Source organism: Crocodylus porosus, unplaced genomic scaffold, assembly GCF_001723895.1.
Source record: "Crocodylus porosus isolate Cpor-Errol unplaced genomic scaffold, CroPor_comp1, whole genome shotgun sequence".
In the NCBI taxonomy this organism is placed as follows: Eukaryota; Metazoa; Chordata; order Crocodylia; family Crocodylidae; genus Crocodylus; species Crocodylus porosus.
The window spans coordinates 12,431,995-12,504,083 of NW_017728907.1; the positions used below are offsets into that span (position 1 = coordinate 12,431,995).

The 72,089-nt window shown below is 44.8% G+C and overlaps 1 protein-coding gene across 1 annotated transcript in view; it reads left to right on the plus strand.

Moving 5' to 3' along the window:
* Positions 1-882, plus strand: part of TADA1 (transcriptional adaptor 1) — a 37,007-nt gene extending 36,125 nt beyond the window's left edge. The window contains exon 8 of the mRNA XM_019530765.1: positions 315-882. Within this exon, the coding sequence (XP_019386310.1) occupies positions 315-467 (153 nt within the window). The 3' untranslated portion in view covers positions 468-882. The remainder of the gene's footprint in view (positions 1-314) is intronic.
* The last annotated feature ends 71,207 nt before the right edge of the window (positions 883-72,089 follow it).

The window sequence follows — 72,089 nt, forward strand, 5'->3', positions numbered from 1 at the left end:
ATTCTCACCAGGAGAGCTCCCAACTCCTGGAATTTGCTTTCACTCCTGGGTCTGATACAGCCCAGGACTATGGATCTGAAGGTCCTGTGGCAAAGCTTGTTTGTTTCTCCTGGCTGATGCCAGTGGTCTAAATGGGGCCAGGTGGTATGTGGCAACACTGGCAGATTAGATTTAATATTATGTATTTTTGTGTTTCTGCGCTGCTGGACACACAGAATCAGCCCACAGATAAACACTGTTAAGTTCTTATTTTAGAAATAGAGGAAACAACTATGAGCATCTGGTTAATGAGGCTTTCCAAATGCAACTTACAGGTGCACAGGGAAGTTGTTCCTGCACATACTGTCTATGCTCTGAACATTGAGAGAATCATCATGAAACTTTGGCACCCAAATCATGAGGAGCTTCAGCAAGACAAAATCCATCGCCAGCGCCTGGCAGCAAAGGAAGGGCTTCTGATATGCTAGAACAGTGGAGACCCTTTCCATTGTGCTCAGATCCACCTGTTGTTTCTTGGACTAGGCCGTAGGACGCTTCCATTGAATCGGATGTCAGCATTTCGAGAGAGATATGTATAAATACATGTAACCTTTTCCTATGGAAATACAAATGAAAGATAGTACATCTTGTTTGCTACCACAGAGCCACACTGTAATCAAATACTGTGCCACTGACTGCTTGGGACTGCGTGTACCTCACTGCATTTGAAAAGGAATGGAAGATCGGTTCAGAAAAAAGTACTTACATTTAAGAAGATCGATTCATGTTTTCTTTAATGAGCCCAAGGGTTGTGTTGGTAGATAGCCACTGGCACTAGACAGTCTGACAGACTTTATGGGTTATTCCTCATTTTCCTAAGTAAATAAACCACTGCATTCAGGATGTCTGTGAACAAACAAATGTGTCCAGGGCCTAGTGCTTCTACTTGTGTGTAATTAAGAATCCTTCTGCAAAGGAGAGAAGTCCCCTCCTTTTCCTGACTGACAGAACCAGTGTGCAAGAGCAGAGAGGGAGGAAGGAAATGCATTGTCATAAAGAAGAACCTAGCTCCCATCACTTTCCTTCCTGTGTCTTTTCTGTAGTGTGCACCCCCAAGAGTTTGGAGGAGCCCAGAGTGGTGTTGTACTGGTCAGGGGGCTTTATCCAAAGCCCATTACCAAGGCCACAACTGTGCTTGTGCTGCTGTAGGGGTAATTTTTCCTAGCAAAAGCTGTCCTCATGCTTGTGTGCCCCACAATGCTTGTGGGGAAGCAGTAGCTTAATCTCTCCCCTAGTTTGTAGCTTATTAAGGTATGGTCCAAACACTGCCTTCTGAGAAGTTAGGACTTGATTTGGCTCCTTTTGAAATCAATGGGAGTCTTCATGTTGTCTGTGAAAGCTGGCCACTGGGCTCATGGGGAGTTGAGACCCACAATGTGAAATCAAATACTTCTGTATTTTTACGTTCTGTGTCTGTTCGTATGATGGGGACTTTTAAGTGCTGGTTTGAATTATGAGATGAGGCAAATGTGAAAGTTCTGGTCTAGCAAATCCCCTGGGCTGCTCTGTATTACCAAACGGAGAGGAAGGTCCAGGGCAGCCACTGAAGTTTTTCAGAAGGTCCTGAGATGTGTAAGAAAATCATTTTTTGGAATTGGTGTTCCCCTCTCCAGATACTCACTCTGGTTTATCCCTGTAATGGTGACTCCCAATTAAACCATTTAGGGACTATCCACTCCTAGGAGTAGGAATATTCAGCCAATCTACAATTAGAGTGGTAATCATTACCAAGGGTTTGATGACACCTATTAAAGACAGTCCTTTCCAGTCCTGTGCAGCAAAGCAGAACCTGGCCCACCAGATACTGTTTCCCCTCACCGGTGCCATAGGTTCTGGCCCAGCCCCCCTGCCCCTCTCAAGCTGCAAAACGTGGCCTGAGCCAGGGGCAGGGCGAGGCCAGCTGGGGTAGGCTGAGGTCAGGGTTAGTTGCCTCACAACCAGAACCCAAGGAAACAGCCTGAGGTGCTGCAGCCGGTGGCTGGTGCTGCTGGCTGCCGCTGGAGGCTTCTAGAGAGGCAGCCGCCATTACCTGGGTTTTGAAGAGGCTCCGCAGGCCGGAGGGAAGTGCTTGGTGGGCCGAATCTGGCCTGTGGGCTGTATTTTGCCCACCTCTGGCTTAACTGCTCAACAGTTCAGTGGGTGGAAAGCTGGCTGCGTGGTAGGACTCAGAGAGTTCTCATGAATGGATCTGTGTCGTCCTGGTGAAGTGGCCAGTGGTGTCCCTCAGGGGTCTGTGCTTGGACCAGTGCTTTTCAACATCTTTATCAATGATTTGGATGTGGGGGTGAGAAGCTTGCTGGCCAAGTTTGCGGATGACACCAAGTTATGGGGCAATGTGGCCAGAAGATAAGTTGAAGATACAGGTGGACCTAGACAGGCTGGAGAATTAAGTGGATTGGAACCAGGTGAACTTCAACACTCAGAAGTGTAAGGTGCTTCATTGTGGGGCAAACAATCCCTAATATACCTACAGGTCCGGTGGCAACAATTTGACTTGCACCACAGCTGAAAGAGATCTAGGGGTAGCGATCAACCGTTGCATGAACATGAGCCAGCAGTACAATGCTCTAGTCAGCTGGGCAAACAACACGCTGGCATGCATCAACCATTCGCTGCATCTTGTGTAAAACTAAGGAAGAGATACTCCCACTGTACTCCACACTGGTGAGACCACAGCTGGAGTACCGCATCAAGTTCTGGGCACCGCACTTCAACAAGAACGTGGGAAAACTTGAGAGGGTCCAGAAAAGAGCCACCCATATGATCAGGGACTTGCAAGACCAGCCATACGAGGAGAGGCTGAGGGGACCTGGTAGTGGCTTACCACTACATCAAGGGAACAGGTCAGTGAACAGCTGTTCAAAAGTTTTGAAAGTTTAAAAATGTTTTGAGTTTCAAAGCTGGGCTTACTTGGCTTCAGCATTGGCCCCAGCTGGCAGCAGCAGCATGCTGTCATCCTGCACACAGATCCAAGGCCCATGGCCCCCTCCTCCCAGGAGGAGTCTGGCACAGCCCCGCAGCCCTTCTGGGGGTGTGGGCCCCTAGATCTGCGCGCCGGATGACAGCATGCTGTCGCTGCCAGCTGGGGTCAGCAGCAGCAGATGTCTTTCCGACGCTTGGCACAGGCTGCACCCAGTGCTGATCCCAGCCAGCAGCAGCAGCCTCCTGTCATCCAGTGTGCAGATCCAGGGATCCACACCCCCAGGAGGAGAGCAGCACAGCCCTCTCGGGGGTGCAGCCCCCTGGATCTGCCTGCCAGGTGAGGAGCTGATCCTTCTGCCTGGGGCCAGTGTCAGCAGCAATCTTCCCAGTGCTGGGTGCAGGCTGTGCTCTGCGCCAGTCCCAGGCGGCAGCAGCAGCCTCTGCCTCCTGTCCTCTGGAGCACAGATCCAGGGGCCCACACCCCTGAGAGGGCTACAGGGTTGTGCTGGACTCCTTTTGAGGGTGTGGGCCCCTGGATCTGCGCACTGGATAACAGAAGGCTGTCACTGCTGCCTGGGGCCAGTGGCAGCAGCAATTTTTCCTCACAAGAAAAATAGAGGACATAAAGGCATCCAGTTTTGTATCAATAGAGGATAGAGGACAACCAGACTGTCCTCTATGATGGTCACCCTACCCATGAAGAATTCCCCCCCCACAAGATCTCAGTTTATTAAAACATGAGATTTTTAATTTACTTTGTCTTTATTGTTTTTTAAATTCCTTTTTTTCACTTATTTTTATTTTATCCATCACTGGCTGACTTAGTTCATTTCACCATCCTTCCCCCACCCCCATTTCCTTTCATTATCTATACCCATCCCATTAACTCTCTACCTCCCAGCTTCATGTCCCTGTCCCCCTACAATCCATCTCTCACACATGCCCACCTAGAGCAGGGATAGCAGCCTGCCTTGGCTCACCAGCCTTTTAGTGGCAACTCACAACTGCAGCTCCTACTCAGGCCCCTGCCCACCACCTCTTTGCAGGTAGATGATCAGAAAGGGTTTTTAGCCATAAGGTGTGACTGATCCATACTTAAGCTAGCACTAACACTGATCAATATTTGAGCAGCTCAAAGTGCAGCGTGTAATGATTGCCTATAACAAGCAAGACCGTTTCTCCTTGTACCATCTTTTTTAAAGGAGCAAACTATGCTCAGTTCTTTGAGAGAAAATTTGAAGGCCCCTGCCCTTAGGGGAGGACTCCAGGCTCTGGCTGCCATGTGGGCTGAGGCACCTCTGTAGACCTGACTTGGGTGATTATATCCTGGGGGGAAGAGGGGTACAAGAACTGGAGTTCACACCTACTCTCTGCACAGCCTTTCCTAATAGCTATTAGAGGTGTTTAATTTTCCCCATGTGCTGTACAGGGAGTTTGCTTGCCTAACTCTAGGTTCTGGATTCTGTCCTGGGAACTAGTCACCTACATCTTGAGTCTGGCCCAGGGTTTTTCTAGAGTCTTTCACATATTCCTTTTAAATGGTAGACTATAAAGAGACAAAGCAAAGTTTAAACCATTACTGAAGGGGAAGTCAGAGCCCTCTGAGAGTGAAGTACTGCTTGGCAAAGGAGAGCAGTTTCTGGTAAAGAAAGTGATTCCTGTCCCTTGGAGCAGCTCTTTGGGGAGCAGGAGAACTGCCTTCCTGTAAGTTTTCATCAGCACCTTTTTTTTTGCCTTAACAAGCTGTTAACACTTTCCTTTCTAGGATATCCACACAATTCCTGGAGAGCAGGAAGGAGGTAGCTAAGACATTTTTCACCTTCCATGCACACACTTACACTTCCAGCAGTCTTTTTGCCTTGCAACACACACACGTTTGTAATGAACCAAAACAGCCAAAAGAATAAGCACATATTCAAAGGCTAAGGCAGCGACTGAATTTAAACTAGCAACAGAAATCAAGGACAATAAGAAGCCCTTCTTTAGGTATGTAGGGAACAGGAGGAAAACAAATGGAAGCATGAGGCTATTGCTTAACAACTCAGGACAGCTGGTTACCGACACTCGGGAGAAAACTGAACTCCTGAATGACTACTTTGCTTCAGTATTTCACAAGACTAAGGGGAAAATCATACTAGATAAGATTCAGAATGGGCATGGTGGGAATGATCACCTTTCTACTGTTGATGTTGAGCTGGTGCATGATCAGTTAGAAAAGTTAAACATTTAAGTCAGCAGGACTGGATGAACTTCATCTGAGAGTGCTGAAGGAGCTGCTGAACTCATTGCGGGACCTCTGGCAAAACTCTTCCAAAACTCATGGCACTCGGGAGAGGTCCCTGAAGATTGGAAGAGGGCCAATGTTGTGCCCATCTTCAAGAAGGGGAGGAGAGAGGACCCAAGCAACTGTAGGCCAGTTAACCTAACTTCTATACCAGGGAAAATCCTGGAAAAAATAATCAAGAAGTCTGTATGTGATAAGCTTGCAGAAGATAGGATTCTGAATGACAGCCAACATGACTTCATTAGGGGCAGGTCTTGTCTTACCAATCTCACCTCCTCCTATGACTAGGTAACTCGCCACCTGGATAAGAGAGAGGAGGTTGACTTTGTATACCTAGACTTCCAAAAGGCTTTTGATCTGGTATCCCATGATGTTCTCACAGCAGAATCGGAGGATTGTGGGCTTAACTACTCAACAGTCAGGTGGGTACGAAACTGGCTGCAGGACAGGACCCACAGAGTTCTAATGAACGGATCTGTGTTGCCCTGGCAGGAAGTGGCCAATGATGTCCTTCAGGGATCCATGCTTGGTCCAGTGCTTTTCAACATCTTCATCAGTGATTTGGATTGACCTGTCCGTAAAAGGAGATGAGATTGGTAAGACAAGACCTACCTGCGACAAAGCCATGCTGGCTGTGGTTCAGAATCTTACCCTCAACAAGTGTATTGCACATAGATTCTTTAATAGTTTTTCCAGGATTTTCCCTGGGATGGAGGTTGGGCTGACTGGCCTATTGTTGCCCAGATCCTCCCTCTTCCCCTTCTTGAAGATGGGCACAGTGTTGGCTGTCTTCCAGTCCTGAGCGATTTCCCCTATGTGCCATGATTTCTGAAAGAGTTTTGCTAGGGGTTCTGCAACGACCTCAGCCAGCTTCATCAGCGGTCTTGGGTGAAGTCCATCTGGTCCTGCTGACTTATAAAGGTCTAGCTTTTCTAGTTGGTATTGTACCAGCTCAGCATCCACAGTGGGAAGGCTATCATTCCCACCGTGCCCCCTGTGTTCCTCACCTCACTTGCCTTTCCCCTTGTCGCAGATGACACCAAGTTATAGGGGACTATGGTCACACTTGAAGATAGGTTGCTGATATAAGTGGACCTAGACAGGCTGGCAAGTTGGGTTGAACTTCATCTGGTTCCGATCCACATTGAGAAGTGTAAAGTTCTCCATCTGGGGACGAACAATCCCCACCATACTTACAGGCTCAGTGCCACCAGGCTGACTAGCACCACAACTGAAAGGGACCTAGGGATAGTTATAGACCATAGTATGAACATGAGCTATCAGCGTGATGCTATAGCCAGCAGGGCAGACAATACTCTGGCGTGCATCAATCGATGCATCTCAAGCAAAACCAAGGAAGTGATTCTTCTACTTTCCTCAGCTTTGGTGAGACCGCAGCTGGAGTACTGTATCCAGTTCTATGTGCCGCACTTCAACAAGGACATGGAAAAGCTTGAGAGAGGCCAGAAGAGAGCCACCCATATGATCAGAGACTTGCAAGGCAAGCCATACGAGGAAAGGCTGAGGGAGTTGGGCCTCTTCAGCCTAAAAGAGAAGTCTGAGAGAGGACTTGGTAGCAGCTTACCACCATATCAGGGGGATATATCACAGGCTTGGTGAACAACTGCTAATCAGGGCACCCTTGGGGAAAATCAGGATTAATGACCACAAACTCCTGGAAGACCAATTCAGGCTTAACACTAGGAAAAACTTCTTCACAGTCAGGTGTCCAGACTGTGGAATAAGCTCCCCCCAGAGGTGGTGTAATCTCCTACCCTAGAGATCTTCAAGAGAAGGTTGGATGGTCACCTCGCTGGTGTCACCTGACCCCAGTTTTCTTTCCTGCCTAGTGCAGGGGGGGCTGGACCTGATGATCTTGTGAGGTCCCTTTCAGCCCCTTACAATCTATGAAACATTACTTATTATATTCCATGTCCCCCTAATTACACTAGGCACAGGGGGCACACAAGGTATCTGTTTCACATCCACTATTCCTGATCTCAGGATGGGGCTGGACCCTTCCTGCTCTTCCTTTTAACTGTGTGAGAGCTCTCTGAAGCTGCATTGTTTGGATAACATTTTGTCTTTCATAGCCTGCATCTGTAACTTCCAGTTTACAATCTCCAAAAGCAAATGCACAACATTGTTCTTGATGTTTTTGTTTTGCACAAATACTGTAACAATCTTTGCAAATCAGCCTGCTCATTAGATGCTACTTCTGTTGCAAACATTTACACGATTTTTAGCACAGAGGCTAATTTTATTTTTCTTCTGGCTTTCTATTGGACAAGAGTCTTTCCTAAAATTCTTTTCTCACTCTTTCCTGGCTTATCTTTCTATATTGCATGTTTCTCCTGTGTCTTTCACTTCCTATTTGAGTCACAAAAGGTTGGGTAACCAGTGAGTTCTCTAACTCTCCAGTATAGGATTGCAGTTGCAAATGATTGGGAACCATCAAACCCCTGTCTGGAACCTACTGCTCTTGCAAAATACTGATGAAGGCTCCAGTATCACTCAGCATATGGGGGGGTTTCACACTCACCTCTTCTTCCACTAAAGCTTAAATGGTTGGGTGCCCCCAGTAGTCAAAGCAGACTTGTCTTCCTAGCCCCCTGGGCACTTGGGGAGTGGGGCATCCTTATTGTGGGTTAGGAGGTGCTGAAGGCTGAAACGACCAATGTGGGTCTGGCTCTGCTAGCTCCTGTGTCCAAATAAGCTCTATCAATTTCTTCATCACTCCATTAGTGGGAGCCACTTGTCTTTATCTTCTCCGATAAACATCCATCACCTCCCTCAAGGCAGGGAGTGAGCACCGCATGACCATCCAGACTATTGGAAGATCTTGATGCCGTCCTTCAAGAAAGTGAGGAACTGAGATTTGTATGTTAAAAACCACCTGCATTCTGCTTGCGTGAGACCTTGTTCATGGTTAACCTTCCAGCCTTGAAGATCACAAGAGAAGGCTGAGGAGGGACCTGGTGACTGTCTATAAAGTCACTAGGGGGGACCAGAAGAGTTTAGGGGAGACGCTGTTTCCCCTAGCGCCCCCTGGCATGACAAGGAACAATGGACACAAATTATTGGAGAGTAGGTTTAGATTAGACATCCGCAAGAACTACTTCACAGTTAGGGCGGCTAGAAGCTGGAACCAGCTTCCTAGGGAAGTGGTGCTGGCTCCTACCCTGGGGGTCTTTAAGAAGAGGCTTGATGACTACCTGGCTGGACTCAAATGAGTCCAGTCTTTTCTCCCGCCCAGGCTGGGGGTCGGACTTGAAGATCTACAAGGTCCCTTCTGACCCCACTTCTATGATTCTGTGATCAACAACCAGCCATAGCTAGGACTGAAAAGAAGTCTCCGTGGTCTAGCAAAGCCAAATCAAAACAGACAATGAGAACTTCTATGAATGCACTAATGCTGAGAAGGATGCCTGAACTTGGATACAGATGCATACCTTAAGAGAAGAAAGTCTTAACAAAGCCATATGGACACTGATTCTCTTTTAGATGGAAAAGCAGCTTCATGCCAGGGACTCCACAAAGGACAGCACAGATAGTGTTCATCGCCTTTTTAAGCAGGTACAGCCTTGTCTTGTTAAGGGTTTGCAGACACAGCTATATTGATCATCTGTATTAGTAAACCCTGCTAGTAGAGAGACTGCTTACACTGGCAAGAGACTGGGCTTTTGCAATATAATTTAAACCAGTTCCTTGAATAAATTAAGCTATACCAAAAAGGACTTTTTTCAGTACAGCTGTGTCCATTCTAGAGATTATCTGTCAATCAGGGTTGGGGAAAGCCATACACGTGGCTGTCATTTATGCCAGCAATGCCTTTAAGCATAGACCAGGCCTTAGACTTAAAAGTTTCTTGTCCTTCCAGATTTGTGAATAATACTGAAGACAAATAGATTTAGCCCATAAACAGTGCTTTACAAAGGATGATTAGCTCCCTTTTACACCTTGAGGAAATACAAATACACAGTGGTCAATTGACTTGCTTAGGGTCACACATTGGATCAGTAGTGATAACTGGTAAAGTACTCTCTTATGTTTAATGGTTTCAACCTCTATTGACCAGGCTCTTCACTTCCCAAAAACTTTGATAAAGTCACTGCTGAATCACAGGGCCCTAGGGACCCATGCCAGGTACTCCACAAAGGACATCAGAGATGATGTTCATCATCTTTTTAAGCAGGCACCTTAACTACACTGTAAAGGGTTTGTAGATACAGGTTTATTGGTCATCTGTACTAGTAAGCCCTGCTAGTGGAGAAGCTGTTTACACTGGCAAGAGAGTGGGTTTTTGCAGTACAATTTAAACCAGTTCCTTGAACAAATTAAGCTACAACAGCAAAAGGACATTTTTGCAGTACAGCTGCAGTACAGACACAGTACAAAGGGCCCACAGGGATAGCAGAGCCTGAATTCTCTAAAACTGAAGAGTCATGAAATGCTACCTACAAAAAATGTTAGCATTACCAAAAGGTCAACCCACAAACACCCAAGAGAATGCACGTGTGGGAAATGTTCCTTTACAAATTCACAAAACCTTGTCTACAGAGAGATACAGGAATATTAAGGTAAATCAACTATAAAATGTAAAGTTAACATGTTAAACTCCCCATGTTCCCACACTCTTTCAGGACTAAAAGAGATCCAACTTCATTGAAACTCAATCCTCCATTTTCCTCCTGAATGAGGGAATGACCTTTAGTGCATTTTAGCTTATGCTCAGTTACTTTTCATCTCTAAATTGTTTCATCTTGTCTTTCCTGAGCAGCCCCATGCAGACCAGGTCCAAGGCAATTACCCATAGCGATGACTTGAAGAACAGGAAAAGGCCACAAACTTTAGCTTGCTCTAGCAAACAGATTTGTATTCCTCACATATGCACATCAGTGCCCTGATTTGTACAGCTTAAAGATTCCCTGTATGCTAAGTACCTGCTCCTACTCCACATGTGAATTTCCTCTCTCATTTGCTTCCAATACTGATCTTGTGTTTGGCTGCAACCAAAAAAGACTAATAATATGCCCAGTTTCCTAAGGTGTTTTGTCTGCAGTGGCCATAGGCTCATCATCAAATCAATACAGGGTGAAGCACTGGTAAAGCTGGACAGGAATTTTTCAACAAAACAGGTTTTTTTGTTGTGAGAGAGTGACAATTCAGAGAAACAAAACCTTTTGCAGGAACACAGCAGTATTGATGACACTCTCATTGGGAAATGGTTTCTTGAGTAAAGAAATGAAACTCTGACCAAAGAACAAGAGTATACAAGACAGCTTGGTGGTCCAAGGTATCAAGAAGGAGGCTTAAGTTCAAGCCTCAGCTCTGCCCAGATAAGGGTCTTAAGCTTGGATCTTCCCAATAATAGGTGAATGCCTAACTACTGAACTACAACCTACTCTGAGACCTCATTTATTTTGTGGTGAAAAACCTTTAAGAATCCCAATTTCATCCTGATACAGAACAGAGAAATGTTTCAGAATCTTGAAAAATGGGAAGGGATAAGAAAATTAGTTTCCACCCAGCAATTCTCAGGGGTTTTTTTCTGCTCACATGCCCACAAAGTGTAAAATCTTCAGCATTACCAGTTTTAAGCTATCGACAAGCCCTTGGATTGTCTGTATACTTAGTCGCTTTCTGCATAGTACCTTGGAGGATCACAGGAGGATGGATTTCAATGGCAACAGACTAAAGATGATCTGGGTGTGAAGGTGCACTAGATCTGTACATTTTTCATGTTATTTTTCTGTTGTAGCACTGAAGATATGTTAAGGCCAGAAGAGACCATTATAATAATCTACTCTAACTTCCTAGATGACACATTTCAGGGAATTTCACTCAGAAATTCCTGAATTCAAGAGAATTTTTCTCTGTTAGGCCATAGGCTAGTAACTTCTGGATGAATAGCCACATATCTTTTTAAAATCTCAGCTTAAGGGTTCCATATACTAGAAAATTTAAATTGCCACAATCTCTGGTAATCAGTCCCAATGGCCAATTACCTCTTTTTAAAAAATTGCCTTGGTTTCCATTTGAATTTTTCTAAGTTTGACTTTTCACCATTGGGTTTTGTAATGACTTTCCTGTTCTATTAAAAAGTCTCTGATAATCAGATCATGTATTATGGACTGTGCCACAGTCAACGCTGAACATTTTTGAAAAAATAGTGAGAGAGACTGAACTCCTGCAGTCTCATCTTACAATAAGTTTTCCCAGTAGCATAATTAGTGGTGGGAGAGAGGGGTATCAGCCCTAGGCACTAACTTAGGAGGAGCACCAAAATCATTCCCCACCCCCATTGAGCCTGCATCCAGGCAACAAGAGCAGCTCCACAGCATCTAACTCTCTCAACTTTTTCAGACTCCTTTTTGAATGTGGACATGATATTTCAGTACCAGTCTTAGCAACGCTACCAGTACCTATAGAAATATCATCACCTACATGCTCCTCCCTGATGTTCTCCCTGTCCAGCGTCCAAGATCAGCTTAACACTCTGTATAGCATCAATCCATAGTCAAACATAATTCTTATTTAATAGACTTATTGAAGAAGAATTGAGGGACCCTCAACCACGGCACGTTGTGTTACAAACAGTAGATGCACACAGCCAAAAACCCACCCAGTGAGATATCTCCCCAGCACTCTTTTTCAAAATTACTGCCTTCCAGGGCATAGCCCCACTCCTGAAAGTATGTATGTACTTAGGCAAGGTCTGTTTGAAGCATTTAAAACTAGTAAGGCCATGGACAGATGTATTTGAAGTGTTCTGGTTACCTGAGCACTTTGAATTTAGTGTTGTGAAGACATATGCTTCTCTGCACTTTCTCCTGAGTGTTTCAAAATGGCCATGAAGGTATTCAGGGGCACTTCTTTCCAGCCAAGTGGCTGAAGAGCAGAAATCCCTGAATGCCTCTTACCCTCTGGTCTCCAAAGGTTCCTGAGGACAGCCAAGAGCATGGGGGAGTGCTCATTGGCTATCTATCCCATTCTCCCTCTCCCATTTCTGTGGTAGGGGACAGCAAAGCACTGTGGGATCCTGGAGGACTGCTAGTTTATAGAGATTTTTCAGGAATTGCTTCAGATATGCTTTTCATTTTGAGGGTCATTTTAAGTGCTTTTTTGGCCATAAATTCTTATGAAACTTCAAAGCCACTTAAATTGCTTTAAATAACATGTTTTTCTGGGGTCTGAACAATGCTAATAAAAATGTGCCAGTGAACAATCTTACTTTGAACTAGATCAGGAGGGTCCAACTCAAATGAGCTGGCAGACTGTGTGTAGTTAAATCACAGCCTTGGTGGCAGTAACTCCTTTTTCAATAGTGGCAACTCAGCAGCTCCAGCATCAGTGGCAAGAATTCCTGCAGGCCCTGGAGCGTTCTGAGCTAGATGATCTTTCTTTCTCAGGACTAGAAATATATCTTTACAAAAAGAGATGCAGGACATTAGACCAGGAATCACTGGCATAATTATATTGCCAGTGTTAAATAGAAGATGAGTTGGTCATTTCTGGCCTTGGTACCTCTGAATTACTGACTTCAACAGTTCTAGGATGTAAGATTCAGCACGTCAACATGCTGAAGATTGAGCGCATGCAACCCGCTGTAGTAGGTAGGAAAATAACCTGAAATTTTTCATTCAAATCAAACACTTCCCTCAGAAACTTCTATTTTGACCAAAAAAACACTATGATCCTTTGGCAGGAGGGGGAAAGGGAAGGGGATTACCAGCTCACCGTGTTCATGTTTTCAATTCTTTTAACTCCAGCTCTTCTCAAAAACTTATCAAGAATATTTTTAAAAATTGGTTTGTCAGTTTAACTGAAAGAAAAGCTGATGGACTACAGCTTTGGGGACACCATGATGAAACACTTTTGCTCTTCACTCCTATTCTATAACTGTCCATTGAAATTAAAAGGAAGCCAGAAGGACTGTGGAATCTGCCTTGTCATTGCTCTAAATGGCCAACAGTTGGTGCCAGAGCATATGCTGCAAATTTCAAATATGACACTAACATCATGGAAAAAAATGGCTTTCGACTTTCTGCTCCAGCCTTTGTCCAAGCTGGAGCATGGAAATGTCATTCATTGTGGTTTCCAGTCCAGCAGTGTTTAGTTATCTGTACAAATCATTTACCAAGGCACATCTATAATCATCCGGATAACAGCAATCATAGAAGTGAGAAGTTTAGCAAGAGAAAACGATCAAGACGTTACTATGTGAGCCAGCCCAGAAAATGACATGGCTGGTTGTGATCATTCAATTCCTTCTCTCTCCCAGGCTTTGTCATCACTGCTAAAATATGTATGTCTTTACTACAGAGGATCTAATGAACATTGGATATTACACTGAAAATCCTAGTGGAAACGGGATGTGGTGTACCTGTTTTACTGCCAGATAAACTAAGTGATGTCACCCATGGACTGGAGTACAGCAATCACTTCATCCATCTGCCCACAGGAAAAGAGACAGATGCCTTGTCATCACTAGGACTTTCCAGCAAGATAACTATCACATACTTTTGCTGCAAAACCACTCACTATTTTTGGCTGTGTTAGCATAGTATTTAGCTGGGAGTTCTTCTGCTGTGGGTGGGCCATCAGTTACTACAGCAACCTGCTGCAATGGGAATTCACCGTTTGCATCTGGTATTGCCTATCTGGCATCAGATCGTCTTGCCTGTACATGGCCTGGTCTGGAGTTTGCAGAACACTTCCCCATCCCCTACACTCCCCTATGGAAAGACCCAGTGGTCCTGTTAATGTGTTTATCACCTCACTTACACGAAGCGATAACACCTCAAAAAAGCAGAGGGGTTAGTTTTCTCAGCCAGCCAGCCACCAGGCTAATTCAGCCAGAGGGATGTTGCTCCCATTAAATCCAGTCCCATGCTGTAGACAAAATTGGCTGCTAGCACCTGCACCAACAGAAGACGTGGTTCAATGACTACTCACATTTAAGGAGGCTGGCAGAGCTCCGTTTGGTCAGCACCTGTCCCCTAACTGATCAACCTACTGTACGTTGGGCCTCTACCCCAAAATTGCAACCTGTTCCATTTGGTTCATGCCAGAGCCTCTTAAAAATATAGTTCCCCACATTTTATTTTCCCAGCCAACCATCTGAGCAACAGTGAGTATAGAATAATAGAAAAGTAAGACTGGATGGGACCTCCACGGGTCATCTAGTCCAACTCCCTGCCCGAGGCAGGATCATTGGTCTGTGGACTAATCCCTGCAGCAAGAAATAGAGGTGCTTTCCCTCTTCTTTATGAAAGCTCCTCAAGTATTTGAAGACTGCTATCATGTCCCCTCTTAATCACTGTTTCAACAAGAGGAACATGCCTAGCTCCTTCAACATCTGTTCATATGACTGCCTTCCAAGCTCTTTATCATTTTGTTGTCTGCCTCTTGACTGAGAGAATTTCAAATACTGATAACCAACTGAGTAACTAAACCAATTACTGCTACTCCATCTCTGAGGTGACACGTGCATTTCCCCTGATGCCAAATCCCCATTCAAGTCAGGAGGGATTCAAGTCTTATTTCAGCTGTCAAAACTATCCTTTCAAGTCCTTGCAGACAGCTTAGCTTAGCACTTTACAGCTTTGGTACTTTAGGGCTGAAGCCTCTTTAATTAACACGTTCAGTTTCTCAAAACCATTAAGTTCTGCATCCCAGGGCTGTTGGATGTTGGAAAAGCACATTGAAAAGCACAGTGATCAAGTTTGTGGATGACATCAAGCTGTGGGGAAAGGCAGGCATGTCTGAGAACAGGGCAAGTATCCAGGATGACCTTGACAGGCTGGTCCTATAGGCTGAACGCAATCAGATGAAGTTCAATAGGGATAAGCGCTGGGTCCTTCATCTGGGTAGGAAGAACCTTCACTATAACTATAGGATGGGTGGTGGTCTGCTGACTGGCACTGCATCTGAACGGGATGTGGGGGTGACATCGACCAAAGCATGAATATGAGTCATCAGCGTGATGAAGTCTCCAGCAGGGCAAACAGCACTCTGGCGTGGATCAGCCAATGTGTTGCCAATAGATCCAGGGAGGTGCTCCTCCCTCTCTATTTGGTGTCGGTGAGACCATAGCTAGAGTACTGTGTCCAGGTCTGGACACCACACTTCAAGAAGGATGTGGATAAGCTCAAAAGAGTACAGAGAAGGGGCCACCTGCATGATCAGCTGCCTGGATGATAGGCCCTATGAGGAGAGATTCAAGGAGCTGGGCCTGTTCTATCCGAGTAAGAGAAGACTGAGAGGTGACTTTATAGCCGCCTAAAACTATGTCAGGGGCAAACACCAAGATCTAGGGGGAGCAACTCTTCAGAAAGGCACATCTTGGGAGGACAAGATACAATGGGTACAAGTTAGCTGAGGGAAAATTTAGGCTAGACATAAGGGAAACCTTTACTGTAAGGGTAACTAGAACCTGGAACACACTCCCAGTGGAAGTGGTACAGTCACCATCCCTGGAGTTGTTCAAGAGGAGGCTGGACAACCACCTCGTTGAGCTTGTTTGAGCCCAATAACTTCCTACCTATGGCAGGGGACCAGAGTTGATGATTTTACAGGTCCCTTCTGGTCCTTCGATTCTATGATTACATGTTTCTGTACAGCAGGACTGTCAAGATGCTGGTTTTAATCAGCTCAGTAAGGCCCAAAGTTTCCCTGTGCAGTTTACTAATCCAAGGCATTTATGTACCCCTTTGTCTGTTAGGACAGGAAAGTTGATGAAGGCCTCAGCCATACTGTGATCTACCCATATACTTTGCTGTAGTAATGTGTCTCTCTTCATTATTTCTGTTACAAAGAACACTTACTTTTGTTTCTTTGGTTTTAGCTCAGTAGCTGTTGCTCTTCCCAGTGCTGTTCTGAGTCTCTGGTCATGATCTCCTACTGTTTTTCCCTTGATCAAAACTCCAGTCTTAGTACTCTTCTGAACCATCAAAACTCAGCTGTACATGTCTATGCAGCCCTGGGGGTACCAACTTAGGACCAAAATTCTAGTTCACCGTGTCGCATCAGCACAGTTTTTGCCATGATGTGCTAATAAGCAGTAGAATTAGTCTATGGTGCATTTAGTGTCTCGTGTAGACATACCCGCATTTACCTTGTAAGTACAAACAGTTGTTTAGATCCAACTAGGATTTGATGGAGTGAAGTGATTTTCAACCAAGGTGCCGTAGCCCCTTGGGGTGCTTTACGATTTTTTCAAGGGTTCTGAGGGGCATCACAAAATATTAGCACTGTAAGGTGTGCAAACATGATTCACAAGATAAACCCAGAGATATCAAATAGGAATCCATAGTGTTAAAAATATGCTGACCTGTTGCAGTCTTTCTGAGTTCTTTGTAACAAAAACTGTTATTTTTTTGTCCTTAATAAACAAAAGAAAACTAATTGCTAACATTTTCTGACAGGTGCCTTGAGTGCAATGAAAGGTGCCTTGAACCTAAAATGGTTGAGAACCACTGGTCTAGTGATTCCAGGGACCTGTGGCTTTTCTGCTGCTTGCAGAATGTCTAGCAACATAAAGCCATGCATTGCAAACAAAGTAGAGAACTACACTAAAACATACCAGAACATTCAAATAAAACACCCAGTAAATTTAAAATAATCCTTGCAAATATTCCAAGAAGTGGTCACTCAGCCTACACAATTGTTATGAACCTAAGTACAAGTGTAAGCATCAAAAAGTCAGTGCCTTGCTTTTCCAGTCTGAGTCCATGTCCAAATCAAATTGCTTGCAGTGCAAAGCATGTCTCTACTGCTTTTTGACAAGCTGAGTCACACTTCTAACATGTAGGGGCATGTCTGGATGCCCTCTCAACTGAGCTCAGCTCCACTGCCAAGGGAGTAGGTCTTGCCTTCTCACACCCACCCAGTGTGCAACCAAGCCTGACAATTAGGCAGTCTAGCTAAAGTAGAGGGATCCCGAGAACATCCCCACTCTGGCTCTTCCTCCTTTCCACATTGGCTGAAAAACTGGCCTTGACCAAGCTAGGGAGGATATATTCCAGGATCTTTAGAGTTGCTAATCCAGCCCCATGAAACAAGGAAGTGGTACAGATTAAAGAAAAGGCAGATGGCATAAGAGGCAGAAGGGCACAACCATTGCTGAACTCCAGAGATTAGCAAACATAAGCATGGCAAAAGCATTATGAAGTGGAAACACCAAAGATTTGCTGCTCGGTAGCCACTGTGCTGAATGGAGAGCTCTTTCCATAATGGGGATGGAGGCCAGACATGCACATACCAGCCTACATACACAGACCAGTGATTCATGTAGCATGAGGCAGCATCTTGCACTTTGCTGTTAGGTTTAAAAGGATTTCTATGGGTTTTCTTTTTCCCGTTCAAAAGACTGTTGCAGTTTACTATGACAATCATGGTTAGTTTACTTCATTTTATTTACTTTGGTGCCACCTCTCTGGACTTCTAATAAATGTGTTTGCAATCAGTCTAAAAAGCATACCCAAGCCAAGGCAAGTATACAGTGCAGTGACACAAGTTTAAAAACAAAGCAAGCATAAGATCTGCTATAGTACTCCATCAGTGTGCTCTCAGGCCACTCATACATTTTTTGATGTAGTCTTGTAATTGACCCTGTGTCTGGCTGCTCATAATCAGCAAACAGTCTTTTCTCTTCCCTGCTCTGCCTTGACCTTTGGAAATATTCTGTAAGACATCATTCAACAACAGCAAAATTAGTATCTGGCTCACAGATATTAATCCAGCCTACACATGAAGTTTCCATCAGCACTAGCCAAATTTGAATGCAGAAATCACCCGGAAGTGGCTGAGGTGATAGTTAAAGCTTTTTCCTGCCGCTGCCCAGATGCTCAGAACATAGTTGTCCATACTTCCAAGGAAGCAAATGGTAGACTGGGCTTCCTGAGAATCACAGCTGGCATTTCAGTCATCCAGACGTGTGCTGCCAATAATGTGAGCATCACAGACATGCCCTGAGCAGCCCAGGTTAGCAGTGAAATATCCCCAGTGATTCACCAATATCTGCAAAGGCATGGAAAGTACCCCTTTCTGGTTATATATGCAGAAGCAAGGGGCAAAGAAAGGCAGAATTGTAGTATTTTGTCTAAGCCCTCTGCACGGTCAGAAAGCCAACAGCATTGAATTTCTCCATTATTTCCAGGGTCACAATCCTGTGCAGCAAGACACAGTTAATAGCCTTTCACAAATGAGGATGATTCCTCCCGTCATTGATTTTCCTTCAACAAATCAGGATGTCAGGGGTTTTAAGAATCCAGAGCAGACACACTACTCATTGCTCCACTGAAAAGGCAGCTCTTGTTCTGGTATCTCAGCCCTGGAGGGCTGAGAGGAGCATCTGGAAGGACTGAAGCCTCTGCTCAGTTCAGATTTCCACCATGAGCTGAGCCCACCACCTGGTGCTCATTTCATGGACCCTGACACCTACTGGTAAAGCACATCCAGCTTGGCAGTGGATGTCTGCAGCATCTGGTGGTTTTGATGCTGTCTGCATTACCCTTTCCACAGTGCACTGCTAATGTCCCACAGGGCTGTCAGCCAGAAAGTGGTTAAAGAAACACTGGGTTCGGTTGACCTCCCACAGTGCAGCAGGTGTTTGGAAGAGCCTAGTATATGTGCACTCTCGAAACAAAGCAGCATTGGCATCTGTCGGCACTGACACAAATGGCACTGGTAAAAATCTTTCTAGTGTAGCCATAGCCTGGGATTAGCAAAAACCTGAGCCAAAGAAAGCAAGATTATGCTTAGTCTTTTCTAATTAAGGGAAATATGTTCCTAAGGGGAAAATGTACATAGCTCCTTGTCTGGGTCCTCTTCATTGTCACCCTGTGAGAAGGCATCATATCACAAACACCCTGCTGCCTGCCTCCAGCCACTTTCTCCTGCCCCGCCACCACCACCTGTCCCACTCACTATTGCATGCTGCACTCCAGGGCGCTCTGTGCTGGGTCCCTCCTGACCCAGCAGGGAGCCAAGGAACAGGGCAGGATCCAGTGCAGAGCCAGGGAGCAGCAGGGGAATCAGTGCAGAGCCAGGGAGCAGAAAGGGAAATCAGCACTGGGTCCTGTGCTGCACTCTGGCTCTGGGTTGATTCCCCCTTCTACCTTGGCTCAGCAGGGAGCCGGGGAGCAGTGAGGGAATCAGCTCCAGGCAGAGCGGCACAGAACCCAGAGCTGCTTGCAGGTACTCAGTTCAAAGACAAGGTTTCATTTTCCCCATGCTGAATGGGGAGAAAAAAACCTTGGACTCAAGTAAACACGGTATTTTCACAGGAACAGCAAACCACCCTCAGACCCCTGATGCCAAGGATGATCCCCACCATCCCCTCTCTACCCTCTTCCCTCTCCCCCATTTCAGGTCCTTCCTCCACAGCATGGCAGAGCCAGATCTTCTTAACAAATTAGTTGCGTGCCTTTTTTAAAATCTGCCTCATTTCAGGTTAAACATAAAATAAAGAGGAGGAAAATGGTATGAGGCAGATGCCCAACATAACTCAATTTAGCCCAGAGGCAAAGCTATAATACAACTGAAAGCTGAATCTTGTAATAGAAGTGATCAGGCATGCTTAACTATAGGCATTGCTGCTTGAGTCACGCAGAAGAAAATGCAGAGAATCAACGCTAAATCCTTCCATCATGTAAAGAACAGGACCCAGGGTGCAGCAGCACTTCCTAGATGAAAGTACTTGTAGGTGAGAATAAAACACACTTCTATTGAACTTTTATTTCCCAGCCTGGATGGTGACGATTTTCTTGACCTTTTCATTTTTTTAATAATTGGGACACCTACAGTCGGAAAGTAACAAAACAAAACACAAAACAAAACAAAACAAAACAAAACCTAACCAAAATAAAGCTCTGAACAAAACCAGGGCTCCACAGTTGTGTTTCCACCACTTTGCATATTGCTACCAGCTGCCTGCTCTGAAATGACTAAAGGTCTCTGAGCTAGCTGTGGAAATTTTACACTTGTAGTAAGCTGAGTCAGAGCTGTGAGGGAAAAGGTAAAGCAGGGCTCGTCATCATTGGTTTGGGGGCAATATTGCAGGAGCCACCAGAGCCTGGAACTGTTGAGCCTTGGACTCCTGGGGGGGAAGAACCCCAGAATTGCAGGATGTGGAGTTGAGTGAAAAGGAGGAAGAGAGAATAATGGGAGGAGGAGCTGCCCCTTAGGTTGAGTATGCCGAAGAACAGAAAGGAAAACTTCTTTCACGGACTGGAGATAAACTGTGACGCAAACCTCAGATCCCCCAGCTTTAATGTGTATCTGAAGTGGAGTCAGTGTTTGGGTCAGCTCCTTTGTTTGTAGTCAGCACCAACATACCAGAACCCTGCACCCCACCTCTTCTTGGTTTCTGAATTTTAGAGCAGTGCTTTGAGAATCCAAACCTAGACTGAGCTTGTGCAATGATACAGGCTCCCTCATGCAGTGCAGGGGAGAGCTCTTTGGGATATGAACCTATGGCCCCATCCAGTCAAAGACTAACACCAGAGCCCTGTAATCTCAGTCCTTGAATTTCTGGTAGTTTCAAATGAAAACTGGGCTTTAGAAGTTTCCCTATACATGCTTAGAAAAATCTGCATTGCAAAGTAAGCCTGAATATGGCAGAAATTCAGTGACACAATCTTTTCCAATGCAGATCTCTGTTGCTGATAGATCACTGCCAATTTTTTTGGAGGTTTTTGTTTGTTTGTTTTTGGGGGGAGGGTTTGCCAGGAGATAATTTTACATTAATTTATAACAAATAGATATAACAAACCAAACCATGCTAATTGATTTGTTATACTGAAGTTGTTTGAATTCCATTGCAAAAACAGTAAAATAATCAGAACTGGGCACATCTACCTGTGCCTCCAACTGCGCAGTTGTTACTGTGCTGTCATTTAGTACTTGCTTTACTTGTTATTGCGCAGTCCTAGTGGCATATGGCTTTTTTCTGACCCTACTGCATAGGCTGCTGTGCAGTAGCTCATTTCTATTGCTCAGTAGCATTGGCATCATAGTTTGTGCCCACCAATGTTATGTCACCATAGCAATGAGCTACAACACTGTAACTCATTGTTACTCTGATGCAACATCTTGTGTAGACATGCCTGCTGTGTACAAAACAATCATTATTCAAGTCATACATAATTTGTATGTAAGAAGCTAAGTCGAGGTCTCCAAGAACTATGCAACTGCATAGTAATGATATTCTTGTCTCAAAGGATATGATATACAGTCTAAGAGTTTAATGATTGGATTTAGGTTTTTGCTGAGCCAGTGACTTTGACTCAGTTTTTATCTACGTACAGATAAATCCAAATCCACAAAAGCTAAACTTTTATCTACAACTATGTAGGATTTGGTTTATATCTGTAATCTAGAAATGTAAAATATGTTTTTAGTTATTAGCAAAACTGAGTTAACAATAGCAGAGCCTTAGCTGGTACAAATCAGCATGGCTCCACTGCATACAAATGCAGCTAGACCAAGACTCATCTGGCCCTCTGACAACTACCACATGCTGCTCATCCATGTGGGCATTGACAATGCTCCCAGGGGTGACCCTGAGCAGACCAAAAGTGACTACAGGGCTCTGGGTGCAAGGTTGAAGGGGACAGGGGATGACACTGTGGAGGAGAGCAACAAGGACGACATTGTGGTATGTGTGTGCTATAGACCACCAGCCCAAGAGGATAAGGTGGATGAGGCTTTCTTCAAACAGCTACTGCAAGTTTGCAGATCACAGGCCCTGGTTCTCGTGGGGGACTTCAATCACCCTGACATCTGCTGGGAGGGCAATACAGCAGTGCACAGACAATCTAGGAAGTTTTTGGAGAGTGTTGGGGACAGTTTCCTGGTGCAAGTGCTGGAGGAGCCAATTAGGAGCTATGCTCTTCTTGACCTGCTGCTCTCAAACAGGGAAGAATTGGTGGGGGATGTAGAAATGGATGGCGACTTATGCAGCAGTGACCATGAGATGATCGAGTTCAGGTTCCTGACAAAAGGAAGAAAGGAGAGCAGCAGAGTAATGACCCTGGACTTCAGAAAAACAGACTTTGACTCACTCAGAGAAGTCATAGGCAGGACCCCTTGTTTGGCCAGTCTGAGGGGGAAAAGAGCCCAAGAGAGCTGGTTGTATTTTAAAGAAACCTTACTGAGGATGCAGGAACAAACCATCCTGATGTGGAGGAAGACTTATAAGCATGGCATAATACCAGCTTGACTTAGCAGAGAACTCTTTCATGCCCAGGGCAGGGAGTCAGACTCGATGATCTATTGTCTTCTGACCCTAACAACTATGAAACTATGAAACTTTTCAGTGAGCTAAAGCACAAAAACAAAGCTTACAAGAAGTAGAAACTTAGACAAACAACTAGGAAGGAGTATATGAGTATTACTTGGGCATGCAGGGATGGAATCAGGCAGACCAAAGCACATTTGGAGTTGTAGCTAGCAAGGGATGAGAAGAGTAACAAGAAGGGTTTCCACAGGTACATCAGCAACACAAGGAAGATCAGGGCAAGTGTGGGTCCATTATTGAATGGGGGAGGCAACCTAATGACAGATAATGTGGAAAAGGCTGAAGTACTCAATGCTTTTTTACCTCAGTCTTCACAGGCAAGTTCAGCTCCCAGACTACCACACCTGGCAGCAGTTTGGAGAGGTGAGAAGCTGACAGTGGTGAAAGAACAGGTTAGGGATTATCTTTAGAAAACTTGGATGTGTACAGCTGTTGGATGTGGGGGCTGGACATGATGTACAGGAGGGTGTTGAGGGAGTTGGCCAATGTGATTGCAGAGCCATTGGCCATCATCTTTGAAAACTCATAGCAGTTGGGAGAGGTTCTGGACAACTGGAAAAGGGCAAATGTAACGCCCACTTCAAAAAAGGAAAAAAGGAGTATTCAGGGAACTACAGATCAGTCATCCCCACCTCCATCTCCAGAAAAATCATGGAGCAGGTCTGCAAGGAATCCATTTCAAAGCACCTGGAGAAGAAGAAGGTGATTAGGAACAGTCAGCATGGATTCATTAAAGACAAGCCATGCCCTTGTTGTGAAGGAGGCTAATGACATCCTGGGCTGCATTAGTAGGAGCATTGCCAACAGATCAAGGGAAATGATTATTCCCCTCTGTTCAGCACTGGAGTGGCCACATATGGAGTACTGTGTCCAATTTTGGGTCCCCGGCTACAGAAAAGATGTGGATAAATTGGAGAGAGTTCAGTGAAGGGCAACAAAATAGTTAGGGGGCTGGGGCACATGACTTCTGAGGATAGGCTGAGGAAACTCGGCTTATTTAGTCTGCAGAAGAGAAGACTGAGGGAGGATTTAACAGCAGCCTTCACCTACCTGAAGGGGGTTTCAAAAGAGGATGGAGCTAGCTTATTCTCAGTGGTGGTTTAAACTGCACCAAGGGAAGTTTAGGTTAGATATTAGGACAATCTTTTTTACTAGGAGAATAGTAAAACACTGGAACAGGTTACCCAGACAGGTTGTGGAATCTCTATTCTTGGAGGTTTTAAGACCCAGATAGACAAAGCCTGGGCTGGGATGATATAGCTGGGGAAGGTCCTGTTTTGAGCAGGGGATTGGAGCAGATCAGCATTACACAACAGGTAAATCGCAACTCAGAAGTGGGTCACAAGAGTTTATGAAAGGGTTGTGGACAATCACGGAAAAATATGAATGTCATTTGGGAGTAATGTAGGAACACATGTTGATATTGATGTTTTTCTGTTGATATTGATTTCTGTCTTTAAAATGAAGACTGTTGAACTGCTTTAATTTGTAGTTTAAACTTGAAGCCAAAATACTTGTGTGTTTTCTACTCAAACAATTTACTGGGTTGGGGCTGGCCATCAATGTTTACCAATGGGTCCTGGTACAAAAAAAGGTTGAGAACCACTGAACTAGATGCCCTGGTGTCCCTTCCAACCCTAATTTTCTATGGTTTTGTTTTTATTGGCACCAGCCAAATATCTGACCCCTCTCAATATCTAAATTAGTTTTATCACAAACCTCTATATCTATGTTTAAAAACAGCCAACAAATGCGTAAAGGGCACAGACAAGGCTGTCAGTATAAAATCATTCTTTTAGAGTCCAGAAGTTATTGATAAAAGGTCACTCTTAAGCCAAGAGATATAAGCTTACTGGATTGGTCTAACCGTGACCTAATACAACTGTAGAAGGGTGAAATGCTCTGCTAGTGATGAATATTTGATCTGAATTACTGGTTTAGAATCAGTGGATGAAATTCTCTGCTCTGGGTTATACACAAAGTCAGACAAGATGTTGACATGGGCCCTTTCTGTATTTAATTTACAAATATGCAAACATTTCAGAACTGCAATTTGACCATTGTCCAACAGTCTTCTTGGAATTGCCATTGAACCCTATTTATTATAATAATACCTTTTGCTCTTTTTCATGCACCAGTAGCATGCCCAAAACTCTGCAACATATAAATATCCAGACCATCAAGAGTGCCAAGTCCTGCATTTGGGATGGAATAACAGCATGCACAAATACAGACGTGGGAAGGACTGGCTAGGTTGCAGTATTGCATAGAAGGACCTGGGAGTTAGCAAACCATAAGCCAATATGAGCCAACAGCGTGCTCTCATTGCAAAAAAATGCCAACAGCATACTGGGTTGTATTGACAGAAGTGTCACTTGCTGCAAATCAAAGGAAGTGATTCTTCCACTCTATTCAGACCTGGTGAGGCCTCACCAGCAGTACTGTGTCCTGTTTTGGGGCCCATGCTTCAAGAAGGATCCGGACAGTGTGGAAGTTCAGCTCAGAGCAACAAAAATTATTAGGGACCTGGGAGGCAATACACATGAGGAAAGGCTGAAAGAACTAGGGTTTTTTTCATTTGGAGAAGAGAAGACTGAGGGGGAGAGGGGATTGATATAATGGTCTTCAAATACCTGAAGGGTGATTTCAGAGAGGGTGGAAATGGATTTTTCTCTGTGGCTGTAGGAGACAGGACTAGGAGTAATGACTTCAAGCTGCAGCAGAGGAAATTTAGGTTGGAGATTAGAAGGAACTTTCTGCCTAAGAGGGTGGTCAAGCATTGCAACAGGCTACCTAGAGAAACTGTGTAATCTCCATCCTTGAAAGATTTCAAGAGGAGATTGGACAGACACTTGGCTGGGATGGTCTAGTCAGGGTTGATCCTGCTTTGATCAGGGGACTGGATTAGATGAACCTTGTGAGGTCCCTTTCAGCCTTTCTTCCCTATGATCTTTTAACTGAATCACAGTACCTGAGTAGTTCCACAATAGTCCATATTAAGGTCAATTCCAAAATAACTAAGCTTAATATCTATGTCTGTTAATATGCCGGGTGAGAATCTTGTGCCTCCCAAATATCTAGTGGGCTGGCATCTTATGTGTAGTTCCTGGGCCAAAAGGACCACTTAAATGCATACTTAAATATTGAGAAAACACCATGCACCGGAAGCCTTTCAACCTAATAAAGAAGGGCCAAACAAGAACCAGTGGCCAGAAGCTGAAGTCAGACAAATTCATATTAGTGGGAAAAAAGGCACAAAGTTAGCAAAGAAGGTGACCAACCCACTGGAACAATCGACCAAAGAAAGGTGTTGATTCTCTATCCCTTGACATTGCCAGAAAAAGATTGGGTTCCTACTGGAATTCATACTTCAGTTAAATAAAAACCACAGGGCTCAATACCAGAGTAACCTGATTCCAGGGCCAGAAGGTCAGATGACACAATCAGAGTAAGTCTCATCAGGCCTCATAACTATTAGTCTGGGAAGTCTGAACTTCTGATGAAAGGCACATTTTGTTTCGCCAAACAGCAGAACATTCCCTGAGCAAACTTGCTGTCCGAGACAAATACCATATCTATAGTAACAGGACAGGAAAAATGCAGTCTGGTTTAATGCGTTACGTATACAAGCAAACAGCCTGGGAAATTTGAAGAGATCTTCCAGGAAACTGTGGTTAAAGAAATGAGGTTTTCAGAGAAACATAATACTTCAGTTCTATTTTGGTAAGACTTGCAGAGCAGTGATGGTGAACTCAGAATTAGATTGCTCAGTCACACCTGATCAACTGATACTCCACAAAACAGAAACAGGCTCTTTGCTCAAGAAGAATAATGAAAGTGGCAGAATTAAGAAGATCAGTCATGAGATTAACGTGTACAAGACCTCAGTGAACAACCACCGACCTTCTCAAAGCATGCAAGGAAGTCAGTTAAGTATTTCAATCTTTGTTTTGCTAACAGGGAAATCAAAACAGAAGTAGTCTGCGTCTTGCCCTGGGCCCAGAGCACAGAACTGAGCACTGAATGCAAGCTTTTATGCAACTGCAGGGTCCTGAAGCAAGTTTTTTTTCAGTACTCCTTCCATTTCACCCCATACAGTCTCTGAATCTCTCCTTGCCTATAAAACTGCAAAGCCCTACTTTCAAGTCATAGTAACCGCCAGTGATCTTCCTTCATTCCCATCCTCACTGCTGAGGCCTCAATATTATATCTGCAGTCTTCCATCCAACAGTGGATAGGGGTGGGGAGGTTCCTCAGGACACTCATCAGACATTGCCTAATGTACCACTGCTAAGAAAATCTCTTCCCTGCTAGCATTGGCACAACAGCATCCTAGCCCTTTTTTAGTTGCATTTGTAGGTACAGACTTTCCACTATTTTTCTGTTTCTTCCTTATTAATTTCACAGAGACTCTGTTGTGATGGACTTGCAGTAACATATTTCACAGTGGGTGCGTCTACATGTGCACCTGACTGTGCAGTTGTTACTGCGCAGTCATTTAGTACTTAGCTTTAGCAAGTGCTAAATGACTGCGAAGTAACCGCTGGTACTGTGCAGTTCTGGCGGCACATGGGTCATTTCCAACCCTACTGTATAGTAGTTTGTGCCTGCTGATGCTATGTCGCTGTAGCGATAAGCTACATCACCTTAGCGTGTCGCTACAGCGACATAGCATCTCATGTAGATGCACCCAGTGAAATATAATTCCTGCCCCAGTCTAAATAGAAGATAGAGAAGTGGCATCACTCTCCAATGAGAAATGGGTGAATGACTTCTTCAAGGATGTACATGAACTCGATAGCAGAAGCAGATACTGACCCCAGCTTTCTCCCATGCCCCAGGCCAATGTGTTAAGTATGAGACTGGCCTTGCTAGCTGAAAGGCCAATATAATATTTTTCCCCACAACCTGATCTTTTCAGTGGTAAAGTCATCTGGAAATAGGTGTCATTCAAAGCATGACGTAGTTAACTTGAGAGATAACATAGAGAAGCCTTTCACTTCTAAGCTGTTGGTCTGAATGTGTTTCATGATAGTAGTAAAAGTTTTCATACGTTGAAAGCTTTCTGGGATTCCGTCTTCCTTGAGATTTGCACAGTGCTTAGCACAACAGGTCACTGACTGATTGCAGTTGGGGTTGCTGACTATTTCCATAATATGAACAATAATAATGATGATGACTGATGGACAGATGCATTGAGGGCAAGATTCCACATGTCCATTCAGAAATCAGCAATGCCAACATGGGAGGGCAGTGATGAGATTTTTTTTTTTGAATAGTGCATCTGGAGGGGGTTAGGGGGCAGTGGGGCAAGGGCCAGCAGGGTGCAAATTTAGTAGGGGTGTCAAATTGAGCCCCCAACCCCAGGAGCAGACAGATCACACTGTGGCAACAGCACCTGGAGGATTGGTGTTTTTGTCCATGGAGTAGGACTTCCACCCTGCACCCTGCTCTAGCACCCCCTCTCCTTCAGTGCTCACCGACATCTCTCCTCCCCTTCCTCCCCACACTCTTCTGCAGGGTTTTCCCAGACCACAAACCCTGCTTGTTAAACCTCTGGTTTTTGTGATGTGGACAACCATCGACTACCAACTCTTTTTCCCATAAGCTGTCAACCTAAGTACAAGGAGGACCTGTAGCAATGTGGTGCACTGCACCGCTGGCTTGATATCAGTCCTGCCTCCCTAGGAAGGAGGCAACTCCTGTGTCTATTTTGCAGACCAGGAAATAGAAAAACTGAGTGAGTTGAGTAGTTTGCCCAGGGTCTCACATGAAGTTTGTACTGAGCTGAGCACTACACTTGGTTTTCCTGCATTCCCATCCAATGTACTGTTTGCCCCACCACCCCTTATACCTTCCTACAGCACTGTTCCCTTCACAAGCCAGAGATAAGGACAATACTGGGGGTCACCCAGTGCCATAGTACTTAGGGTACTTGTGTGGTGGGTAAGCAAAGGCTGAAACTCCAGCAATATCTACTCCAATCTCAGCAAACACCACCAAATTCATAAGCCGCTGGAGATGAAGAAACTTCTCCCTTGCTGGTTGTCCTAGTTGGACATGTTTGTTCTTGTTCTCCAGAGAGAAATGCATGCCTGTCATCTTTGGGTCAAAACAAGAGACTGAAATTCTAGCAGCATCATGGCCTCACTTGTGACTTAAAAGCAGCTGACGTGGTGCTCTATGCAAATGAGCAATACCTCAAATGCTGCTGCCTAACCACAATGTTGTTATTGTGTGCGGTGTGGAAATAATCTGAAGTTTCCCCTTTTTGAAACTGCTTGCATGAACCCTGAGGCACTCTCAGTTTCTCCCTTGGTTCCTTTTAGGGTTGGATTCAGATTTTACTAAGACATTAATCGAACAAAACTGAGGACTGTGTGGCTGCAAAGGTCAAGGAGCTGTTTGGAAAAGCACCACACCCTAAAGATGTTTTTGCAGTATTTGGGGAACACGGAAAGACAACAAGCTCTGAAGCAAAAGACCCCAAACTAAAATGCACGGCTTTGGGGTGGGAGATGGTATTGGGGAAAAAATGTTAGGATCCCTTTGAAGCTGCAGAGGCACAGGCTTGTTCATCTGTTTCTGTGGGTGGATAATAAGATCAGTAAAGTCCAGATCTTCACAAGGTATTTAAAACCGTTTGAAATCAATACATTCACAGCACCAAAATGCCGTCATGGATTTGGGCCTGAGGGTTCAATGACTCAGCAGTCCCTAAGGGCAATTGTAGTCTCTCCCACTGCATTCAGTGGGAATTGGATTTCATCCATAAAGTGGAGATTTCCCTTGGGAAACAAGAAGCTCTAAACCTGCTTGTGCAGTTCTGGGTTTAGGAAGTTAACAAGAGCCAAAAAACAGATGCCACTTTTGAGGACATCTGGGAGTCTCTAGCTCTTTCAGCTTGACATCATGCCTTAAGCAGTAATGCAATACATTTGCCTATAATGATTGCAACAAGAAGGATGACCAATCCAGCAAGTGACACAATATACATTTTCTCAGGTTAAGCTCTCATTCAGGAGAGTAGAAACTCTCCAGTTGCAGAGATTATATTTCATGGAATGATTTAGTACAGTGTTTTTTAGCCTGTGGTCCATGGACCCCTGGGGGTCTGCAGACTACTGTACATCTAAGGGGTCTGCAAAAGATGACTATGTTCAATCAAAAGTCTGTGAATATTCATACTTACAATTCAGAGGGGTCTGCATCTCCATTTGAAATGTCCAAAGGGGTCCATGCGTTCATTCAAAACATTTTAGGGGTCTGCAAATGAAAAAGGATTTAGTGGGTAAAAAGCCATGGACTAATAATCAGGATTCCACTCTTCCACTCAGGATGCTACTCTTCTGTCACAAGCTTTGTGGTCTTGGGCATATCACTTCACCTCAGCATCTCTCTGGTATCTGAATTGTAGCATGGATATAAATTCTGGGAAAGTTTTTTGGGATCCTCAGCTGGAAGAGGCTCTAAGTAGTACAAAAATAGCATAGTAAGTGTCTGGCCTTGTAGAACATATTCATTGTTGCTTTTTTCATTTCATGGCCAAATAGCAGAGAACTGAGCTCTTCTACTCCAAGAGGCTGGTTTTGTGCACCACTGAACAATTCTGACTCCATTCATTAGAGGGCAGTCAAGGTACACATTCTTGGTACTTGCTCACTAAGAGTCATTATCAGTCTGTTGAATCAGCTATGAGCCAAGTACTAACATATCAACATTACTATTAGAAGAGAAAAGATAAGTTTAGTGTTCGATAAATAGAGTCAAAGCAAAGCATTAGATCAGAATGCCCCAAACTTTGAAGGTGTTTGAACTCTGAACCTAGCTCCATTCGTGATCTTTGAAAATGTCATCTCTCTGTAGGAGGGTGAACTAAGCCTGTAGATCCCAACCCCACTCAAGTCTGGCACGCACAAACCACGGATTCCATTCTACATTCTTCATGTTCATGTTTCACATAAACCTCACTGTTTTACCCAAGCACCTTCCAGTCATACATTTAATGACGTGGTTATTGGGACAAATCAGATGTGACAAGCTTCTTTGTCATCCTCTCCCCTGTGGGAGAACCACAGGGGCAGTGAACTGTCCTTAGCTCCTGGGGGGAGTTTATTTCTCAGCCACAGAATGATTCCAGGGAAAAATTCTGCACAAAAAACCTTTTACTTTTAAGGTGGAATGTGCCATTGTGGGTGAAAAGCAGAGTGGTCAGCCATCCCAGAGCAGCAGGCAATATTTAAGATAGCCCATGCCATTCAGCAACATGAAGACAGGAAACAGAACCTTGACCTGGATTCAGTAATCTGGGTGGGAAAACAGGGGAGGGAAGGAGAGAGAGATTTGGGGTGCTCATGATAGCCTGTATTGCCAAGTGGTGCTCTGAGCTATTCTGTTCATGTTTCTGTTTCTTAATGGTTGACAACCTCGTGCCTAGGCTACTCTGTATCCTGATCCATATTTGACAGTATAAGGCTATTCCTCTACATACTAGAAGTTGGCAATGTAAGACATTTCACAGCCTAAAATCTGTTGGCAAGCAGCAACACTGTGAATCTGTAAGCCAAAACCAATGTTTTTCATTATTATGATCTTGACTAGGAAGGACCACCCAATACTTCTCTATGGGAAGTTAGCATGGGACTGGAAGCTATTCAAATCTTTGAATTATTGCTATCTTGTTCAGCCTTACTTTAAATGATTTTCCAGTCACATATTTCCCTTTGGTATTAAACTCAGATAATTCTATTATTTATTGATTCATGTTTCAGTTGTTTTTGTCTCTTCTTTTGATTCTTCTCCATTTGTTCTCCCTCCTCCTTAGCAACTAGACAAACAAAGATTATGGACCTTAGTTACCGTGAGCAGAGGCTAGTTTATACAGGGTATTGCTCTTACCCCCTGAATGTATTTGAATCCTTACAAGGATTCTCTCTTCAAATCCCATGTGAACCTGGTTTCTAATGCAACCCATTCTTTTGTGGTAACAAGTTCCTCATGCTACAAACACTGATGCGAGGAAGGATGCACTGCAATGGAATTTGCTGTTGAACTCGGTTTCAACACTTCTTTTCCTGTCGAACAGTAAGTCAGCCTAAAATTCAAACTGGCCCACTTATAAAGTACTGTACGATAACAGCCGTAGTCAAAGCCATATTTGAATTTCAGCACACAACCAGTCTCACTAACTTCTGTCAGTTTACTCATGCTTAAGTTTCAGCAAATATTAAGCATAACCCTTCATCAGGATGGCAATTTTAAAGAGTCCTAAGGAAGATAGATGGGATTTAGACTGCCAACTCCTAAAGGATTTTTTGAAAATCCCAGGTTAGGTGCTTTGTTAGATGTGGGGCTTTGCTTGGTAGCAGTGGCAACAACTTACGCATTTACTTCCCTTACCTGCCAAACAGGTGTGGACTGAATTAAATGATCAGACCACGCCCCCCCCCATTTTAAAGAAGTTGGCAGATGACTCATCTTTATAAATCACTGAACTAAAATCCTAGAACTAAAATCCTAGGACAGAAAGCTGGAAAATCTGGATGCAGACTGCAACTATGTAGCTTTTGCATGTCTTTAACTTAAAAGACCTGAGAATGTCCCACCACAAAAGGGAGAGAGAAAGAGACGGTGTATCAAGAAGACTTCTATCACTAAGACTTGAGATCTGCTACCAGTTTGCATGTGCTTTTTGGCCAGACTCCAGGGCCAACTGGTTCCTATCAATGGCAGAGCAATTACAGACATTTTCTCAAAATGAAAGCAGGAAGAGAAAAAGCACAGAAGAGCGGGACGTTTTCTGTTAAAGAGTGGGGCTAGATAGGAAACATGTCTGGGCACATTTGCTGTATAGGGAAGATAGAGCAAAAGACAAAATATATCATTACAAAAAAGGAAATGATTTACTGGGTAAACATCAGATTTGTGGCCTGGATACCCCTTGGGCCAAGTCATTGTGCCAACAAATAGGGATTTTGAATGACTTCCACAAGGTGACTTCCAAGGTCTCATCCAGGAAACATTTGGACTTGAACTCAGCTCCTCCATGATGACTCCATTACCTCAGGCCTACATGTTTCAGAGGTAGATGAAATGAGAGAACAAAGAGATTTGGGTTCAAGTTTCTAACTCAGCTACAGTGGGACAGTGAGCAACTCGGAAAAAATACTTCAGAATAAGAGAAAGTAAGAATTCAAAGTGCAAGGATTGGTGCTGAATAACTCCATGTGTGGATGCTCTTATTTCAGAAAGTAGACACTTTTTTCAGGATTAATTTAATGTATTTCTAAACCTACGTCCGAAATAAGAGCTTCTACACAGTTTTTATGCAGGAAGAGATTATAAGATTGTCAAAAGTGCTCAGTGTTGACTTATTCACTTAAATGGGAGCAGAAATAAGCCAGAGTCTCATCCCTTCCATTATTTTCTGTACTCTTCTTCCTCATCTGTAAAATGGGGGTAATTTTTCCCTGACACCAGGTCTCTTGTGAGAATAGATTAATGTAAAGTGTTCAGATGCAACAGTGAAGGGGCTATATTAGTATATCATGGGGTATGCATCAATCAGCAAAAATCTTAAAAACACCACATCCTCTTTGCATGGAGATTAAGGCTTTTGCATAGGAGTAGGGATTTACCCATAGCTATAATTCCCCCTCCCACAGTTGCTTTGCCATGCACTCAGCCAGGAGGTGGCTGTGGCTCTACAATTTCTAGCTCTCCGGGATGATCTCAAAAACAGAAAAAAAACATCTCTCCCCATGCTAGATGGACGAACACAGTACAGCATCATTTGTTTATCTGAAGAAATCCGCCAAAGGACAAGCTTCCAATGTACTTCACAATCTTCTCCTCTTGTGCTCTGACTGAGGGGCAGGTGAGGGAAATGAACTTGTTAGTAACCAATTGTCAGAAGAATTGGATCTCAGAAGAATGGATGGAAGCCACTGAGAAATGCATCTTGAATTGGGATGGTGTACGGACAATAACTGAAAGGCTGGTGGGTTTTTGTTAGGGCAAATTGTAAAAGATTTACAGTTTTTCTAGAAGCTATGTTGGGTATCAATTTCTCCTACAAAAAGTGACTCACCAATGTGGGGCTGTTTCCAAATACTTTCCTTATAGCAGGTGACATAAGTATGGCACATTGCTTTCTCCATTTACATCATTTACATTTATTTCATGTGCATGGTTGTTGGCTCTACTTTTTCTCTCTGACAAGGCAAGTGTCGATCCTCTGGATCATGATGTACACATAACAGGTCTAGTAAGATGTCTGATTAATCAGTTTGTGACTGAAAAACCCAATTTGACACACCTTGTTACAGGTTTCACAGATCCATGCATTGTCTGAGTTGGAGTCCAAGCTTACAATATGCTCCTTTCTTCTGTCTTGCTTTGCTTTCATCCTCTGGATTGAAGCCACTTCATGTTGAGCTGCACCTAGTGCCAAATGTTCCCTACAAATCAGATTGGATTCTGCATGCTCCTTCCAGCTTTCCATGTTGATGATGTTGAATGATTTCATACATTTTTGCACACATCATTTGCTACCATAGAGGCTGACCCTGCTTCCTAGAGCCATCTTGAATCTTGCTGTACAGAATATTCTTGGGGATATGGTCTCCCCCCATTATCTTGATATGGCTGATCCATTGCAATCTCCTCTTCTTGACAGTGGCTTCTGTGTTCTCCCGTTACCTCTGTGTTTTGTATTTTGTCTTCCTACTTTATTTTCAGAATCTTACACAGACATCTCACATGAAGCTGTTCAGTCTCCTCATGTGCCTAGTGTATGTAGTCCTTCCATCTGAACCATAAAGCATGGAGAGAGCACACAACTCTTATCAATTTGCATCTTCACCTTAGCTGATGGTTTACTGTTATTCCATGCACATTTCTGTAACAGCTCAAAATTCTTAGCTGCTTTTCCAGTTCTGTTAGTCAGTTCAGTCTGAAGGTCAGATTCTTGCTGATCACAGAACCTCAATAGGGGCCAGAATATTACATTCTGAATTCAGACAATAGGGGAAGATAGATATTTTTTAAAATAAACTATCCTTGGTTAAAATACTTTTATTAGGGCTGCCACATCCACAGAAGCCTGATTTGACTTTTCTTTATGTGCATGAACCCCCAATGGGATGCCGTGGCTGGCAGAGCAAACCAAACTCTGGCATGTGTCCACTGATGCATCTTGAGCAAAACCAGGGATGTCACCCTCCCACTTTACTTGGCCTTAGTGAGGCCGCAGCTGGAGTACTGCATCTAGTTTTGGGCCCCCCACATGATCAAAGGCCAAGAAAGCAAGCCTTACAAGGAGAGGCTGAGGAACATGGGATTCTTCAGCCTGGTGAAGAGAAGGCTCAGGGGGGACTTGGCGGCTGCCTATAAGTATACAAAAGGGGTGCATCAGGATCTGGGAGAACACTTGTTCACCAGGGCTCCCCAAGGGATAACTAGGTCTAATGGCTGCAAACTTCCAGATGGCCAATTCAGACTCAATATAAGGAAAAACTTCTTTACGGTCCAAGTTTCCAAGGCCCAGAACAGCCTCCCACCACAGGTGGTGCAAGCACCTACTCTGGACTCATTCAAAAGGCATTTGGATGGTTATCTTGCTGGGATCATCTGATCCCTGCAGACTTCCTGACTCTGGCAGCGGGGCTGGACTTGATGAGCTCATGAAGTCCCATCCAGCCCCTAATGCCATTGACATCTATGACATCTATGTGTTATGGCACTGTAATTATGTGATGTCACACATTTTCGACAGCACCATGCTCTCATTCATTGCAGAGCACTAGCATGACAAAGGGGTGGGCGACCAGGGTACCAGCCCTAGGCATTCACATACAGGGGGAGCAAAAATAGTGACTGCCCTCACTGCTGGTCCAGTTGGCTCTACTGCCACCTCCACGCAAAGAACAGCCCCAGGTAGTCACATTGCTGCTACACAGGCTGGGCCTATTCTGAGGAAAGACAAAGGCTGCAGAGTGAAGAAAGGTGTTTCCTGTAGGACTGCTACATCATTTATTGAACAAGGTCAAAGGCGTGTAATAAATGAGAAAGGAAGAGGATGAGCAACTGTCTTATGAGTAAGGCAGCTGAATGCTGCCCTGGAACACCAGCTGCTATCCCCCATCTCTGCCACAGAGTCATTTTGGTTTCTTGGGCAAGCCCCTTTCACTCATGGTCACAACCAAAGCGTTTCTAATTTCAGCTAGTGGATTTGACACGTTGGGGTCTGAATTGAAGTGCTGAGCACACACTGCTGGCACTGAATGGGGACTGGGCTTTGAACATGTAAAATGCTGTGCAATTCTAAGTAAATTGAATAATCAAGTCCAAGTCATGTCAGAACAGAGATCCTAAATTAGTGGATACTTTAGCCCTTAATCTTGCTGTGTCTCAGTTTCCCAGCTGTCACATGGGTAACAATCCCTTCACCTTATGGGAGTGTTGTGAAGGTTAATTTTAAAATGACTGTTCGTGAAGCATTGTAGGTCCTAGTAGATAAGTACCATACAAAATCCCATAAGTGCCATACAGAATCCCCAGAGCTAGGTGTGAACAGGGTACAATAGAGGTGACCTTGGGCCACATACTGAATAACAACAAAGAATGCTCCCCCATGTGGACTAGCTGCTCATCACAGGGATTTCAACAGTTCTGCCACTTTGAAAGGTCTTTAATTTCATCTCTATGCTGAGAGGAGATGGTGTTTTAAGGTTTTCTCTGAACAATACACACATCTATGAATTATTGCCATTTTACAGAAGAAAAAAAGTCAGTCTGAGAGGTCTCTGAGGCTGAACCCAGCCTTCCTGCTTCCCACTCCACCTGTCCACCCTGGACATGACATTAGGACAACTTGGGGTGAGGAGGGGCACCCATGGCATCCAGAACAAGACCCAAGTTTTGGGTGAGCCTGAGAGCAGGGGCTTGGGTCACCTCCAGTTTGTCCTCCCCATCTCCATCCTAGGGTGGATGTATATATAGCAAAGCACGTCAGACTCATTATCTTAGTGGCATGACTAAGCTCTCAGCTGTTGCAAAGGGAGGCATGCACCAAGTAAGCACCATGGATCCTGTGCAGTGAGTGAGGCAATGGGAAACACCATATGTGATCACATTAGTTTGTATCTGCCTCCACACAGGATGGATGAATTATGGTTGCCTGAACAACTTGAATTCTGGCATTTTCTAACATACGAGTGCTTGTATTTGCAACCTTACTAGATATTTTCCTAGTATGGGCTTTTTGGGCATATTTTTAATTTTTGAAGTTGTTGAAACAGCACACTGGGGGAAAAAAAGAACTTCCTCCCTGTGCCACTATAGCAACAGCCACATAGGTCATCAGCAGGACTAGACATCTTCATATGAACCACATTGACATCAGCCACCCAAACCTAACCAAATATCCGAGGGCAGCAGTAGCCTGTCATCTACTATTTAGACTAGAAGTAGGGAAGGATGGGGCTCTGCTGATGGTTGCCATGGACATTTCCTGACAGTAGCCAAATGGTGAAACTCAGGGATCCAGGGATTCTGTTCCAGTTGTGAGATGTGTCTGCTGTAGTCGGCACAGGCTTTTCTGCACCTATTGTGCCTTTTGCATGGTCTCTCCTTTGCCCCCTGAAGTGAACCCTTCTCCTACACCCCACTTATCCTGTCCCACACCCCATCCAACCTCGGCTTCTGGTCCCAATCCCATTTTCCTTGCCTACCCAGGTCTTTCATCCCAGTCCCTTGATGATCTAGTCCCAGTTTCATCTTCTGGGCTCTTTCTCTGATGTCTCTATTCTGGGGGTGGACAATTATTTTGCTTGGAGGGCTGCTTACTGAGTTTTGGCAAGCTTTGAGGGCCACATGATAGGCAGTCCAGGGCAGATTAATATTAATTTTCTAATTATTTTAGTGGCCTCACGGGCCAGATATAATGGCTTGGCGGGCCCATATTCGGCCCGCAGGCTGCATTTTGCCCACCCCTGCGTATTCCCTCCCTTCATGAATGGCTCCCAGTTTAAGCCTCCCATCCCCAGGGTAATTTCTACATCTCTCTCACCCTCATTTCTGGGATCCTTGTCCCAATGCTTGTGGCAGCCACTCCAAGTCACTTCCAGTGTCCCCAAGTTCCTTGTCAGATATGTCTCCCTGTCTTTAACCTCGCCCCTACCCCCACTCCCATACTAATTCCTAAAGCTCATCATTCCAGCCAGTCTGCCTCAGTCACATGGTGCGTGACATCACCAACTCCACGCCCTCCCCAGTCACATGGTGTGTGACATCAACAACTCTGCCCCAACCCCAGTCACATAGTGTGTGCCACCACCACCACATGGTTCATGACATTAGAAGAACAGCCCATGCAGACACCCCAAAACCCAACCCCTCATGCTGCAAGAACCGCCCTAGATCACGTGGTACACTTATGACCTATTGCCCAGGCCCCTGAAGCAGATGTTGAGAATTTGGAAGATAGTATCTTTGTGTCATGGTTTAAATTTGTCCTCAAGCGTTTGAATGCACCACATGGGTGTTAGTGTGGGGTGGGTGTGGAGGAAGCAGTTACCAGACATGTCTACACAGGAGGCTATGTTAAAGGAAGTTTATTACTCTCCTGGTGAAGCTGGCAGGTTTGGCAGGGTGACACTTTTTGAAGCCACCAGTAGGCAGAATAAGGTTCTGAACAGCATTGGGGTGGCTGCCTGGCTTTCAGATCAGGATGCTTACACCCTATACAAACTGGCAATAAAATGTTTTAAAAGAAACTATACTGTTGTTTCAGATATTGATGCGCAATGGCAGGCAGCTCTGGTGAATATGCAGCAGTTTTCCAAGCACAATCATGGGGTTAAGTTCATCTTAACAGCGATAGACATATTATCAAAGTATGCCTGGGCTGTGGGTCTAAAAGACAAGTCAGGTGCTGAAATAGCTCAGGACTTTAAAACCATTTTTACAGAAGTCCATGTACCTCAAAAATTACAGACTGATTGGGGAAAAGAATTTTTAAATAAGTCTTTAAGCGAGCTGTTAAAACAGTATAATATTCACCATTTTGTGATGAATAGTAAAGTGTAAATGGTGGTAGAGAGGTTTAACAGAACATTAAAACTAAAGATGTGGAGGTATTTTACAGCCTGCAACACCTTTTGCTACATTGATGAATTACCAGAGCTACAACCACAGTTTTCACAGAACTATCCACACCAGGCCTGTTACCGTGAACTTCTCAAACTCTCCACAGGTGTGGAAAGCTGTGTACGGGGACTATTTCAAAATAAAAACAGCAGCACCCGTGTTTAGAAAAGGAGACCGCATGTGGGTGTCTAGGACCAAAGGGAGGTTTGAAAAAGGTTATGAACAAACATTCACCGATGAGATTTTCATAGTGGATGAAGTCCTTAGATGCATGCAGATGCCTGTATACAGCCTAAAAGTTTACAAAGACGGACCTATCGAGGGTTCTTTCTACCCTGAAGAACTACAAAGTGAACCCCAAACAGGACAGAGTTTACAGGGTTAAAAAAGTTCTAGCAACAAAAGAAAAGGGAAGAAAGAAGCGGTTGTTGATGAAATGGTTGGGGTGGCCATCTAAATTTAACAGCTGGGTGGAAGCCTCCCAAGTTTGTAACATATAGGGGTACCTCAGTCAGAAGGCTGAGATGTGTGATGGTGACTTACATCACTTTGCCCAGCAACGCTTGTGCCAGCATTTTTCCGCGGAACGCCAGCTCGAGCTTTACATGCAGCTGGTTAAACCTCTGGATCTGCTGGGGAACTGGGAGATAGGGTTAGCAGAAATACAATACCCGCACAATTGGAACAACATCAATGAAGACACACCTTTCAAAATCATTTCTGGGACTAAAAAATGGGGGTACATCCTGCCTCAGGGGTATTATACGACCATCACAGAGTTACTGGATCTTACGAACAATACAATTACCACCAATCTACTCCGCCCAAATTAGTTATGCACTATGACCAAACAATCAGAAAAGTGAGACTTAAATCCAAAGATAACTCTTATGGTTTTTATACACATGGTGAACTAGCCTATATTCTGGGAATTCTACCCGGGGCCTCTGTTAAAAAAACACCCTTCCCAACTGATATTACTGGTGGGTTCAATTTGCTGTATGTCTACACGGACATTATAGAGCATCAGCTTGTCGGGGAGTTTTTGGTTCCTTTGCTACGCTGTGTCCCTGTCCATGGGAGCAACGAGTTTGTCACCATCACATATGACAACCCGCATTATGTACCCATCAGCCAATACCACATCAACACAATCAGCATTGAAATAAAGAAGGATCAAAACAGACACGTCTCATTTCGCTTTAGTAAGGTGATCGTTAAGCTTCACCTATGTCCCTGGAAGACTTTGAGATTTTAAAATAAGAAAAAGCATGATGGTGATGGTAAAAAAACTATGGGGACCTTAATTTGTACAGAAATTATTATAAAGCCCAGGCTGGGTATGGTCTTCCCAGATATCAGGGGGTGCCCATGATGTACGGGGCTGGTGTGGGAGGCATATTTTGCAGCCTCTTTAGAAAAGCCGTTCTGCTTTTGAGAAGGGGTCTGGAGATTACTAAGCCCCACACTCAAAATGCGATGCAAAACATAGCCAAAGATGTGATCAGTTATGTCTCCTGAGCTGTCCTAGATAAGGTGGTCAAACCGGCAAAGCAGGAGGGGTCTGGCCTCATGCATATTCAAAGAAAGAGCCTTAAAGAAAGAGAGACGCACCAGACTCCGGATGTGCAAGACCTCCTCAACCCCTTAAAAAGAAGAGGGTAAGTTGATGGGGCAGCCAGACACGGAAGACGAAGAAGCAGCCTGGGAAAAAGAAGGGGAGCTCTCCTGGAGGAAACAGAAATATTCACTGTGGGTCTGAAGAATGCACCAAATCTGAACTGGATTTCAGATGTGTTTCAAATAGCCCCTATGCAGACCTGCATTGAGAAAAGATTGTATGTTGAGATCCCTCCACCCTCGGCTATTACCAAGTCCAGCCCCCTTGACTTTTTCATAGCTGGGAATGGCCAAGATTACATGGATTTGAACAACACGCTGCTGTACCTGCTGTAAAAGGTGATGGAACTGATCTTGATGCCGGGGCAGCGGTGGGTCTGGTGAATTACCCACTAGCTTCTGTCTTCAGTCAGCTGGATGTCACTCTGGGAGATCATCTCATAAGCCAAAGCAACAACTGTTACCCTTACCAAGCCTTCATCGAATCAGTTCTCAATTACAGCGATGAAACCCTCTCCACCCAATTTTTTGCCTGCCTGTTTTACAAAATACCCCCAGGTATCATGAAATGGTGGCACAGGATGGTGATAATCATGGGTTTCGGAGATGGGCAAAGACAGACGGGAGCAAAAAGATAAAGCTGCTTGGTCATCTCCATAGCGATTTTTCTCAAGAAAAAATGTTGCTGAATAGCGTGGATGTGAATATTAAGCTGACACGAAGCAAAGATGCCTTTTGCTTGATGGGCACCGTAGCGGCTGGCCAACGTAAACTAAAAATTACATCTCCCTCACTTTTTGTGAAAAAAGTGAAGGTAGCCCCAGGTGTCCGACTGGGCCATGCGGAGGCCTTGCTTATGGCCAACACTAAATACCCCATAGACCACGTGGGTATGAAAATGTTTAGCATTCCTGCTGGCAGCCATGTCAGCAACCAGAAGATGAAACCCCCTTGATCATCTCAGGAAGAAATATCCTTGTGCTGGCTCAGCTTAGTGAGCAGTACTTTAGCATTTTTCCTGTATCGGGCATGCACGTTATCCAGTACTTCCTGAATGATTGTGTTGGGGTCCATGGGGGTTTCTAGCCAGTATCTGGCTTCTAGAAGGGTATGTTCCAGGAGAAACAGGGTTAATTTCCCTCTGTCCAGATCACCCTGCTTTGCATAGATCAGGTATTTCTGAAGCATGGAAGCATCCAGTTTCGCCTTATCATATTCTGCTAACCCTGGTCTTTGGAGAATATCCCTCATTTCAGCATCCAGTAAGCGAGTTGCCTCATTTCTAATATTTTCCTGAGGTGGTGGGGGAGCCCTTAATTGTCCCAGTTCATGTTTGGGCACCAGGTACATTTTTTCTGTGTGCTCCTTCACCAGCTAGCCAAAAGCCCCGTAATCAGAGGAAGAGCAAAACTTAACAGAGGTCTGATAAATCCCCCAGACTGTTTCACCATCTGTTTCTTTTTTTTAAGAGGCAATCTTTTGTTACTTAGGTTTGTTATGATCCCACGGCTCTTTTTCAGCACACGAATTTGATGCAGTGTCAAAGGGATGTTTCCTTTTAAGATGTTCAGAGCAATTTCTGAAATGGCCGCTACTAAATCATCAGAGGTCGAGCAGAGTATAGCTTTTCTCTGCTGTGAGGAGGATTGAAGAAGCAGTTTTAAGAGAGCCAAATTTCTTTTTACGCAGTTAGACACATTCCCCTTCCACTATCTCGAGAGCTGAGAAGAGGCAGCTGCTACATGATCTCTTTTTATTCCCACCTCCTGTTTTTTGTTGGGAGGAAAAAGCCCGGTTCTTAATCTAAAAGCATCTGGGATAGAAGCATTTAAATCAACAATCAGATACCTGTAAAGTGTTTTAGTGGCATCCTCAAAAGCTTCTAAAAAGAACTGGGCCTTACCCAGGTACATCTGCCGTGCCAGGGATACTATCTGTAGCTTATTCCTGGGGTTTTTAAATAAAACCATGTATTTTGTGTTAAGGACAATGGTCCGGCTCCTTTTCCCTTGACAGAAAACATTTTGAGCTATATACATAATGGTAAGATTCCGGTGGTGCACGTACTTGGTAAAGGCTTTCTCGATTTCACCGTGGTCACAAGCAGAGCCCATCAAATCATTTACCACAACCATATTTATTTTATTAGGAGGAAACAAACAGTCGTCGTTGAGACTGTCCAGTAGACCCTCCACAAACTTGATAAAGGTTATTTACAAAGCAGTTCTTTATACAAAGGCTGCCAATACCTATAGCACCACATGATATTCTCAGGCATAACAGACAACATTTGATCATCATGATCCAAAAGGTTTTTTATAAAGTAACTTTTACCACAGTTGCTAGGGCCTGCCAAAATCACGGAAAAGGGGTGCTTCCTTCGCATATCCAACTTCAAAAACCATAGGAGAGGCTGTTAAAGTTTCCTGTGAGGACCCTTTTGTCATAAACAACTTTCTGAGTTTTTCTCAAGGCTTCGGTTTCTATCGTCCACTTGCTTTTGTTCCTGACAATAGAGCGCTGTTATATAACAATTGTTTTAAGGGTGTCCCCAGTGGGGTTTGCCCCATAATCTAGAATAAGATCTCTCAAGGTTTCAAAGTTGACTTTTTCACTGTTGGCCACATTCAGGGTAATCTCTTTGACCTTCAAGCAAACCTTTCCCCCGGACAACTTGTACCCGTAGGTTTTTGCACTGGCCAACACAAACTCTGTGATGTGTTTATCTGGTGGGATTTCACTGGTGAGCTCGCCTAAATAATCGTCTAGCGGGGGGTTCCAATCTCCCTCGCGGCTCACAAATATCACAGAATCTGTGATGTGGTACAGACACCGGTCTTGCAACTAACAGCTCGTACAACTCCAAGCATGCATAAGCAGTGGTGAAACAGGCTATAAAGATGTTTGTGTTACCAGAGACCGTGTAACGCTGTTTGGCATGTTTCCAAGACACGCAGGCTGCCTCATCATCAATAAAGTCGCAAGGTGAAATTTCATATGCAGGTGAAAAGAGGTAGCCAAAGAGTTCTTCGGGGTCTCTAACGCTGCTGGTGTTGGGCAAGTTGGTTCTCTGACCGAATTTACCCCACAAAGAATTTAGAAACAATTTTGCTATTTGGCGCTTTGCAGGGTTGGGTTTGATATGCTCTGGGCGTAAGGTCATGGCTTCTTTTTGCAAGAAATTGGCCATGTATCTCTCTTGTTTTTCTTGGTCAGTACATCAGGCAGGGTAGCCCGAGGCTTCCTGCTTCTCTCAGAGCAGCATTTTTATGTACCATGAAAAAAGGGTGCTAGACTACTCTGTACCCCTTGATGATAGCTTTATTCAATTCTGGTGTGCACCATGTGCCCAGGAGGGCCCTCTCTTCATCCGTGTGGTTGCACTTTTGCTGTCTTGTTTCTGTGCAGAGGCAGCACAGTGTGAACATAAGTTTCCCGTTCACCCTGGTGGGTAGCACAGGGAAAAAAAGGTTTTGTGGTGGGTACAGTTTCACCCTGGCTATTCCAAAATAGCTTGACAGGTGTTGGAAATTGTCATGAATGATTTCAGGGTATCCGGTTGGGTATTCCTTTGTTTTGTTTATAAAGGGGTAAAGACTGGTAAAATCCTAATAGTATATTTGTTCACTGGGTTTAGTTTGGTAATATAGACAGATGGCATTAGTTCTCCCCCCCAAAAGAGCATCCCTAGGCACCAGTGAAGAAGGCAGCGGGGTTCTGTTTAAAAAGTCTGCCAGCTCCCCATCCATTTCTAACAGAGCCCTCCACTCATGCTCCCAAACGGTCCTAATGGTAAACCCCTCTTTCTTGAGATAATCGGTCTTGTGCAATGCCTGATCATTCAGAAACCCGAAGGTGGTCCCCATCAACAGGTTGTGGTCTTTCTCATTGTAGCAAGTGACGCAACCATGAAAAAAAATCTGTTAAATACAAACGCCGTAGATTCCCCATCAATGTTGGCATAGCGGTCTAAAAAATAGGGACCTACCTGAAATTCCCCACCCTGTAAGGCATGTCGAATTTGAATATTTTCTTTCTCCGAAATGTACATTAGCCACTGGATAGATGGGGTTGAAAACCTCTTTTTCTGTCTGTGATAGTTGTCCGGGGGGGAGAAGCGCTATGGTCTGCAGTTCCAAAAACATAAACCTATACATGGCCATGCAGACAGAGCGTAATGTATTGGAAAGGATCTATGAAGCGTGCTACGTTTTGGAGTTCATCATCTACTTTCACTCGGTTTACTTGCTGTGTCATTTTCATAATCTCATCCCTGTAGAGGCAGCAGGCCTCTTTCAGAATTTTTACATCCTGCTGGCAATAATAGGCCAGCTCCTTTTGCATGTCAAAGGTCTTATCACGGTTATTCTGATACCATTCTAAAAACTGTCCTTTCTCACCAGACATCATATTTTCAGCACTGCAGTACTCCAGCTTTGGGAGAGGCCCCACATAATTTTGGTTTTCTTCCATGTTAAAAAAATGTGAGAAATTACCTTTGCATCCTTCAAACCCCATCGCCTGTGGAAGTCTGCTCAGTTTCATTGGCAACAAGTTTAAAGAATCGATGAAACAGATGCCTAGCCTGGTCACTTCAGTGCACGAGTTTACCGCCCTGAGTGATTAGTTTCACCTCCGTTTTTTCCTTCAATAACTGGCTAACAATGAAGTAACCATCGTAGCCTTTGGTGTTGTGAGCTATGAAGGTGTAGTCCTTGAACTTTTTATCTTAATAAAAGTTATAAATACCTTAATAAAAGCAGACAGACACTCTTTGCCCTTAAACTCCCAAGTGCTTTCTGGCTTTTTGGGCTTAGCTTTACAAGCCTTTTTAGGGTTTTTGCCTGCGGCTTTCTGAGGTTTTTTTCCCCCCGTCTTTAGCTCCATTGCAAAAATGTAGTTGGGCACATGCATCCCCATCTCCTGCACACATTCAAGATCATAAAAAATGTACCCGTCGCCTTCTTCAGGCTCTTTAATCTGACACATAAACCACCAGTGCTTGTTTACATCCATGATTTTCCCATAACACTGTTTGCACTCCTGCCCTTTGCACTCATGCTTTTTGTCCACGTAAGATTTATACACATCACACAGAGTTTTAGTCAGACATTCAATCTGTTTTTCAGAGGCCAGGGCCACGTGCCTTTTTAAGCACTCTTTGAAACAACAGAACAGCTTACAATTAGTCCCCATTGGTGGGGTACTTCTGTGTCCTGCCCATGTTTTCAGCAGAGTTTGGGCTCAGGCAAAGACAACATCAGAACCTGCATGTGTGGCTATGGCTGTACAAGGTCTGACAAAGATCACAATAATTTCTCATGCCAAACACCTTTTTCATATCTAAAATACCGTAATAATGTTTACCATGCAGCAGAAGAAAACAGGTGTTGGGGTATCTGGGTGTGTCCTGTGTTTTAAATAAACTCCACCAAATTTTTTCCTTATGCATCACTATGTGAATGTTAACCTGTTCAAGGTCTTCAAACAAAGGTACCTGATGGAGCATAACCTTTTGATATATAGACATGCCTAATTTCCTATGCAGTTCTTTGGCACCATCTAGCAGTTCGACATCTCTGGCTCCTCTATGTTTTGTAACAGCCAATAGACTGCCTCCAAAGCACAGGTTAGTATCATAGGTATTCAAGTCGATTAAATACTTCCTCTTTTTAGCAATGATCTGGGAACAGGGGATAGAGTTTATAACTCTACGGCTCGCACCTCCCCGGCCTCTCACAACGACCACAACCAGCGGAAATGTTGAACTGAGCAATATTTCTCTCTGGCTTTGTAACAGATTACTGAACCACTCTAAAAATGGCTCTGGGGTCATCTGTTTTAAATTAATAGTTCGAGAGTATAAACAGTTTGCCATGCTATCTGCCTGAATACGTAACTGGGCATAGTCATTGCCTATGAATCGGTGGCAGAGTTCTGCTACAGTTTCTTCTACCCCTCTGCTTATGGCTTCATATATCATGTGTAATGGCACACACAAAACAGAACTCCTCAGTGTACCTCGTCCCCCCAAACCTGGCTACAGACCACTCTTGCCTCCTCACTCACACCATATGTATGCCCGGTAAGTCCTCTGTATTAAAAAATTAAATAATACATTAAGGAAAATAGTGTATGTATAAAGTAAAATAGAACTGTTTTAAAATAGTCACCACTAAAAGGCAACTCCACCCCTTTAGTCTTAAAATATGTGAAGATCTGGACATACAGGTCAACTTTTTTTTTTCTTTTTTTTTTTTGATCTGGTTTATCTTTATGATACACACTCGCCACCCCATACCATACACAATCTGTGGGAATATATATTTTTAAATTCAGTCTTTTTTTCCATCAAAAACTTCTTTAATATTTGCTGATTTATTTTGTTAAACCTTCTTCTAAGAAGTGTTTTTTTTATCATTTCCTGTGACCATTAAGCCTTGGCCTTATCTTTACAGCAGGCCTTTTGGTAAAAGATAACTCCTTTAGTCTTAAAATATGAAGAGCTCTGAACACAATGATCATCTTTTTTTTTTTTTGTGGTCTGGTTTATCTTTATAACACACACTGCCCACCACCCCTATACCATACAAAAGCTGTGAGAATATATATTTTTTAATTCAGTCTTTCATTCAAAAACTTTACTAGTTTATTTACTAGTTTATTTTGTTACCCCTTCTCCTAAGAAGGTTTTTTTATTATTTCTAGTGACCATTAAGTCTCATTAGTTTTATCTTTACAAGAAACCCTATATGTATGTGATTAGAGATCCAAGACACTAAAGCAAATGCTAATCTACATTAGATGTAGAAAACTGTTAATGTGCTTTACAACCTCACATCCCCCAGCCTCCCACCAAGATCAGCAAAAGATACAACCTCCCCCCCATTTTAAGCTGTTTTTGCTAAGCCCTTCTATTAAGCAGGGTTTTATAATCTCTAGTACCAATTGAACACTCAATATGGGGTATGAGTGTTTTATCTTCCTCAGTGATCAAATTATGAAGGGCAGCATTAGGATCTTCTGCAGAATACACAGTGTTTAGAAGCTCTCTAACCTGAATTAAATGTTTCTCAGTAATTCTGAGAATGTTCCTGGCAAACCCAATGGCTATAACAGCATTGAAAATGCTATCAAGACATATTCCTGGCAAAGTTCCTGAATTATTTGATTTATGTCTTCATCTAACCAAGTAACACATTTGTGGGCAAATGTGCACCCCCAGCATAGGTCAAAAAGTCTCTTCCTCAAGCAGTATTTCATTATGCCATAAAAGGAAATGTGAACAAGAGACTTCATGAAGACATTACATTCATGACTTGTAATGGCGTCTGTTGATACAATGCCTAATTGTCTCCTGAACTCTTCAGCCTCATCCAGTCTTTGTTCTCTGCAGAAGCATACACTTCCTTCTGGTGTATTGGTGAGTAGGTTTTCTGGAGTCATTAAAAAGGCTTCATCTAATTGCAAAGGAGTTTAAATAAAGGACTTAGTTAGCTGCTGTTTAATCAGTCCTTAGCTACTTCCAAATACACACATGCCATGAAATGAACCCACACCACTACCCTCAAAATCTAAGTGCCCCCACAATCATGCTCCAAGTCTCTTACCGGTCTCTCCTCTGCGATGACCTCTACTTTGCATGCAGGCTCTGGCACAAAGATACCATCTTCCAAATTCTCAATGTCTGCTTCAGGGGCTTTGGCCTGTTCATCGGGTCTTCCCAAACAGGGTCAGATGTCTCAAAGTGTCTTTGGGCTAGGAGCCTGGCCTCCTCCTCAAAACTATTTCTACAGTATCACTTTCTATGAGGTCATCTTGAGGTTGTGGTGAGTGGGCCTACAGGCATTGTGAAAGAATCCATATTTGCCCCTGCTTACCTTAGTACGGTCTCACATAAACAGAGGGGTTGTTTGGGAAAGCAGATTGACCTGGTGGGCTTGCAGCCTACATTCCACCCCCTCTACTCATTCCAATTGGTTCAGCATTGTTCCTGGGAGGTCTGAGGCCTCTGAAACCCCTGCCAATTGGTCAGGGGTGGTGGGGTGGGTTGTTAGAGGGGTTATACCACCACCCTGCCACCCCATTGGCCATGCCTGTGCTCTGGGGACTAGAGCAGTCTGGGACCTGATAGGTCATAACTGTACCGCATGATCTAGGGTGGTTCTTGCAGCATGAGAGGTTGGGCTTTGGGGGTCTGCATGGGCTGACCTTCTGATGTCATGGACCATGTGGTGGTGGTGTCACACACCACGTGACTGTGGTGGGGGAGGAGTTGCTGATGTCACTCACCACGTGACTGGAGGTGGGGGTGGAGTTGCTGATGTTACACACCACATGACTGGGGTCAGGGGGTGGGGCTGGTGATGTCACACACCATTACAAGGGGACAGGGGGTGGGGCTAAGGGGTGGGACTTCTGGTCCTGCCCACCTGTCATATTTGCATTGAAGGGCGGTGAGCCTATATACTACTTCCCTCAGTCCACACTTCCTAACCTAAGCTCAGGTGTTTCACACCATTCACCTGGCTCCCAGCCCCTGTCATCTTCCCACACAGCCCCTAGCTCCATTCCTGGTCCTTCATCCCAGTTTCTTTGTCAGATCCAATTCCCAGTCATGATAGCTTCCTCTGTCTGCTACCAGTCTCACAGATTTCTTATCCCCTTGCTCCTTTTCCTCACAGTAGGTCTAGTTTTTTTCCTTTAAATTTACATTAGCTGGGATGCAGATGCACAGGAGAGGTAGGTTCTCTGCTCTCAGTTATTATGGGGACAGCCCAGCTGTATTCCTGTAGCTCTGGGCTTAGTCTATATGTTTGGTGCACATGCAGTTAATCACACTTAGCAACCATGGGAAGCTGGATGATACTTGTAGAATACAGACTCTCCAGAGATTTTTACTGACCAGTGAACTAAGCATCTATAAAGCATGTGCAAATTGTAAATGGCTTTCAACTTGGCTAAATCTGGTCAGATTTTATGGGGATTGTAAAAAAAGACACATCCATGACTGAAATGGCCCTGCCAAATTTCAAGTCCCTGCTCCAAAGGACAGAGCACTAGAGCTTCTTGGATACAGATTTTTTTAACACAGGCAAACCAATGTACTTTTGCTAGTCAGAGTGGAAATTTCACAAAACAAGTCAGCCAGAGGCAGATACTCAACACAGGAAATGCCAGACAGAAGGGTCAAAATTTGCCTGACTTAAAAGCAAATGAAAATTTCATCTTGTAATGGGCATCATGTGACAGCCCTAGCAATAGGTGGTGACACCATCCCAATCCTTTTGGGAAGAAGCATGTAATAAGGAGTGATGGGAAAACTGGAGCCCTGCCACTAAGCCATACAAAGCAAGTCCCTCAAGGATCAGCTCTCTGTCTGGACCTATTCATCATTTCCATGAAGTCAATAGTGATCTGAAGGATGAAGTAAACATAGGTACCTATAACTTGCACAGGGCACAGCTGCATCCAGGGCACTACCCACCTAAGATGGACCACTCCTTGGACAAGATGAGCTTCAGAATGAAGAACATCTGGCTGAAACAGGACCAGAGCAAGACAGTGGTAATGCTGGTGGGCAGAGGAAAGCATTTGGAAGACGATAGTATTCCAGAAAAGAACCTTTTCTTGGAGTTTATCGTGAACTTGCATAGCCTAGAAAAGAGAAGACTGAGTAGGATTATGATAACACTTTCCAATACATACAGGGGTCAGTGATCTTTTTTTTTTCAATGGCAAGTGGGAGAAGGTTGAGAATAAACCATCTTAATTTGGGTTGGATATCAGGAAAAACCTCCAAAAACTTCCTAACCCTTAATGTGAAAAAACTCAGGACCAGACTACTTAGGGAGATTGTGGCGTCTCCTTTATTGTCCAGCCTGTTTTTAAAACCTATAGATATAGGTCAGGGATGGTCTAAATATATTTGAACTTACCACATCACAGGGGGTCTAACTAAATGACTTCCTGAGGTCCCTTCCAGCCCTATGTTTTTAAGATTCTCTTCTATTCCCACAAGTACTTAAGTCAGTCCCTAGCTTAAAAGTGCTCCAGGATTTGTCATCCACACTAAGGCAAGACACTATTCCACTTGTTAGATGCCAAAGTGAGATCCCATTTCCTCCTGATAAGACTGAAAAACAGCCAATACAGAAGGTGAAATGGTCCTCCTCTTCAGTATGTATTTGTGACTTAGTCATAAAGCTATACGATATACTTTCATCCTTTGTGGGTGAAGGTGACTGCACCCAGTGAGGAGAGGGGAGGGAAGAAGAGAGAAAAGAAGTGGGAAAGAAAAAAGGAAGGAAAAAAAAGAAAAGGAGAAAGAAGGAAAAGGAGAAAAAAGGGAAAGGGAAGAGAAGGAAGCGGGGGGTGAAGGCTAAGTCACATGAGTACATAGGTGACTTATAAATCTGATCTTCACTCTGAACAATCTGCTGCAGCAGGGGCAGGAGAGCAATGAGGACCAGATACAGAAGGTTTTGATTTTCCTGGCTGCAGATTTCTTCATTGCTTCTGTTGTGCACTGCTGTTCAAAGGCCAATGCTCCGTTCTGGATTTGGGACCTCCAGGATGGTTGGTCATGAGCCATTTGTCCCCATAATTCTGGGTTGATGCCGAAACTCTTTAGGGTGTCCTTGTACTGCTTTTTTGGTGCACTGCAAAAGCATACTCCATTTGACAGTTCGCCGTAGAAGACTTTCTTTTGTAGGTGAGTGTCAGGCATTCTTGAGAGGTGGCCAGAGCATCTTAGTTATGCCAGCTTCCGTGGGGTGCGAATACTGGGGAGAGTTGATCTTCCAAGCACCTTGGTGCCCGGAATCTTGTCCTGCCACTTGCTCTTTAGCATCTTTTGCAGGCAGCACAAGTGGAAGTGGTTTAGCTTCTTGGCATGATCCAGGTTTCGCAGGCATGAAGGAGGGTCAGAAGGATGATGGCTTTGTAAACCTTCAGTTTTGCAACCTTCTGATGCCTCTGTGGTCCCAGACTGACTTACGAAGCCTGCTGAAGGCCACACTAGCTTTTGCTAATCTTGCATTGACTTTATCATCAATGTGGACAGTGTGATGCCTAGATAGGCAAACTTGTCAACCATTAACTGAGATGTGTGGTTCCTGGGGTGTTGTGTCAGGTGCAGGTTGAAACGTGACTTCAGTCTTCTTCATGTTAATAGTTAGTCTGAAATTGTCACAGGCTGATGACAGTAGGTCCATAGATCATTGCATGTCAGCCTGTGAGCCTGCACATGATGCACAGTCATCAGCGAAGAGAAAGTCACAAAGCGTAGCTGTCTGGACTTTGGAGCTTGCTCAGAGCCTGTGCAGGTTGAAGATGTCTCCACCAAAATGGTACCTGATCCCCATACCAACATCATCATTGTGGAAGGCATCCGGCAGCATAGCAGAGAAAACCATGCTGAAGAGGGTAGGTGCGAGCACATAGCCCTGCTTGACACCATTTGTGACCAGAAAGGGGTCAGAACATTCACCATTCACAAAGACGCATACCACCATGCCATTGTGGAACAGTCGAACCATATTGATGAATTGTTTGGGGCATCCGTACTTCTTCCTGATTTCCCAGAGCCCTTGCAGTTCACCATGTCGAATGGTTTGGTTAGATTGATGAATGTGAGGAGAAGGTCAATGTTCTATTCTTGGGAATTTTCTTGAAGCTGCCAGACAGCAAACACCATGTCAGTGGTTTTGCATCCTTTTCTGAAGCTGCATTGACTCTCAGGCAGTAGGTTGTTTAGGTGGTCAGTCAGCCAGTTGAGCAGGACTCTCATGAGTATCTTTCCAGCAGTTGAAAGGAGGGAAATGCCCCATGGTTGCTGCAGAATTGGTGATTTCCCTTCCTCTTGTACAGATGGACAATGGAGGCATCCTTGAATTCTTGGGGGACTACCTCTTCTGACCACATACTGCAGAAGATCTTGGTTAATTTCTCTGTAAGGCTGTGTGTGATCACCTGATTTGTAGACCTCTGCTAGAATTGTGTTGGCTCCAGGGGCTTTGCCACTAGACATTTGTTGTATGGCCTTTTGGACTTCTGTGATTGTAGGTGGAGCTTCAAGCGAGGTGTTGACAGTGATTTGAGGCAGCCTGCATATGGCGTCCATGTTGATGGAGGAAGTCTGATTGAGAACAGTGCTGAAGTGTTCAGCCCATCTCGGAAGGAACTGGGCCTTGTCAGTTAGCAACGTGGTCCCATCAGCAGACTGCACAGGGGAGGATCTGAGGACCCATGGACCGTAGAAAGCATTTATGGCATGGAAGAACTTCTTTGCATTGTTTCGGTTAGCATAGTGCTGGATCTCATCCGCTTTGTTCCTCGACCATGTGTCCTCCATCCCTCTCAGCTTGTGTTGAATGGTCCTCTGTATCAAGCTGTAGGTGTGTTGTGCTGACGTGGACTTATCGTAGAGGTAGGCTCTGTGGAGACGTTGTTTCTCTTCCAGCAGCCGTTGTATCTCTTCATCATTTTCATGAAACCAATCTTGGTGTCTGAGGACGCTTGGTCCCAGGGTCTCAAGGGCTGCCGAGTATATAGTTTCACGGGGCTGCTTTCAGTTGACTTTGATGGAGTCAGAATGGAGAAGTATAGTGTGAAACTGATCTTTCAGATGGTTAGTAAAAGACAGCCTGGTGCTGTCATTTATCATCCCTGCAGTGCTTTGGTGCTTCGGTCCACTTTGACCTTTCATATGCCATGTAGTTTGAATCATGATCTTTAATGAGGAGGTGATGAGTCAATGTTCAGTCCAGCATTCAGTGCCATGCACTGCTTTTCTACGATGGAATGAAAATGCAAAGGTTCTATGATGACCTCCACTCTGTGGTCACTGCTGTACCGGAGTTTGAAAGCCTCATCCTCCTTGGTGACTTCAACGCCAGGATTGGCTCTGAATACCAAGCATAGTATGGCATCATTGGGAAGCATGGGATCAGAAGCTGCAATAGCAATGGTCTTCTCCTGCTCAGACTGTGTGCTGAACACAAACTTCTGGTTACTAACATTGTGTTTCATCTCCCCAGCTGGAAGAAGACATTGTGGATGCACCCTCGCGCCAAGCACTGGCATCTTATTAACTATGTCATCGTCCAAAGGAGGGACAGACATGATGTCCTTGTATTCAAAGCAATGTGTAGTCATAAAGCTAAGATGATGGTATATTACAGAAGCATGGTAATATCAGGACTAGAGCTGGGCAGAATAGGATTATGCTCAAGTGCCTAGTAAATGGACTAGAATCTGACCTTAAGCTGCTATACAGCAGTATCCATGAATACTGATTTCTGCCATATCTTTCTTCAAAGGCAAGACAGACAGTTTCAGGATTGTCAATTCTCAGGATTTTTGGTGTTGTTCTTAAAGTCTACACTTTGGGAATGTGAAAAACTTAGTCCTTTATTTTATATACCAGCCATTTGCCCATCAAGAATGATGGGGGGCAAGGGGGGAGTGGGTGTGCACAAAGGATTGCATCCAGCCCACCTCCTGCCTCGGGCCAGGGCCAGGAGCATGGGCACTCCCTGCCTCCCCACCCCCTCCCTGCCCCCCGCTGCTTCAGCCTGCAGCTGGAGCTGGGGCCCTGGCCACACCTCGCCTTCTCCCTGCCTCTTTGGGTCACAGCCCTGGCCCTGGCCACTCCCCACCTCCCCCCTACTGCTTCAGGCTACAACCAGAGCCAGGGCTGCAGCTGTTTCCGGCCACTTCAGGCTGAGGCCAAGGCTAGGACTGGGGCCACAGCCGCTCCCCACCTTCCCCCACACCGTTTCAGACTGCACCTTCCCTTCTGCTGCTTCCCTACCTGCAGGGAGCAAAGTGGGGGGGAGGGCAGAGCTGAGGCCAGCACTCCCCACCCCCCCAGTGTCCCAACCTGCAGTCTTCTTGCCAATGAGCTGGCCTCTATTATACATGTCTTTACCACCATGGGGCTACTAGGCCCATGCAAAGTGGCTAGTATTCGCTTTGGATTCGGCCAATTCGGGGGACAGTGATTTGATTCAATGATTCGAATCACTGTCCTTAATTGATTCAGCTGAATCTAATTCGGAGATTTGGCTGCTGCCGAATCAGCTGAATCTCTGAATCACACAGGCCACATTCCCTGCCCTCTCAAAGGCTGCCTTACCCACCCCAGCTCCTGGTTCTTTGACAAAAAACCCCCCTGCACTCACTAGCTCCTGCCTGGTGGGACAATCCCCACTGCCCCCCACTGCTCCACGCCATGTGGGGGGCTCTGCCATGAGCCCACTGACCTCTGCCCGCTCTCCCAGCCCTGCATGGCCGCCCCGCCTGGCTCAGCTCCCTCACTGCCCGGGCTGTGTTGGGGGCTCTTCCATGAGCCTTCAGAAGCCCTGAGGCTGCTGCAGGAGACAGTGAGTCTGGGGGGTGTGGTTGTGTTTTTTTAATGGGTTGGAAGCTGGGATGGGCAGGCTGGGAAAGCAGGTGAGGGTCGGGGGGCTCGTGACAGACCCTCCCATGCAGTGCGGATCAGTGGAGGGAAGCAGGGATTGTCCCCCCTCCTGGCAGCATGTGGTGAGTGGGGGCTTTTTTTATCAACCGGGAGCTGGGGCAGGCAGGGTGGCCATGGGCGGTAGGTGGGGAGGCACGCTGGGAGAGTGGACAGGGGTCGGGGGGGCTGAGGGAGCAGGTGAGGGATGGGGCCTGGCAGAGGTCCCCCATGGTCCCCTCCACCTCCTCCAGCCCACCCCCTACTTACCTCCATGGACTTTGGGTCCTGCTTCCTGCTGCAGCCAGCAGGGACTTCCCTAATCACTGAAGCTCTCTGAATCTTTTCTGAATCAATTTGGAGAGTTTTGAATCCATTTGGACCTTTTAATTGGTCCCCTGATTCAATTAGGATTTGGAGATTCAGCCACTGAGACGGGCTGAATCTCCTCCTAATCAAATCAGCAACCAAAGCCTTGCACAGCCCTAGTGGCTACAGTAATGCAATACAGTGGGACAGGAAGCCTTCAATTTTTAGGAGACTCCAGTTGGAATAGAATGCTGCCATACGTCTCAGCTGCACCGAGCATCAGGGGACGCTCATCACACTCCCCACAGAATCAGATTTAAGGTCTCAGTCCTCATTATCAAAGTGCTCAACTACCTAGCTTCAGGTGTCCATAGACTGACCAAAGCTTTAGGCTGAAGACTATTGCCAGCAACTCCTTTCCTCTTGTGCAATGAACTTTCTCAAACTTAACCTCCACATTTGTTTGTGTGGAAAAACTGACCTGTCTCAGGATTTTTATAGGGAAACCCCCCTTTCCTCCAAATCTATTGGATCCATCTGTGCTCATGAGGTCTGAGGCAGGGACTGTCGTCTCTCTAAACCATGCCTACCACAGGAAGACTGATTTGTGGACGAGATTCCTCAGGGTGCATCTATATGTGATGCTATAGCTCAGTAGCAATAAACTACTGTGCCATAGCTTGTTGCTACTGTGCAGTAGCATTGTCAGGCACTAACCATGCAGCGATGATACTACACAGTAGTAATGAGCTTGTTGCTACTGCATAGTAGCGTTGGGGAAAAATAGTGCAGTGACGATACTGTGCAGTAACAACCGTGTAGTCCATTACATGTGTAGACATGGCCACTGTGCTGTAGAAGAAGCAGTAGTAATGCAGCTCATGAAAAGATCTCATATTAGGCTTTAAAATGCCTTTCATTTTTATTACTAACCTTTTAACAAAAAGATCAAATTGATACTGAAGCATATTCCCTGGACAGAGGCTGGGGAATACAAAATGTAAATGAATACAGCAGAACAGAGATGGCACCGATAAGATTTAGATGAACACGTCAGTGAATCAGAACATTGGTCCATCTTGGTTAGTCTCTCTCTGACTTCAGCCAGGACCACACACTTCAGATGAAGATGCTTTCCACAGGAGCAGCTGTGATGCACTCTGCCCCCATGAAGGCAGATCCAGGATTTTGTGAAGAGGGTTTCGGGAGCAGTGACTACCAGTGCAGACAGGGCTGCACCTCCCACAGCCCTACAGGGGCAGGCAGACTGTACAACTGGAGCAGTAGCCGGGGAATTTTTTTTTTTAAGTTGCTGAATCAGGTAACAATACCCCCTTCCCCCCCAGCCCCACTCTTGGCACCTCCTCCCTTCCCCTCCATGCTCAGTGACACCTTCCTTCTCCTCCCATGCCCTCCCTCATCTCTCACTGCCACTGCCCCGGCTGACCTGGGGGCAGGGGGGCTCCAGAACCACTCCTGCCATGCTCCAGCTGGCTTTTCCAGGGAGCCAGGTGCAGCCACAAACAATGATAGCAGTGGTGGCGCAGGTGATACCCCTACCCCTGAAGCTACTTCCAGGCTGGCAGAGAACACCTGGGAGGACCAGGCAGGGAGGGGCAACCCACCCACTACTGCCATTTGCCCTGGCTGAGACTGGCTCCCTGTGCTGCCTGGCTCGTGCCAGGCAAAAGTGGCTCTGGAGCAATCCCCAGTCTTGAATCACTAGGGGGCAGTGGGGACAGAAACAGCAGTGGGTTGGGGAAGGGCAGGCAATGAGAGGGGTGGGGATGGAGAGAACTCTTTCCTTGCTTCAAGGATTTATAAAAGGTCCCTGGCTGCTGCTCCCATGGTGTAGCTGAAATGGGGGTGCAGCCACACTCCTGCCCTCACTGTTAGGTCTCATTTGGCCTCTTATAAACTGGAGTCTGGTGTAAGCCCCCAGGAGGACATGCATCATCCCTTCCAAAATGTTGATCCTGATCAGTGAAGGATAACTCTGTCATCTATATCAGGGGTTTTCAACCTTTTTTAGTATGTGTACCCCCAGTGGCTGGATGTGGAGTGGGAGTTTGGTGTGGTGCATGGCTGGATGCGGACTGGTGGTGGTGCAGGATGGTGGGTGGCAGTGGCCATGTGTGAGCTTCCCTCCCCCCCTCACCCACATCTGCCTGTGCAGCCTGCAGAGGGGCGCCACTGCCCTTGCCAACCCCCCACAGGGCCCTGTACCTGGGAGGCGGTAGTGTGGAGTGGTGGGTGGCAGTTCTCCATCCCTACCCCCTAGGGCTTTCCCAAGTACCCCCGGGGGTATGCGTATCCTCAGTTGACAACCTCATATCTATATAATTAGCAGGATTCAAGAAAGGATTGGACAAACATAGCAGCTGTACAGATTGCAGCACAAATGGAAGTGTGTGTATGTATGCATGTGTGCATGCAGATGCATGTGCAAATTGTCTTTCTGGTATTTATACGCGTTTCAGAAATCTTTGCAGCATTTCAAATGGGTCATCTGAAAAAAAAAAAGGAGGTGCTTAAAATCACTAGTCCTTTTGGGAACCTTTTCCTAATTGAACCCAGGGCTGTAGCTGCTAACACGCCAGTGAGATGTCACCTTCTATTGAGAGACTGGTGCAATGATGAAAAAAGACTCTGGATAAAAGAAATAAGGACATGGAACTTGATTATTTTGTGTGGGTTGCAATTATAGAACATGACCTCCTTCCTCAGGGGAATTCCTTCACTGTTTAAATACACCCCCTTCCAGGCCTTCTTCACAGTTTGTCTAAGAACGGAATAAAGATTCAAAAACAAACTTTGTTGTAAAAGACACAGAATCTGAGGCCTTGTTGTCCACTGGAAGGAATCCAGTGGGTGAACATTACAGCAACAAACCATATTTTCTATAAGGCCCACCATTATCTTATGATGTGCAACATAATTCCCTCTGTGGCAGGAAGCTGGGTTCTGCACCTTCCACTCACTCTAATCTATCTTGCCTGGAGCTATCAGTTCTGCTAACCAGAGTCTTTCCTTCAGTGTCTTTCCTAAAGATATAACTGAAGACTTACCTCCCACTGCTAACTTTTCCCTCTCCCTAACCCAAGGGAAACCATTTCTTATTCAATACACAACAAGCTGCCTTTTTCTGTGGTCTGTCCGTGCTTGCGAAAACCGTAAATGACTTGTCAAAATGTCGGCAAACCTTTGATCTTAGCTTTCTTCAGTTTGTAGAAGTCCCTTTGTCACTGTTCAGTTGTGTCCAGTGAGCTGCACCCAATCTTTCATCACAGACCAGCAACAGGAGCACCCATATATCGCAGGACAAGTACTCTGCCTACCAATAAGGGACTGAGCCTGCTCCCTGAAATCAGGCTAGTTTCTTAATAGCCTCCATCTTTGCTAGTTTAATATAGCAACCTCCCACTGCCCATAAAAACCACTCCCACCACCTGCCATGTATAGATCTTCAAGTTTATGACCAGTTGTGTAGTCTAAATGCAACTGAGTGCTCTCCCAACATGGGAAATATGCTTTCCCAAAGTCTGCCTACACACACCAATGCACCAAGGAGAATTGCCCTATTGTACTCACTCAGTTCACTCAAGTAACTAATCTACTAGACTTGAAGAGCAGCTGGGGCCTCCCTAAGGCCGAAAGGGAGAACAAGGAATTAATGTATATTCACTGAGGACAATATTCAGGATAGGTCATGGAGTCCAGTAAGAGTTTGACTCCCATTTCCGGTCTGCTTTGGGGTCCTCTCTCTGCTCCACCCTTTTCCCATGTAGTGCTAGGACCAGATTCTCTCTACAAAAATAACAGCTTTGTCATGTTCATGTGACATGCTTCATGGCAATAGGATTGACCAGATGGCTTATTAAGCTGCTTGATGGTTTTGAAGGGTCTTTTCCAGTGAGTCTGGAGCTTACTTGGCCACCCAAGAATGAGCAACATCACCATGTCCAGTTCCCCTGTGACCAAGCCCAGATAGTTCAGTCAGAACTTGCGTCTCCCCAGGGCCTTGGCTAGCTTCTCTCAGACAAAGCAAAGTAGCAATGAGTTTCATAAAGGGCAATACATCTGCTATTACTGATTTTCTTATACTCCCACTTAACTGTCATTACATCTGTGGGTTCCTGCACCCTTCTTCCAGGGTACAGATCAAAAGGGGAAAACCCGGTGGAATTTGGGGGAAACTCCCTGTTAGAAAACAGCAGATAAAGCAAACACTTTTCCCAAATCATGCGGGGGCTGAACTACAAGGTTGAAACTTCGTTTGAAGTTTCCCATTTCATTTTTTCCAGCGGTCTGTTGGTGTGATGTACAGAGCCCCAGAAGTGTCTGATGTGCTCACAGAGCACTGTGAACCCTGATGGAGGGAGGACATGAAATTGGTTCCTTCATCCGTAATGTCCCTGAGGAAGAAAACCATCTGAGGAGCATCAGGAATAGAAGCTGCCTATAGTGAGGACAGAGCAGCTGCCCTGGGTATTGCTACCAGTATGTCTGGCTTTTCCTATCTGGATCTTTTAAGGGGTTGCATACTCTCTGAGAAAGTTCCTCTTCACCAGGTAAGTGGCAGTATGGCTGCTTTATATTCATTTTGGGAGTTTCCCCAACTGCTGACAGAAATAGTGTATAATGAGCAGTTTAACTGCCTCAGCAACTCAGGGCCAATTAGAATTTAGCCACTGTCTTTTATGCTGCTGGATCTCCAGACATCCTGTGTGTGGGAGGAGGAAACAGAAGAAGGGAGAAAGAGAGTATAATGGGCAAATTTAGTGCCTTTAGGAAACTTTCAGCACCACCAGCCATCTCCTGATACTCCCGATCTCAGCTTCTTGTCCCACAGGAGACCCCCTTCCCTCTCCCTTGAACGCCTTGGGACGTGAGTGAGCAAAGCTGCATCCCTCAGCTTCTCAGGAGGGATCAGCCTGCAGCTCCATCTGGAGCCCATCTGCTAGGTGGGGACAGGAGCTGGCTTCTCTCAAATGGACTCAAGTTTCTCTCCCTCACTCCTATCAGGACTTCATCCACAACAGCACTCAACTCCACCCCAGGGTGAGACAGCATCTCACTGCCTCTGGAATCTGTCTGCACCCTTTTATCAGGACTGGGTGAAATACTCTTGTTTCCTGTAAGAACCAACAAGAACAGTCCAATCTTTCCTGATCGTCACCTCCATAGGTGGGTACCTATGTACCCCACCGCCTTTGGATCCCATCCCTTTCACTCCACTTCAGATTTATCTGAGCTGTAGGATATTAAATGAAAGTCCCCAGGTCCAGGCACTACAAGCAGTTTCCCAGGCAAAACCTCCCTGGAGCCCATATGCTGTGAATACGTAGATTTAAAAAAAACAACACAGAAAAGACCAGTTGGAATGAGCCTAATTAAGAATTGCTAAACAATATGGCTTTAAAATCAACAAGACGTGGTAAGATGTGGTATCCCTCTAGTCTTTTAAAATGACTCTAAACTTCTTTCTATAGAAGCAGAGAGTCAGCTTGTACAAAGAAGTGTAACTGCTTTACACTGATATTAGATCCCATAATTCTGCTACTTAGCTGTGGGCATATATGGATGTGTCTGTGACTTGCTAATTAGTCCTGTTCCTAGGCCCACTCTCTAGACCTAACCTGCTCATGATCATCATTACCGATTTCTGAGCTTACCCCCTTCACAGCAATCCAACTTCCTACTCCCTAGAAGAGGTGGGATCATGACAATGCTATTACTCCCCCCTCCCCAGTACATTCATTATTCACCTGAACTAAGATGAACAAGCAGAAAGTCCTCTAGTGGTTTTTCTAGTGCCTTCTACTTCTCATTTCTAATACCAACAATTAGAGCCAGCACTGAGAACTACTGAGCATGAGCCCAGGAAAGGTTCTGCTTGACTTCCCTGTTTCCCTAGAATAGAGCCCTTCCAGAGAATAGAGACCCTCTATTTGGCTCTCCTTCTGTGCTTTGTATGGGTGGAGCATGTGCAAGTTGGACCGTCGCTTCTATGGCTTGGAGTAGCTGCCTGAAGGCAATTCTTAGAGTCATCCCAAATAGAGGAATGGACATAACAACCTAGGTTTATCTATTCATGGTTGGCCCTACTTCCTCCAAACTTCACTTTGGCTGTGCCATTTGAAGTCCCCATCTTCCTTCCCCTATAAATTCACCCCAAAGGTTCAGAGTGCTGGTCTATCCCTGAGAATGACCTAGTTCAGTACAGCTCAGACAACATCATTGGCCTAAGGCTGACCAACCTTTCAGCTAACCTCAGCTGGGCCTACTGTAGCTCTTCCCCAGGTATTTCTGGATTAAATTGCTGGTAAGAATTAGCATGAGAGGAGGCTTTCAGGTTCAGTGTGATTAAAGTCAGATCTTGAGCTAACGTTAGTAACAAGGGGAAGCATTTACTCCTATTAGCCTGGGGAGAACCAGACTATGCAGAACTTTCAATATATTCTACGCGGTTGTATGTCTCACCCTTGTTTTAGCCTAGGTGGAACAATAACCCTTTTCCAATGCAGAGAAAGCAGTGAGGTTGCAAAATGTCACTGATGGCATACCTTAAAATGACCCTGAAGTTGCACAGATGTGGCCAATTGCCTAGTTAAAACCGTGATGATGCATAATAATTCAAACTCAGATTTGTGAACTAAAGCCATAAAGGGCGTAAGAGTTGCATGTTACAACACCTAGGTCCTGTGGCACTCTATGGAAGCCACAGACCCCATTCAAACATCCCTATCACACATGAGGAGAATGAAATGCCTGTGAAGGGGTTTACAGAAGCTGGCAAGCTGAGCAGGAAGCCATCTAAATTAGCCAGAAATGGGGCCTTGGGGGGATATAGAAGCTTAACTCCATTCAGGATTCTCAGTCACAACCCCCTACTGGAATTAGGTGCCCACTTTGTCAAGTCAGGCATCTGTCATGAAAAAAGCAGCAGGAGAAAATGTGCTCCAGCCAATTATAGTGAATGGGTTAGTGCTGGGGAGGCACACACAGAAGTTAGAAGTTTTCAAATCCCCATTCAGGCAAATTCAGAGCAGGAACATGAACTCAGGTGCCCCCCACCCCAAGTGAGCACTCTAACTACAGGGTAAGGGAAGCCAATCAATCTCTCATCATCTCCTGTTGAAGCTGTTCTTGTGTGTAAACAATTAAGTAATAAGTGTTGCCCTTCTTCCAGGTGATGCTAGTATCAAAATGGGTCAGGGTCAATTATCTAAACTGTCTTTAAATAACACCAGCTCAATCCCCAAAAAACCCTGGGAAATGAAAAACATTTGCACTGGGTATTTAATAGGATGTATATCCTTATTCATAAGAATTGAGTCTAAAGGTTGAAAACGAAGAGAACTTTGCTGGAAGGCACAAGTGTATGCAGTTGGAGGGATGGGAAACATAGAATAACCTGGAAAAAATCAGTAACCAAGGAGTCAAAAATATCTATGAGGCAAGACTCTTCCACTCCCACATGGCATTTTGACAAAAACCTTGACTTTGCAATCCCCCCGTTCCCAGGGCTGTGCGTGGCCAGTGAAACAATGCATTCTTTTGTTTGCTATGTCCTCTCCCTCCCCACTGGCCCTACTTACTGCTCATTTTTCAAGGTAACCAGAATCCAAAATTCTGGCAGCCATAAATGAAGCCAGGGCTGCAGTCACTCCTCCAAAAAACACTACGTAGGACGCCCTTGCCAGGGTCCTTGAGGAGGATTCATAGAAACTTTAGCTTCTGCACGTGCTGCTCTGAAGCTTCTTCAGCATCACTTCAGCCCTTTATGCTGTTTTAGATCTGCATTGCCATAGGTAACCAGAACTACACAGAGCTCCTAACATGTTCTTCACTCCACAGATATGCTTCAACCATTATATCAGCTTGTTTTAAATGCCCTTGCCTAGCTATGCCAGATTTTTCTTCTGATGAGGGTGACATCTTACCACAGGCACTACAGATACAGTATTTTGCCCATTCCTTACCCAGTGGGGAGAGCAGCAGTTTTATTACCTCCAAGCGCCAATTTTAAGACTGTTTTCACAAAAAAGCTTTATATTTGTCACATAATTAGAATGTAAATGGGGCCTGACCAGTCTAGCCATTTTCCCTCACACAGCAACAGATGGCTGCAGAGATCTCTCTCTTGCTCTTCCCCTTCCCTAACAACTCTGTCCACTTGGAGTTGATTCCAGAAGAGACTGTCTAGCTAACGTTGGCTCTAATGAGGTCTGTGATTGTCTTAGGATCCAAGAATCTTCCCTATGCTAGCCATTCAGTTATGACTGTTTCGTGGAGCACTATATTTCAAAAGACCCAGTTCTGAGACACAGTCTCCAGACATGTGCAAGTAATTACCAATAGTGCGGGAAGACAGTATTGGCATCAAAAAACTGTAGGGTGCAATTTCCTGTACTTGGGTTCACTGACTTCAGAGTAGTTTAATTAATGTAAGATGAAGAAATTCCAGATTTAGGCCAGAGGAACAGACATAGGGGGTTGTAAGAAGGCAGAATCCCCAGTCCGCTCTAAAGAATAAAAAACACTGGCTATTCTCCACACTCCCCCTTCTTGGGCTCTGCTTGCATTGTTGCCACAATTAGCAACCATAAAAACATAAAGTTGAAAGTAACTGTGCTCCTGATCTTGCTGTTTCTAAGAATTTTCCCTGAAAGATGCTTTTGTTCCTGTCCCTGGTTCCTTCAGGAATCTACAGGTATTCAAACCCTCTTCTATCCAGTGGAGGTGTCATTAAGACCCATTGAACTAGGCTTCAGCCCTTGGAGTAATTGCCTGCTCCAGCAGCTGGTAGCAGAATGATTCAGTGGAGTTCTTCCTTGCGGTACAGGGCCAAAAGTTCTCTTATGGGTCATACAAATCAGTTCTTAGTAAATTGAAACCTAAGTCTCCTTCGCACTTAGACTGTAACTGTGATGGAGTCTGCTATATTATACAAAATCTGGCGCTAATTAGAGGAAGAGCTAATTTGGAAATGAAACCTCAGATTCAAATGTGATCCAAAATCTGAACCAGATCATTTTTCCAAATCTGGTTTAGATGTCCTCTATGATGACCTAAATCTCACAAGATCAGTTGGCCTTGCTGGTACTGCATAGCTAGAAGTTGTGAGTAGGGCACTAGCCTGGGGGTGGAGGGGGAGGGGCAATAGGAGCCAGATAGCATAGTCCCACACTCAGGGGTGAGGGTGAGTGGGGCAAGCCAAAGGCTGCAGGCCCCTGAGCAGGGATTTTTTGTCACAGCACAGCCCCATGTCCATCTAGCGTATCTAGGGTGGGGAATTGAGCAAGCCACCAAACGTGGCTCCCAGGAAGCCCATGTCACAGGCTGCTGCCTGTGAAGCCAATGCTGTTACAGCAGCAGCAGCAGCAGCAGCAGCAGCACAGATATTGATCCCAGAAGATATTCAGTGTGCAGAGAAACGGGTGGGTAGGACTTCGTTTCTCCTCCTGAGATAGACACTGCTTATAGCAGAAATCAGCAGGAATGGATTATGATGTCACAGTTTTGTCGACTCCAAACCAGAACCCCACCCCATATTAAAATACAGGCAGTCCTCGACTTACAACATTTTGACTTACAACATTTTGCACTTACAATGATTATAAATTGACATCCTGTTTCAACTTTATGATGTCAGTTTTGACTTTACAACGCTTGATCTGATGCAACACCACATCAGTGAACAAGTCCGCTGCATTGCTCATCTCCCTGGAGAACATCTGTCCAAACTTCCTTGGACACTTTCTTTAAGAAAGCAGACAAGACTCTGGAAAAACCTGCAGCCAAGACTTCTGAGAAGACTCCAGCCAAGAACCCTTCAAAAAGTCCAACCGAGAGCCTTTCAAAAAGTCCAGTAAAGTCACCTCAAAGAAGTCCTTCCAAATCAATATGATTGCTATTTACAATATAAATACATTAATGTAGCTATATTACTCATAATAATTATCGAGTACAAAATTCTGGGGTATTTTTGGTGAAAATAAGGTATCAGGCCTTGGTTCGGGAACCAATCCCCCATTTATAACACTGTTTCTTATGAGAAAATTGGTTCTGAATTACAATGTTTTGACTTAAGACGTGGTTTTCAGGAACCAATTGTGTCATAAATCCAGGGACTGCCTGTACACTCCCTGAGTCTCCCTTGTAATCTAATCTGGAAAAAAAACCCATTGCACACTCAATTAATCTTGTCAGAATAAATGTTATCAACTTGTCCTTTAATCATTCTTATCTGATAGCCATAGGATGCTGCTCCCACCTCCACACTGTTGCAACAGTACCCACACCTCCCATCTAAAAGTGATTCTTGACTTCATTTGCTGGTTGCCCAAGACTAGTTGCCCAACACTTCTTTAAGCAGGTTTTGTTGAGTGTGCTGAGCAAGGGCAAGAATTGTCTTCTGTCTTCTTAGTTGCGGAGGTAGTGTCCCTGATAGTATTGGCAGCATGTCGACAGAAGTATTACATACCCTATTACTATTCTCATTACTGAATTCAGGGCAACATCAACTTTGCTGGTGTGGCTACTGTGCCCCCGTGCTTGATAGCAGTATTCAGCATGTGCGTATACTAGCGCAAGTGTTGATGTCCTTAGAATGGTGAAATTGGCTCCCCAGGTTGTTCCTGCTAGTCATCCTATAGCAGCAATGTGAAAGTTGACCTTCTTAGATGTTTTCAGTAGGTAGTCCTGTCAGTAAGACTCCTATCCAGAGTTACTTCCAGGTACACTGGGTTATCTTTGAAGAGAAGTTCCTTACTATTCAGGTCAATTGTGATCCTCTTATGTGCCATAGCATTACAGAGGTGGAACAATGATGCACCAATGATGCAATGGTTTTTGTTTGACTAAACCTGAGTCTCCTTTGGAGCAGGAGGCTACTGTATTCATATCCTGGCACTGGGCAGTTTCTATTTTCTGGATAGATTTGCTGAAGGTGGACAGGGCCAAGTCATCTGCATAGGTGTACTTTTTAGCTGTGGTGGGTGGAATGTCAGATACATAGATGGTAAAAAGGGTGGGTGCTAGCACTTATCCTTGTGGTACTCCATTATGCAGACACTTATTTCTGCTTCTATCTCCTTCGTTAGCAGACAGGATGAAAGATCTGTTTGATATTATTTTAGTTATAAAGGCCGCCATTCTCTTATCTGGTATCATCTTGAGTAGTTTGTACTCTAAACCTTTCAGCCAGATGGTATCATATCTCGTCTCAAGTGCTTTCTAAGCAACCCAATGCCCTATGCCCCCCAACTATGAGCTCCCCTGCAACTTATAAATTAAACTAAACAGGATTTACTCTGCAACTGTATGCTTTAATGCCACACTTTATAAGACTGGCTTAAAGGACAGTTCAGTACATGAGTGTGGTGATGCACCACAGACTGCTGATTACCTTCTCACATGTGTAGCACACCCGCGCAACCAGGATGAGGACCTGGCAGGCATCAGCGATAAAGCATTTTTGTGCTCTGCCACATTAGTGATGTGTAGAAGGGGAAAATAAGTATACAAGAGAAAAGAAGAAGATCTGATAGCCAAACATTGCAGAAGGAAATTGTGTACAGTAATTTGTACTGCATATTGTATATAATATGTATAATTGCCATTTAATTAATCCAAATAACATACATCAGAGTGCACATAGCTACAGAAACAATGTTCACAGGTGAAACCACAAGAACATCTTATCTTTGTCCTTATTTAAATCCATTATATTAACGTACTTCTCCAAGGATGGCTTTGTGATTCTGGCATGGGAAGAGGCCTCAAGAGGTCTTTGTTATTTTCCTGGCTGGTTTACAGATTTTCTTTTTGACCTTTGGCAATTCATTTCACTTTGCTCTGTGCCAGTTTCCCATCTGCCAAATGGAGATGGCATTTCCTGAGTTTTCATCAGCACAATGAGGATGTACTTATTCATGTCTGTGAAATGCTCAGATATCATGTAGGGAGTCCCTTAGGAGAATGGGTAGAGATTGCCCATGAGAAGTGAAGGATACACATGCTCACAAAAAATTAAACATTTAATGGACCCATCAGGATATACACATAGCAGCACAGAGTAGTTGCATGAAGTTATTATAGCCAGCCTTGTCCATCAATTCATCCCACTTCTTTGCTACCTTCATGATGTCCACCATTATGCTATGTCAAGCTGTCAAATGTTGTGGCAAGGACTTTGGGTAAAAGGTACTTAAATCTTCTTGGTCTTCAATAGCTCTGGCTTCTAAATCATTTAGAAACTTTAGGAAATGTTCTCCCTTGGTTTTATTATATTTTTCTATAAAGCACCCATCATGCTGTTGAGTAATATAAATAAATGAGAAATAACAGTAATGTCCCTTCCTTATTCTTCCTTAGCTTCCCTATGGGAATGCGGTGGGAGACTGTCCGTATCAAAAGCCTTGTTAAAATCCAGGTACACCACATCTACCAGTCTCCCCACATCCACAGAGCCAGCCACCTCATCACAGAAAGCAATCAGGGTGGTTAGGCATGATGTGCCTGTGGCAAATCCATGTTGACTGTTCCTAATCATCTTTTTCTTCTCCAAATGCTTAGAAATGGATTTCTTGAGGACCTGTTCCATAATTTTTCCAGGGACTGGGGTGAAGATGACTGGTCTGTAGTTCCCTAGATCCTCCTTCTTCCCTTTCTTAAATATAGGCACTATGTTTGCCCTTTACTAATCATCCAGGACCTCTCCTGATTGCCATGAGTTTTCAAAGATGATGGCCAATGGCTCTGCAATCATATCAGCCAAGTACCTCAGTACCGTTGAGTGCATCCCATCTGGCCCCATAGACTTGTACACGTCCAGCTTTCCTAAATAGTCCCTAACATGTTCTTTCACCACTGAGGGCTGCTCACCTTCTCCCCAAACTGCTGCCTGGTGCAGTAGTCTGGGAGCTGACCTTGCCTGTGAAGACAGAGGCAAAAAGGGCCTTCAGCCTTTTCTGCATCCTCTGTTACAAGGTTGCCTCCCCCATTCAGTAAGGGACCCACAGTTTCCCTGATCTTCCTCTTGCTAGTGACATACTTATAGAAACCCTTTGTTTTACCCTTCATGTCCCTTGCTAGCTACAACTCCAATTGCACTTTGGCCTTCCTGACTTCATCCCTGCATGCCTGGGCAATGCTCTTATATTATTCCTTAGTTATTTGTCCAAGTTTCCACTTTTTATAAGCCTTCTTTCTGTGATTTAGTTTACTGAAGAGTTCCCTGCTAAGTCAAGCTGGGCCTCTGCCATAGTTGCTAGTCTTCCTGCACATCAGGGTGGTTTGTTCCTGTACTCTCAGTAAGGATTTTTACTTATAGAAGCTCTTCGGGGCAGTTGTTCTGTGTCAGTAGCATAAAGATGGGTAGGCTAGCAGGACATGAGTCCTGCATGCTGCCTAAGCAGAAGGGCATCTCAGCCTACTGTCCCCCACTCTTCTTCCTTCTGCACTTTCTGGCTCCAACCGAAGAACCAGCATCAGGGTGTGGGGCAGGAATGTACGTCAGTGAAGGGAATTCTGGGAATTGCACTCTGGGACCCCTAGGGAGGTGAGCAGGGTGCAGGTGCTGCTGTATCCAGCTGAACACAGCCCTGCACAGCTATACCCCACAGCCTCTGGCTGGATTAGAGCCTGAGTGGCTTTGGGGCTTGCTCCATACCTGGGACAGTGGCAGCAGTGCTAGGAAGGTCCTTTCCCTTGACCCCTTCATGTGCCTGCTCCTTGCCTGGCTCCCCTGTGTCTCTTGCTAGCTCCAGGGCTCTAGCCAGGCCTTGCTCCCTTCCCCCCCATAGTCTGAGGGGTGGTGTTCTGCATCTTTTTTAGTAAATCCTGGATCCACCTATATGCCTCTGCCTTATACCATGGAACTGTGGCTGTCCTACAATACAAATAAAAATACTGTATCGCTATTCATATTTTTTCAATTGGATGAATTTTAATACTATAATGGATGATGGAGGCTGTCCGTGCACTATAGATATGGGATAATTTGAAAGGGAATAAGAGTGACTTAAAGGCAAAAAATAATCAAGCCGTTTTCTTTTAATGCTGAACAAAGAAAGTTATTAGTAAATGGAAACCAGTATTATCCCTAAGCTTCTTTCTCTCTCTCTCATTTTCCTTCACGGACTGAAATCTTTTCCAGACCAATTTTGGCTGACTTCCTGATACAGTTCTTATAAATTTATTTCTACAACCTCTTAACATTGACAATGGCTGGGATGATCTAGGTGGAGATTGTCCTGCTTTTGAGCAAGGGGTTGAACTAGATGATCTCCAGAGGTCCCTTCTAACTCTAATTTTCTATGATTCTGTGTTGATTTTTCAGCCTTGAACAAGTTTTTGACAAGTGTGAAGGACATATACTCTCTATGTTTGATGCTGACAAACCATACAACTCAGTGTCAGATTGCTACCAGACATCATCCTTTGAGATAATAACTTCTTTGGTAGTTATGAAATGTTCATTACTTTTGAACATTCTTTTAGCTGCCTAAATATGGATTTAAACTGAGATTTTTCAAAGTGCCTTAACCAGATTTGGGGGCTCAATTCCCTTTATGTTTAATTGCTGCTTTAGCAACCCCACATTAGGCACTGATTTTTGCAAATCTTGGCCTCCCATTTCAGCTGGATATACAAACAGAAAAAAGTCTCATTTGCTCAAAAAACATTAAAGATGTCATGTCTCTCAATAACAAGACTGATTGCAGCTCTGCCTGCTTTGTGGTCTCTCTTATTACACATTCTCATTCTTTCAGTGTCAGAGCTCATGCTTTCCCCCTATTTTAGGGATGATTTTGCAATTCTCAGTCTAAGGCCAAGATCTGAGTACAACATCTAAAGTTGTGCAAGGAGTACAGGCCAAGGGTTATAAGGGCACCTGTAACAGGGAACCCTACCCCTGTTACTAGGAAGCAGAGCAGCCCTGTAGCAAGTAATCCCAGACCTGTTATCAGGAAGCAGAGCTGCCTGCTTAAATCCAGGACCTTCTGGGCACAGCCATCCAGTCGAGCAGGGGTTAAGGATGGAGCCCTGACAGCTAGTCAGGTGACAGAAAGGGAACGGCCATATAAACCTCAAGCAGAGAAGGCTAGAGCCAGAAGAGAGGGAGACTCCTGATGACTACAGAGCAGCTATGGCAGCCTCCCTGGGAAGAATGTGCCATGCTGTGAGATAGAAGCACAATCACATTTAACGAGCAGTTTGCCCTTTTATTTTTATTTTTGTTATATGGCCATAGGGGCCTATGGTTTACATTTAATGTTAAAGCCGGTGGTTTGTGAATGAGGCTGAAGGGGAGGAGGAGGCCTCATTAGCACTGATGGGTGCTGTGATAGAGGGCTCAAGAAGTCCTGCTGCACTAGGGGAGCAGCACTAGGGCCATAAGTCCAGAGTCACTTAAAGGGAAGATAGGAGTCTTGAAGCCAGGTCCTAATGGGTGGACTTAGGTGAATGGCCCTAACTACAGAAAGAGGAGCAAAGCTAGAGTTGGCTGAGGCCCCAACAGCCTGGCACCACAAGGGTGCAGTGTAGAAGGGCCAGTAGGCCTGGTGTTGTGGAGAGTATGGAATGGAGGCCTCGAGTCCAAGTGGGTTAGAGAGCTAGAGCCTTGGAGTCAAGCCCTGCTCAGTGAGGTTTGACTGACAGTCCTAGCTAGAGAGAGAGAGGGTAAGCCTACAGTGGCTTACATAAAGAGAAAATTATAAAACATCTGTGGAGCATGGAGCATGTCAAGAGGAGGTTGGAGCATGTGTTTTGTTCTTAAGGCAACAGCTCATTATCCTACAGGTGGTGAACCTAGAGCCTGTCTGGAAACCTTTGGGTCAGCCTCCCTCCTTTTAAGAACCAAGTAACATCAAGTTGGGGCAGGTGAGTAAAGTGGGGTAAGATGATCCCTGGGGGAGGAAAATTCAGCAAGACTTGACAGGTGTCCACTCACTGGCTTACAAAAAATGCAGCTGAAGATGGTACCCTGTCACAGTACCTGAAGAAATAAAGGAATAGGAGGAAACTGGCAGAGGCATAACTAACAGATTATATGTCCTGGGCAAAACTCCCTCTGCACACTCCAGGGGGAAGGGGGGAGTTATTCTTACCTGCTCCTTGAGTCAGAGATCCCAAATGCTGCTACCTGTGTTGCTGTCTGCCCGTCCTCTGGCTATTGGCGTTGTGGTGGGTGTGCCCCTGGATGCTACTGCTGAGGCATGATATTGCTTCAAAGACTCCACAGGGATCTGCTATTCCAGTAGCCCCCCTAAGTTGGCAAGAGGGACTCGTGGCATGCTCTCCCATCCCATGTTACACTACTGGCCACAGCAGCTCTACAGCCAATATTTCTCTTACATCTCTTCCTGAAGCAGACTCACATGGAGAACTGTCATGTTTATGTTTGGCAGCTGGAACCGGCTGGTGGGCAGGAGAGTGCTGCAGAACTGAGAAGGCTAAAAATGGCAGCAGAGCTCCAGAACGTCAGAAGTCACTTTCACAGAAATCCATGCAGAACTCACCACAGACAGTAGATCACATACAAGAGAGTTTGTCTTGCTGTGCGGAGATGCAGCACATGGCTATTGGCATCTGGAAGCTCACTGCCTCCAACTGGTACTGATCAGTAATGAACCAGTTTGTCATTCTTGAACCAACTGTGAGAGCTGTTGAAAGGGGACAGGCTGTGCTGCTGGCCATTGTTTCTGTAAAATGTTTCAGTTTTGACCAACTGAGATTTTCTGATGGAAAAACGTTCCACCCAAGATTTTTCAATCAGCTCTTGCATGGTCTTTTTTCCACCTTATATTCTGAGCTAGTCATTTCAGTATTGATGGTATCTCAGGGAGTAATGCAACATGACTGCATGATGCCCCGTCAGTACTTATATGACTCTACTATGTTATAAGCTGAACTTGTATTGGAATTTTTTTTCGAGAAACAAGGTACCATAAGTCATTTCCATGCAATTATTGATTTTCCACCAGTTAAAT